At 43.1% G+C, this 72,089-nt stretch overlaps 1 protein-coding gene across 1 annotated transcript; it reads left to right on the forward strand.

Moving 5' to 3' along the window:
- Positions 1–24,824: 24,824 nt before the first annotated feature.
- Positions 24,825–60,065, forward strand: LOC124544912 (protein takeout-like). The gene is made up of 6 exons (XM_047123651.1): positions 24,825–24,950; positions 41,686–41,778; positions 43,758–43,908; positions 48,897–49,033; positions 56,991–57,140; positions 59,729–60,065. Exons 1-6 carry the CDS (start codon positions 24,887–24,889, stop codon positions 59,881–59,883), a joined length of 750 nt encoding a protein of 249 aa, XP_046979607.1. The 5' UTR covers positions 24,825–24,886; the 3' UTR covers positions 59,884–60,065.
- The last annotated feature ends 12,024 nt before the right edge of the window (positions 60,066–72,089 follow it).

The following is a 72,089-nucleotide window of genomic DNA, read 5'->3' on the forward strand; positions in this document are numbered from 1 at the left end:
CTCGAGAAACCTCGGAATGAGAATTGTCTCAGCTGGGTTCGGACACGGCGGCGGACAGTGGACCTCTCCTTTGGAACCTGGAATGTAAGGAGTTTACACAAGCTAGGAAGGGTGTAGAATATGACCAAGGACAGAAAAATACAAGCTGAAGGTATAGCTCTCCAGGAGATTAGATGGAAGAGTATGGTATTAATGAAGAAGCAATGTGAATGTCCTGCATGGGAACTGTGAGGAGCGCCGTGAGTTCGGTTCTGGTTTATATATATAGGGTGACTGCAACTAAAGTTAAACTTTCAAACCGCTGTAGAAATAAGTCCACTGGTCAGAGTGACGTCAAATTGCAACTGAATAGTATCGGAGAAGGAGATACATACGGTGGAAGAAAAATAAATAGTTACAAAATGTAGCAATAGATGGCGCTGTAAGCATCATAAGATAAAAGTGGTCCACTGAAAATGACAAATGAAACATACAACAATGCCTGAGGGTACGTTCGTCGTTACACAAACTGTACTACTCTGTGTGCATGGGTATACACGTGTAATACTGTTAGTTACGTTAGCTCATCCACCGCGGCAAGCTCATATTACATCTGATGGGAGTAATCGGTTTTGAACTGTCCTGAGGCAAAAAACCGCATAAAAACTATCAAACACATCGGTTTTTAACCGTCCTGAGGCCAAAAACAGCACAAAAAGCATCAGTTGGTTTCTAATTGTTTTGAGGAGAAAAACTGCATACAAACATCAATCAAAATCAAATCCGATTATTAATATCTTTGTGACTGGCTCAAAACATGCTCCATATGCTGTCCACAGTTTACTGCAACAAGTTGAAACCGAGAAACAGCATGTTCCACAACTGATGGAAGTGTTTCCAGCCGGCCGGAGTGGCCGAGCGGTTCTAGGCGCTTCGGTCTGGAACCGCGCGACCGGCATGCGACCATGCCTCGGACATGGATGTGTGTGATGTCCTTAGGTTAGTTAGGTTTAAGTAGTTCTAAGTTTTATCGGGCTGATAGTGCTCAGAGCCATTTGAACCCTTTTTTTTTGAAGTGTTTCCGGGGTTACGTCCAGAATATGTTGCGCAATGCGTGCCTTCAATGCAGTTAAGTTGGCAGTCGGAACACTGAACACCACTTCTTTCAGATATCCTCACAGCCAGAAGTCACATGGATTAAGATCAGGTGGTCAGGACGGCCAGGCTGTACGGAAATGGCGGCTGATATTTCTAGCATTTTCGAAATGGCGCTTCAGCAACTACTTAACTGGATTTTCAATGTGCTGGGATGCGCCATCCACGCTGTTGGATAGCTGGAATAGCGCGATTGCGCAAAAGACACTTGTATTTTTCAGTGTTTTGAAAGTTTAACATAAATCATAATTACCCTGTATATTGTTATGAGAACTGGAATTTCGTAAGAGGTGGTGCTGGACTGAGAGACGATGTACACACTTTAAACCTATTTCTTTCTCCAAACAATTGAAATCCCCACTCCAAGAGGGTGTGCACCCAGTTCACAATTATTCGACAAAATATCAAAACATCATTTTAACAGAATTAAAGCTTTGCGCAATTCATAAATGCTCAAACAAGAAAATAGAAAATTATCATTAAAATTTAGGATTTTCGTATCGCAGTGTTGACAGATTCAGGTACGTGTAGCTCCAGCTACAGCACTCCCAAATTAATTTCCTTAAATGATTAAACAAACTATCCACACAAGTTTCTCAACATACGCAAGTTACAGTCCCAGAACACTAGTACTGGTCAGGCTCTAGCTTCAGTTACGGTTTCAGTAAATTCCAAGGTTCATATCAAAAGTTAACCTACGTTCAACACGACTTATTTTTAATGCCATAGTCTTAATAACAAACAATTCACATCCAAACACGCCGGAATGATTGATATGTAAAGAATAGTCGGTACAAAATACCAACGACCCATAACAGACTGCACGAATGGTCATTTACTGCCAAAGAGGAGGGCTCCAAGGTAGCTGGTGCATAAATAACTTTGTGCTATTCAACAAGATAATAAGTAACTCATAGGTACTGCTCGTTTCTAGTTAAGAATCAATAGAACACATGAACACAGAGCACAAGCTCACCGATGGACGGCCGTTTGTCGACAAAGCATAAGATCAGTTTCTAACCACAACAACAACAAGGACACTTCTTTGCAAACCGCTCCTCGGCTGTGAAACACCTTCTTACAAATACACATCGCTGGTTAACAGTACAAAAAATTTCACAGCAGATCAATCCATCAATCATCAGTGACAGAGCGACAGGGAACAGAAATATCGATAACTTACAATGTCCTTTGAGTTTGACCCACTCTAACCACAGAAAGAATCATCAGGACTTAATACAACAGGATATATCAATGTGCTCTTGTTGTTCTGAGTCCTTCCTAGTATCAACTCTCTCAGTCTGCTACCACCACTAGAGTGCTCCATTGCTGCCAGTCCAGCCGGTGAAATGCAAACAGTGTCGTCTCGCCACTCCCCAGGCTTCCCTGTATGAGCTCTGTCCTCACACCAATGTTGGCCTGTTGCTCGCTGCTACCAACTTCCGATGCCTGTTGCACTGACCGACTCGAGCTGACGTGGCAGCCAATTATATAGTTCTTCTGTGTGCTGTGGTAGTTCAGCTTTTGAATTTCTGAGTATTAATGGGTAATATTTAATAGACACAGTTCTCGCGTTTTCGTTTGTGTCGAAAAGTAAATTTATTTTGTGATATACACTAAGTTCATGAGGAGCGAGTTATTCAGACACACTTCTTGCAATTAGGGCCTGTGACTGCTGTGTGGTGTGAGCTGAGTTGGTGATGCTTCGCTTTCAGCTGCAGGCAGTGTTGACTTCGGTTACTTAGCGTGCGGCTGCAGTGGACGGACCGGCCTTGGGGATTCAACAAACGTCCAGCACGACCCACAAATCCGCTGATCGGTCTGCAGTGGTGGCCAGCCCAGTAACACCTCACCCCAGGTCGAGTGGGGGACATGGCAGGCTGCAGAAGACTCCCCAAGGGGCTGACTGTAAGACCTCTCAGTCTGACAAACAGGTTCCACGTGCTGTCTGTGGCTGACAGTCTCTCACAGACACACACATTCATTAGTCCTATTTCAGAGTAAACATCTCAGTCTGCAAGATACGTGCAGTCACAGAGGTGGAATTATTTATCACTGGGAGCTCCAGTGTGAGGCGTTTTGTGAGACCCCTTATGGACATTGCTGCAAGGAGGCGAAGAAAGCCAGTGTGCACTTCATGTGCACACTGGGTGAAGTCATTCCACATGTGGGAGGAGTTCCATTTAGTACGAAGAGAGAGCATAAGCTACAGCTAATCGCAGGTGGTGCATCACGTCAGTAAAACTGATGGGTATTGCTTTGGATTGGAAGAGATTCTCTCTGGTTTCTAGGTGATATTAGAAGTGGTAAAGGCTGCCAATCTTCTTGCGAGATGAAAGCAGAACTCACCATTTGCAGCACAGTCGACAGGATCGATTACAGACCTGGATGGTCTGAATAAGAAGCTCAGATGGTTCTCTGACCATGTAGATTGCAGATTCCTCGACTTGCGCCAAAGGGTAGTAGGGTTTCAGGTTCCGCTAAATTGGCCAGGAGTCCATTACATGATGACTACACGGGTAGCAAGGACTGTGTGGCATGAACTGGCCTTTTCTTAGTTTAGAGGGTCTTGGGGAAAGATAGAAAGGGCTTCAGTCTCAAATGGTGCAGGTCGATCACAGGAAGAACGTACGTCTACGAACCATTGGTATAACAGTTGTAAACTGTAGTAGCTGTGATGGAAAAGTACGAGAGTCCTGAATGCTAATAGAAACTACTGATACTCAAATCGATATAAGCCCTGAAAGCTGGAGATAAATTCAGTCAAAATATTTGCGAAAGACGTAACGGTGTCGAGAAAGGATAGGCTAAATACAGTTGGCAGTGGCGTGTTTTTTGCTGTTAGAAATATTTTTCTTGTATCGAGTTTGAGGTAGGTAGTTCCCTCCAGTTATTATGAATGGAGGTTATTCTTGGCAACCGGAATAAAACAATAATTACATTCTTTTACCAACGTCTCAACACAGATGATACAATTGCTGAAATGTTAAAAGAAAAATTAAATCTAATTTCAAACAAGTACCTAACTCATATAATTATAGTTGGTGGAGACTTCAATTTATCCTCGGTATGTTGTCGAAATACTTTTATAAATACGGGGCTGTGCATAAAACATCATCATTGTACCAAACGCATGCTATGAAAATTATTTCGAGCAGTTAACTCATGATCCCACTCGAATAGTAATTGGTTATGGAATCATACTTCAGCTCTTAGCAACAATTAACCATGAAGAATTAAAGAGCATAAAAACGGATACAGGGCTTTGTGACGGAGTGTTGTCGTTTCGAGACCGAATGCCGTAACTTCCAACCCCTCCAATAACAAACGAAAAATATATTTCTTCAAAAAAGTGGATAATAAATTCCCTTGACTTCTTCCCGAGAGACAGTTTCCACTCCTTTCCAATTAACTATGTATGTTTAGACCAGACGGGGCTTACATTCAAAGGAACAGTGTCGGCAGCAGTTGAGAAATTTATGTAAAATAATATAACAAACGACGGAGATGATCCAATGGCACAAAAACAGGTCAGAACGCTGTTGCAGAAAGAACGGAAAAAACGCGCCAAATTTAAGTGACCACTAACTTCCCAAGGCTGGCGAACTTTTACAGAAGCTCGAAACTTAGTGCGGAGTTCAATGCGAGATGCTTGTAAGACTTTCCACTACGAAAACTTGTCTCGAAACCTGGCAGAGAATCCAAAGAGATTTTGGTCGTATACAAAATATGCTAGCATCAAGACATAGTCAAGGCTTTCTCTGCGCGACAGCAACACTATTAATGACAGTGGTGATAAAGCGGAGTTACTAAACGCCTTCTACTGAAATTCCTTCATCAAAGAAGACGAAGTAAATATTCCAGAATTCGAAGCAAGAACAGCTGCCAACATGAGTAATTTAGAAGTAGATGTCCTTGGAGTAGCGAAAGAGACATAAATCACTTAATAAAAGCAAGTTTTCCAGGTCAGACTGTGTATCAAGTAGTTCCCTTTCAGAGTATGATCATGCATTAGCTCCATATTTACAATGCTCGCTGGAAGGAAGATCCGTACTAAAAGATTGGAAAGCTGCCCATGTGACACAAATATTCAAGAAAGGCAATAGCAGTAATCCTCTAAACTACATGCCCATATTATTAACGTCGATATGCAGTAGGATTTTGGACCATATATTGTATTCGAAAATTAGTGCTACCTCGAAGAGAATCGTCTCTTGACACACAGTCAACACGATTTAGAAAACATCGTTCTTGTGAAACACAGCTAGTTGTTTACTCACACAAGGTGTTGAGAGCTGTCAACATAGGATTTCAAATTGATTCCGTATTTGTAGATTTCCAGAAGGCCTTCGACACAGTACCCCACAAGCTATTTGTAACCAAGTTAGTGCTTATGGAAAATCGCCTCAGTTATGCGATTGGATTCGCGATTTTCTGTCACAGAGGCCGCAGCTCGTGGTAAGCGACGGAAAGTCTTCGAGTAAAACAGAAGTGATTTCTAGCATTCCCCAAGGATAGTGTTACAGGCCCCGTTCCTTATCTGTCTATATAAATGGTTTAGGAGACAATCTGAGCTACCGTTTCAAACTGCTTACAGATGATGCTGTCACTTACCGTCTAGTAAAATCATCAGAAAGGTCATAAAAATTTTCAAAAAGATGTAGAAAAGGTATCTGTATGCCATGAAAATTGGCAATCGACCCTAAATAATGATAATGTGTGATGTCATCCGCATGAGTGCTAAACGAAATCCGCTAAACATCGGTTACACGATTAATCAATCAAATACAAGTATAAAGGTCTTAAATTCAATTAAATAATTGAAGTTTCAATTACAATTACGAACAACTTAAGGTGAAAAAAATACATAGAAAATGTTGTGGGAAAAGGGAACCAAAAACTGTGTTTTATTGGCAGAACATTCAGAAGAACCAACAGATCTAGACTGCCTAAACTACGCTCGTCCGGTCTCTTTTGGAATACCGTTGTGTTGTGTGGGGTACTTACCAGGAAGGATTAAAGGAGTAAATCGAGAAATTCCGAAAAGGGAGAGCATGTTATGTATTATCGACAAAGAAGAGAGTGTCACTGACATGATACAGGATTTGGGGTGGGAATCATTGAAACAAGTTTGTCTCACTGGGGCACGAAATTTCAGTCACCAACATTCTCCTCCGAATGAGAAAATATTATGTTGACATCACCCTACACAGGGAAAAATTATCATCATAATAAAATAAGGGAAATCAGAGCTCGCACGGGAAGATATAGGTGTTCGTTTTCTCCGCACGTTACGCGCGAGTGGATTATGGAGAATTATTGTGAAGATGGTTCGATGAACCCTCTGCTAGACTCTTGAATGTGTTTTGCAGAGTATAGACATAGATGTAGATGTACCTGTACGATGGCCCTGGTGCCTGCTCTAACGACGCGATTTCTCGCGCATCGGGGGTTCCAACTGGTCACGCGCCTGACGGCGGGTAGTACCGACACATACATTATGTAACCAAAAGTATCCGGACATCTGGCTGAAAATGACTTACATGTTCGAGGCGACCTCCATCAGCAATGCTGGAATTCAATATAGGTTAGAGGGACCCCCCCTTGGGCGAAACGATAAAATACCTGACGGCTTACCAGAGAGGACATTATCATCGTTGATAAAGAACGTCCGTCCTCAGAGACCAAAAACAGGAAAAGTTAACGTAATATTTGTAAACTGCAGGAGTATCCAGGGCAAGGTTCCTGAATTAGTATCTCTTATTGAAGGAAATAGTGCGCATATAGTATTAGGAACGGAAAGTTGGTTAAAACCGGAAGTGAACAGTAACGAAATCCTAGACACAGAATGGAATATATACCGCAAGGATAGGATAAACGCCAATGGTGGAGGAGTATTTATAGCAGTAAAGAATTCAATAATATCCAGTGAAGTTATTAGCGAATGCGAATGTGAAATAATCTGGGTTAAGTTAAGTATCAAAGGTGGGTCAGATATGATAGTCGGATGCTTCTATAGACCACCTGCATCAGCAACCGTAGTAGTTGAGCGCCTCAGAGAGAACCCGCAGAACGTCGTGAAGAAGTTTCGTGATCATACTATTGTAATAGGGGGAGACTTCAATCTACCAGGTATAGAATGGGATAGTCACACAATCAGAACTGGAGCCAGGGACAGAGACTCTTGTGACATTATCCTGACTGCCTTGTCCGAGAATTACTTCGAGCAGATAGTTAGAGAACCAACTCATGAAGCTAACGTTTTAGACCTCATAGCAACAAATAGACCGGAACTTTTCGACTCCGTGAATGTAGAAGAGGGTATCAGTGATCATAAGTCAGTGGTTGCATCAATGACTACAAGTGTAATAAGAAATGCCAAGAAAGGAAGGAAAATATATTTGCTTAACAAGAGTGATAGGGCACAAATCGCAGAATATCTGAGTGACCACCATCAAACGTTCATTTCTGAGGAAGAGGATGTGGAACAAAAATGGAAAAAATTCAGAAACATCGTCCAGTACGCCTTAGATAAGTTCGTACCAACTAAGGTCCAAAGCGAGGGGAAAGATCCACCGTGGTATAACAATCATGTACGAAAGGTACTACGGAAACAAAGAAAGCTTCATCATAGGTTTAAGAGTAGTCGAATCATAGCTGATAAGGAAAAGCTGAACGAAGCGAAAAAGAGCGTAAAGAGAGCAATGAGAGAAGCATTCAACGAATTCGAACATAAAACATTGGCAAACAATCTAAACAAGAACCCTAAAAAGTTTTGGTCATATGTAAAATCGGTAAGCGGATCTAAATCCCCTATTCAGTCACTCGTTGACCACGATGGCACCGAAACAGAGGACGACCGAAGAAAGGCAGAAATACTGAATTCAGTGTTCCGAAACTGTTTCACTGCGGAAAATCGTAACACGGTCCCTGACTTCAGCCGTCGCACGGACGCCAAAATGGAAAATATTGAAATAAACGATATCGGAATTGAAAAACAACTGCTATCACTTAGTAGCGGAAAAGCATCCGGACCAGACGAGATACCCTTAAGATTCTACAGTGATTATGCTAAAGAACTTGCCCCCTTTCTATCAGCAATTTATCGTAGATCGCTGGAAGAACGTAAAGTACCTAGCGACTGGAAGAAAGCGCAGGTCGTTCCCATTTTCAAGAAGGGTCATAAATCAGATGCGAATAATTATAGGCCTATTTCGCTTACGTCAATCTGTTGTAGAATAATGGAACATGTTTTGTGTTCTCGTATTATGACGTTCTTAGATAATACAAATCTCCTTCATCATAACCAACATGGATTCCGCAAACAGAGATCATGTGAAACTCAGCTCGCCCTATTTGGCCAAGAAATTCACAGTGCCGTAGACACTGGCGAGCAGATTGATGCCGTATTCCTGGACTTCAGGAAGGCATTTGATACGGTTCCGCACTTACGTTTAGTGAAAAAAATACGAGCTTACGGAATATCGGACCAGGTTTGTGATTGGATTCAGGATTTCCTAGAAGAAAGAACACAACATGTCATTCTTAACGGTTCAAAATCTGCAGATGTAGAGGTAATTTCGGGAGTACCGCAGGGAAGCGTGATAGGACCTTTATTGTTTACAATATACATAAATGACTTAGTTGACAACATCGGTAGCTCCGTGAGGCTATTTGCAGATGACACGGTTGTCTACAAGAAAGTAGCAACATCAGAAGACTCGTACGTACTCCAGGAGGACCTGCAGAGGATTAATGCATGGTGCGACAGCTGGCAGCTTTCCCTGAACGTAGATAAATGTAATATAATGCGCATACATAGGGGCAGAAATCCATTCCAGTACGATTATGCCATAGGTGGTAAATCATTGGAAGCGGTAACGACCGTAAAATACTTAGGAGTTACTATCCGGAGCGATCTGAAGTGGAATGATCACATAAAACAAATAGTGGGAAAAGCAGGCGCCAGGTTGAGATTCATAGGAAGAATTCTAAGAAAATGTGACTCATCGACGAAAGAAGTAGCTTACAAAACGCTTGTTCGTCCGATTCTTGAGTATTGCTCATCAGTATGGGACCCTTACCAGGTTGGATTAATAGAAGAGATAGACATGATCCAGCGAAAAACAGCGCGATTCGTCATGGGGACATTTAGTCAGCGCGAGAGCGTTACGGAGATGCTGAACAAGCTCCAGTGGCGGACACTTCAAGAAAGGCGTTACGCAATACGGAGAGGTTTATTATCGAAATTACGAGAGAGCACATTCCGGGAAGAGATGGGCAAAATATTACTACCACCCACATATATCTCGCGTAATGATCACAACGAAAAGATCCGAGAAATTAGAGCAAATACGGAGACTTACAAGCAGTCGTTCTTCCCACGCACAATTCGTGAATGGAACAGGGAAGGGGGGATCAGATAGTGGTACAATAAGTACCCTCCGCCACACACCGTAAGGTGGCTCGCGGAGTATAGATGTAGATGTAGATGTAGATGTAGTGTTGGCCCATCCATAGCCTTTACGACAGCTTCCACTCTCGCCTCGCAGGCATACGTCTAATTAGGAGCTGGGAGGTTTCTTGGGGAATGGTAACCCATTCTTCACGGAGTGCTTCACTGAGGAGAGGTATCGATGTCGGTCGGTGAGGCCTGGCACGAAGTCGGCGTTCCAGAACATCCCACAGGTGTTCTATATGATTCGGGTCAGGACTCTGTGCAGGCCATTTCAATACACGGATGTTACTGTCGTGTAACCCCTCCACCACAGGGCGTGCATTATGAATAGGTGCTCGATCGTGTTGAAAGCTGCAGTCGCCATCCCCGAATTGCTCTTCAACAGTGAGAAGCAAGAAGGTGCTTAAAACATCAATGTAGGCCTGTGCTGTGATAGTTCCACGCAAAACAACATGGGGTGCAAGCCCCTCCATGAAAAACACGACCACGCCATAACACCACCGCCTCCGAATTTTACTGTTAGCACTACACAAGCTGGCAGACGATGTTCACGTGGCATTCGCCTTACCCACACTCTGGCATCGGATCGCCACATTGTATACCGTGATTAGTCACCCCACACAACGTTTTTCCACTGTTCAATCGTCCAACGCTCCTTCCACCAAGTGAGGCGTCGTTTGGCATTTACCGCTCAACCGTAAAATCCAAGTTTTATCACCTCCCTCCTAACTGTCATAGTACTTGCTGTGGATGCAGTTTGGAATTCCTGTGTGATGGTCTTTATAGACTGCCTATTACACATTATGACCTTCTTCAATTGTCGGCGGTCTCTGTCAATCAACAGACGAGGTCGGACTGCAGGCTTTTATGCTTTACGTGTCCCTTCACGTTTCGACTTTACTATCACATCGGAAACAGTGGACCTAGGGATGTTTAGGATTGTGGAAATCTCGCGTACAGACGTATGACACAAGTGACACCCAATCACCTGACCACTTCTAAGTCTGTGAGTTCTGGGGAACGCCGCTTCTATCTCTCTCACTATGTCTAATGAGTACTGAGCGCACTGATATAGAGTATCTGACAGTTTGTAACGCCGGAAATGCATATCCTCCTATTTCCATCTATTGTACCATAATTTTTTCATTATTATGCATTTATGTCGACGTATAATTGGTTTGTTTTGTAAATATTATTTGTATTTTACGCTGGGTCTTGCCTAGGGAAAACTATGCTATCGAACGAATACATCGATAGGTCGTGTGAAGAACGAAAGTGTGTAGGATCTTTGGTAGTGTGAACTCGGCCGCGTGGAGCGCGGGCAGAGCAGAAGGGGTCTGGCTGGAGTAGCGAGTGGTGGAGGTGTTGTGTGACGCTCCCGCGAGTTGCCGCGCTTTCCGGGTTCAGCAGCATGTAATTGCGCTCGACTTGCGATGATTGTTTCTGACATGGTGTCGCGGACGGGAAGCATTAGCTGGCGGACATCAAGAGCCCGTTTCGCCTGGTGACCGTGTCGAGAAGAAGGCGCGCCAGCATCCAGCTTCTGCAACAGCGACGGCCGGCAATGAGTGACCGTCGCCACCTCCTCGATCGACGACTTCAAACCTTCAATCAACCAACAAGGAACACTAAAAGCACGTAAAGTTTCAGAACTGTATGGCAGACCTCAGCTTTTCGAACTGTTCAAATCGCAAAATTACAGCAACTTAGCATGAACCTTTGTTGCTCAGTGTCCCAATTGCATTACCAAGCAGGGTCCCTTCCTTTTCCGAAATGAACCCGAGTGTCGTTGAAATTCAAACGCCAGCATTAAAGCAGCATTATTCAATTTCACTGCTTTAATTTCAAAGTTCAGTTTAAGTATTCATAGCTGGCTACAATATTTAGATTACACGAGCACAAATTAAGAGTGCGAGTTTTGTTACCGTATTTTAGCTTACCTGTGACTGCAGCTCAGCTTGGTACGTACAAAATTTTACTATTGTTAATTGTTCAGAATCATTTAATTCAAGTTCGAAGTTAAATCTCTTACTTCTAAATTGCTTGGATTCAAGTAGCTTTTGAAATGATTGTTGAGGTAGCCCAAGACTAACTGTATTTTACTGAATTTCGATATGCTTCAGAAACAAAGTTCACTATTAATCTCAGTCACTAAATTAACTTTCAATTTTCTGCTTTTATTAATTCTTTTGCTAAATTAAGTCAGAGTGTAGCGAAATTTATTACTTCTGACAAACTTTCAGTTTTCACACTACACGTGTCAACCTTCAGTTGCCACGCTTCTAGTGCTAATTATATGTGTAATAACCTTTCTTTTTCAGTTACTATAGTAATTGTCCATAGGACTGGAGACTGTAATTTCCCCCAAATCTCAAATATCTAATTACCGCTAGTTAATTGTTAACGTAACGACCGCACATTTACTTTCCTTATTAACTTTACCCTTTTTCAAAATTAATTTCCACCAGTTTTATTTGAATTTTTCCTTTCATTTAGATGTAAGCCTTTCCTCCCTCTTTACCGACAGATTAACTTCGGTGACGATTGCTTTTCCCAAATTTCCATTAGGTACACGCGGTTTAATTTTTCACTGTCATTAAGGTCGATAAGTGAGGGGGAGGTTACACGTGGCGCCTGGTGACAGGATAATCTTCAGATTTGAGATTGTTCTGGACACGAATTTTGTTTGGTGCAAATGTCGTAACAAAGTATTGATTACGAACAGATAGTTACGTCAGCGAGATTAAGTAGTGGGAGGAATCCTAATTAGATTTGAGATTTCTTATTTATATTTAAAATTATTAAAATGAGTGAAGGCAACAATTACCAAAATTTGGCAGACTTGAATACGGAACAATCGGTCGAACAGTGGGAAACGCGCACCGCGGTACCCATTGTTCAGGGGCAGGCGGCTAGCGTGAAAGACGCGACCGCCGAAACGCAAATAAGAGCAGAAATGGAATTCCATACTTTAGAAAATGCTTCGGAATCGGAAGTGAAAATCAAATCTGAACCCCTTGATGACGAATACGCAGGGACAATTAAAGAGGAAGCCGCTACGGAAGTAAAACCGGTAGTTTCCGGGAATTTAGCTGATTTATTGAATGCTTTGATTAACGAAATCAAGGCTCAGTCTAGCACGATAGAAACTCAATCGGCAGAAATTAAAGCTCAGGCTGCCAAGCAAGAAGATCAGTCTGAAAAAATTGACAGGAAGCTAGACAATCAGAACAAAGCTATTAATGTTGTTAACAACAATGTTGGAGTTGTTAACGCAGAAGTTGATAAAATCAAAGAAGATATTGTTGTGATTAATACCGAAATCGGTAATCTTAAACAGGAAATGATAGGCGTTCAGGCGGAAATTGCGAGCATAAATACGCGTTTTAATTCAGAAGTTAGCAGAATCGAAAAAAGTGTAGGAGAAGCAGTTGCTCCGATCATCGAGAATAAGGTGACGGAACAAATTCAATTAGTGAAAAAAGAGGATCAAAAGAAGGCGGAAACTTTAAAGGCTTTAGTATCCGAAGTAGATACCAAAGTGACGAAGCAGGCTAATTCCTGCGAAGAGAAAAAAAAGGAAGTAGAAATGCTTGCGACAACCACTTGCCAAGTAATTACGAAAGTGTCGGAATTAGAAAAGAAACTTGACGAAAAACAGAGCTATGTGCCAATCTGTGCACATAGTTCGGAATTGTTGACGAAAGAGGAGCGGTTCGACCCCTTGAAAAAAGGCGGTATACACGCGACGGATTTCATTAAAAATTGTGAAAGAGTTTTACCCAGATCATGGACTAATGAGAGAAAAATTAATGCAGTTATTGATGTGTTGGCTGGTGATGCCAAGCGTTGGGGCTTAAACATCAACTTTACGAACCTGACTTTTGACGAGTTTAAAAATTTGTTTCTGGCTGAATACTGGTCAGAGCAAAAACAACAAAGTGTCTGGCGCGAATTTGTCGTATCGAGGCCTTTCGATGCGAATTCGCGTGGCTCGATGAAAGAGTTCTGTGAGGGGTGGATCTGCAAGTTGTAATATTTGCGTGATCGCCGCACGGAATCTGAAATAGTTTGGGAACTCTACAAGAAGCTTCCAGATGATACAAAACGCTACATAGGAAGCAATTACAGGACAATCAATGATTTCCTGGAAAGAGGTGAGGACGAGGACAATTGGCGCAATAATCGCGACAGTGGTAGAGGCCGTGGTAACAACAACGGGTACCACAGCAACCACAACAACGATAACCATGGGAATAATGCATACCGCAACTTTGGCAGCAATAACAATAGTGGTTCGGACCGTAATAACAATCGGTACAATGCAAATAATAACAGGAATGACGGAAACCAGTATCATACTAACGTGATACGGGCTTCACAGGATAGTAATAACACCAGAGGGTGCGATAAGCCGCCTCAGCAGCATTCGGGGAGCAGATCTGCTGGGACGAGACAGGGAAACCATTAGCCGCGCCGGTGAGGGGCCGACCGGGCGTGGAGAAATTTTGGCGGCCCAATAACAGGAGAAAACCCAGGTGTCGTCGTTACGAAAATTCCGTGTGGAATAATCAACGGCGGGAGAGTGTGCCAGTGTTAGGAGAAAGGACTGCGCCCACAAGTAGTAGATCAGCTGTAGACACGGCAGTAGGAAATACATTCACTGTCAGTGAGAACAATGTAAGTAGTGTTCCGGAAATCGATTATAAAGTGGCAGCTGTAATACCCACAGCGGAACTGGAGATTGAGTTTAAGAATGATTCGCAAGTGTTGAGAGAAGATCAGATGTCGGATAAAACGTCCGTCATCGAGCGAGGGGATGCAGAGAGGGTTGAGGTCTGGTTAAGGCAGTTCGGTCGCTTATACGACGAACTAAGAGGTTATAGGGGTCTGTATGGGAGAAGTGTTTATGGGGAGCGCGTGCAGGATTTGCCGCGTCTCGTCCCTCAGGAAGATAGTGTTTGTGAAATGATAGAAAGTTCTGGCCCTAACCGGCAGACTTTACCGGAAACAGTTGATGTTAATGGGGAGCACGAGCAAGATTCGTCGTGTTTCCTCCCGCAGGAGTTGAATGTTGAAGTAGTAACGGAAAGTTCTGGCCCTGACCGGCAGACTTTATCGAAAGTTATAGTGGTAGAAGTAGCCGACCCATCCGACGCAAAACTCCAGTTTAAGCATTGCGAAAGTATTGATAAAGATTACGAGAATTTTAGTGATAGCCGGACACGACTGGTAGAAAAGCACGTAGATTACAGCGTGTATGAGGTTAGAGCTGACTATACTGTCAGACGGTAGAATGTGGGTTGCGCAGATCCAGAGGAAGTAATTACAGATACTACTGGGCACATTCCTCCAGGTGGAGTGGCAGATGAGATCAATCTGACCAAAGAGGAATCGAAGAAGGTGACAATTAATGAATTGATAGCAAAGCAACACTCACTAGTAGACGAGTTACAGGAAAAGGTTTCGGTATTGGAGGCGAAGTTACAGACTAAGCCTCAGGACAAACGTGTTGAGATTAATACTGTATGTGAACAGAGGCTGAAAAAGCCGCCAGATAAGCAGGATTTAGGATCAAAGCCGGATGGTTTCTTCTGGAATGACCTGGATATAGACGAGGATTTACTGTGGGAAAATAAAGAAACAGTCGAGGAAAAGTGTAGACAGATAGTAGTGTCTGTTAATATGCACGACCTACAACTAAACGTGTTGATTGACACCGGCGCAGAATTGAGTGCTGTATCTGCGAAAATATTTGAGTTACTGAAAGACAGACCTGGCATCGTAGTTATGCCAGTAACAGGAGTGAAAATTATCGGTGCTACTGGGAAGGCCAGTAAACCGGTCACAAAACAGATTTTTGTCAACTTCGAGATATGTGGGGCACGATTTGAACAAGAGTTTGTCGTCGTGCCAGACGTAACTACGGAAGTAATTATCGGGTTAGATTGGCTATTAAAGTACCGTGCAGTGATTTATTGCGAAAGCAAAACTTTGACATGTACGTCCCAAGATAAAACAATAGTAGTTAGTTTTGACGAGGCGGGAGACGGTGTGCATAGGCAATACCAGCCTATACACATTGTTAACTGGCGGGATGACATTGACGCAGGAATGAATTTGAACTGCTGTAACGTGAGGAATCTCAGCATTGACAAAAGTGTAGAAAGTGAATTGGAAGAGATAATCAAATTCCCTCCACGGATTGACATTAGTATTGGTGTGAAAAAAGATCGTTTGCGAGAAGTAATGAAGCTAAAAGCCGATGCTCGCATACGACGTCATGACGCTAAAGCGCGTTTTGCTAAGTTTGCAATCGGAGACTTAGTACTTGTAAAAGCTCATGAGAAATCGAGCGAGATAGACAATGAAATCTCGAAATTTAAGTTTGTTTATAATGGACCATATAAAGTCATTGGTATACCTCACACAAATGCTTATTGCTTAGAGTATCCAAGCTCTGGAAAACTATAAGGTATACGGAATATTGTAGACTTGAAATTGTACCAACCTAGGATCGATTAATACCACACAATGGGTAATTTGTACAGTATGTAAATATAGAGCGTAAGATTTAAGGTTTGCTAGATTGCCATGCTTTTGCCTGACCAAGAGGTCATTAAAGAAGTTGTAATTAATAAGTAATTAATTTTTGATTAAATGATTTGATCAATTGATAAATCCAAGCTGCTAGTTTGTTTTCAGCTGAGTCACAGTAGATTGAATGTAAATATGATTTTGTAACAAGCTGTAAGATTTCATGAATATGTGTTTTACTAGTCATTGTCGATGTACTTAGACGATGTTTTAAGTTTCAGGCTTGTACATGTGTGATGATGGACAGTGTTGAGTTATCCACTGTGATATTGTTAATGGACTCCTTGAGATTACTCGGGAGTGAGTTTTTCCGAAAGAATTCAGTGAAACGGACGTTCTGGAAATGCCGTTACACAGGCGAGTGAGATCAAGCGTGCCGCACAGGCGGGCGCAACAATACTGGCGAGGCGGAGCCGCTGTCGGCTCATGTGCCGCTGTCGGCATTCTTTGCACTTGCGAGTACGGAAGGCGGAGTTGTTTTTCTTCCTGGACAGCTGATGTGAAAGAATTCTGCTGTCAATATTTATGTTTTTGTCGATCTTCTGTATATTATTTTTTTGTTTAGCGTTAAGTGGACTCTCATGGCGAGAGTATTAATTATGAAAAGGTTATATAAAATGTGTATTCTATGTAATTAATTATTAATTTGCGTATTTTGATATACCTGTTTTTTATGACCATGTACTGTGATTAATTTTGTAAATAGTATTACATTTCTTGATACTGGTAAGAATTTTGATTTTTTGGATAGCTAAACCATTTTCTATGTTTTCTATGAATTTTAATATGTTGTCACCCTGTTTTCTTTTGTGTAATATGACAGAGTGGAATAAGATTAGGAGTGTCTCCACTCAATTATTATGGTCTAAAAATTGGTTTATGGTTAATTAGCCTAATGCTAAATTTTCTTGATGTTTTGAGCATATGCATTTCCGCTGTTTTTTTCCTTTTTGGGACATTTTCTGAGTCTGTTTAGGTTACACGAACATCCTCAGACAATGTGGGGCACGTGTAACGCCGGAAATGCATATCATCCTATTTCCATCTATTGTACCATAATTTTTTCCTTATTTTGTTACCTGTGTCTTTATATATTGTAATTGTTTTAATATATATATATATATATATATATATATATATATATATATATATATATATATATATATGCATTTATGTCGATGTATAATTGGTTTGTTTTGTAAATATTATTTGTATTTTACGCTGGGTCTTGCCTAGGGAAAACTGTGCTATCGAACGAATACATCGATAGGTCGTGTGAAGAACGAAAGTGTGTAGGATCTTTGGTAGTGTGAACTCGGCCGCGTGGAGCGCGGGCAGAGCAGAAGGGGTCTGGCTGGAGTAGCGAGTGGAGGAGGTGTTGTGTGACGCTCCCGCGAGTTGCCGCGCTTTCCGGGTTCAGCAGCATGTAATTGTGCTCGACTTGCGATGATTGTTTCTGACATGGTGTCGCGGACGGGAAGCATTAGCTGGCGGACATCAAGAGCCCGTTTCGCCTGGTGACCGTGTCGAGAAGAAGGCGCGCCAGCATCCAGCTTCTGCAACAGCGACGGCCGGCAATGAGTGACCGTCGCCACCTCCTCGATCGACGACTTCAAACCTTCAATCAACCAACAAGGAACACTAAAAGCACGTAAAGTTTCAGAACTGTATGGCAGACCTCAGCTTTTCGAACTGTTCAAATCGCAAAATTACAGCAACTTAGCATGAACCTTTGTTGCTCAGTGTCCCAATTGCATTACCAAGCAGGGTCCCTTCCTTTTCCGAAATGAACCCGAGTGTCGTTGAAATTCAAACGCCAGCATTAAAGCAGCATTATTCAATTTCACTGCTTTAATTTCAAAGTTCAGTTTAAGTATTCATAGCTGGCTACAATATTTAGATTACACGAGCACAAATTAAGAGTGCGAGTTTTGTTACCGTATTTTAGCTTACCTGTGACTGCAGCTCAGCTTGGTACGTACAAAATTTTACTATTGTTAATTGTTCAGAATCATTTAATTCAAGTTCGAAGTTAAATCTCTTACTTCTAAATTGCTTGGATTCAAGTAGCTTTTGAAATGATTGTTGAGGTAGCCCAAGACTAACTGTATTTTACTGAATTTCGATATGCTTCAGAAACAAAGTTCACTATTAATCTCAGTCACTAAATTAACTTTCAATTTTCTGCTTTTATTAATTCTTTTGCTAAATTAAGTCAGAGTGTAGCGAAATTTATTACTTCTGACAAACTTTCAGTTTTCACACTACACGTGTCAACCTTCAGTTGCCACGCTTCTAGTGCTAATTATATGTGTAATAACCTTTCTTTTTCAGTTACTATAGTAATTGTCCATAGGACTGGAGACCGTAATTTCCCCCAAATCTCAAATATCTAATTACCGCTAGTTAATTGTTAACGTAACGACCGCACATTTACTTTCCTTATTAACTTTACCCTTTTTCAAAATTAATTCCCACCAGTTTTATTTGAATTTTTCCTTTCATTTAGATGTAAGCCTTTCCTTCCTCTTTACCGACAGATTAACTTCGGTGACGATTGCTTTTCCCAAATTTCCATTAGGTACACGCGGTTTAATTTTTCACTGTCATTAAGGTCGATAAGTGAGGGGGAGGTTACAAGTTGATGGCAGCAAAATACACTTAATTTGAAAAACGTAGGTTTTTGGGGGTGTCCGGATAGTGTATGTTCCCATAGCTCAAGTTACTTCACGTTCACCATTCACAAGAATCTATATCCGTCAACAACAGAATCTCCTATAATACAATGACTGCCAGTCATAGCGACGTATCCTCCTTTAATGCACACGCCGACTGCGCAGTTAAGGAGGAATTCATGAAGGAGGAATTCTCTACTGAAACGTATTGTGTGTATCTCTGGGTGCCAAATCATAGTGTTGTAACAATGCTGGGTGATTTTGACGCCGGAGTGGGTCAGGAAGACATCTATTAACCGGTGGTCGGTAATGAATGTCTGCGACAAGAGAGAATCGATAGTAGTACCCATTCGATAAACTTCGTAATTGATAATAACATCTGTATCAAGAGTACATGGTTTCAACATAAAAACATACACAAACGAACATATACATAGGATACGGAATCATCCCGAAGCAGTATGCGAACAGAACTAAAGATCCGTGGAGCTTATAAAACCGCACTGAAGCACTGGTAAACGTGAAACTTAAATAGATATGTAGAACTATTAAGCAGATTACACATTATTATAAAAATAGATTAAAAGGAAGTACGAGTCAGCACTGCCAGGAAGCCCAAGTAATTGTGAGGAAAAAGAAGGAGACACTGATAAACACGACTGGTGTCAGATTAAGGAAACGGTAAACAAGTAGCCTCATAAAGTCTGGGCAAACGAAAGGCGTCAGGTAAGGTGTGGTTCAGTCAAGTGTGCCAGCAAAAGAGTGGAGAGAGGAGGTTGGTTAAGAAGACGTGGCTAGCAAATGTCAGGCATCAGGAGCTACAGACATGTATATTAGGGTAAGGAAGGAAATGGCAAGTATACTAAGGCGGGGGAAACCGATGTATAACAAGAAGCTAATAGAAGAAGCCGAACGGGAATGTATTCAGCGCAGGACAAGACAAATATAACGATAAGGACAGAAAGTAACACAGAGATATAAAACAAAAGAAACATTAGGTAATGACACACATGGGAAGATCCTCACTAATACCTCTGAAGTAGAACGACGATGGCCGAAGTACTTAACGTGAAGCACAAAATTCTGTATCAGTTTATACTGAAAAGAATGATTCCTACTGGAGAAGAAATTATAGGGGACTGTCACTGTGGTTTCAAAAGGAGTAAGCCAACTGTAGAACAGCTCTCCACGCTCAGACAGGAAACGGAGACTGGGGACATAGTACTGTTCAAAAAGCTATGAGAATACGCATAGGGGCGGATTAGCGAATGTCCTGAAAGAGTTTCAGTTTCCACAAAAATTAATACGTCTGCGTTAGATATACTTAGAGGGGGTTTGGTGGCCAACCGAAGTGTTAAAACTCAGAAGAGTGTTCCTAGAGCCACTCTGTAGCGATTCTGGAAGTGCAGGGTGTCGCATTGTCCTGCTCGAAATACCCAAGTCCGTCGGAATGCACAGTGAATATGAATGGATGCAGGTGACCTGGCTGTATGCTTACGTACGTAAGACTCGTATCTAGACGTATCAGGTGTCCCATATGACTCCAACTGCACACACCCCACCCCATTACAGAGCTTCCACCAGCTTGAACAGTTCCCTGCTAATATGCAGGGTCCATGGATTCATGAGACTGCCTCCATAGCCGTACACGTCCATCCACTCGGTAGAATTTGAAACGAGATTCGTTTGACCAGACAACATGTTTCCAGTCATTATCAGTTCATTGTCGGTGTTGACGTACCCAGGCGAGGCCTAAAGCTTCGTGTCGTCCGGTCAACAAGAGTACCCAAGTGGACCTTCGGTTCCAAAAGTCCATATCGATGATGTTTCGTTGGTCCCATTCTTGCAGGATCTTTCTCCAGCCGCAGTGATGTCGGAGATTTGATGTTTTACCGGACTGCTAATATTCACGGTACACTCGTGAAATGGACGTATGAGAAAATCTACGCTTCATAGCTGCCGCGAAGTTTCTATGTCCCGTCGCTCGTGCGCCGTCTATAACACCACGTTCAAACTTACTTAAATCTTGATAACCTGTCATTGTAACCGCAGTAGCCGATCTAACAACTGCACCAGGCCCTCGATGTGTTGTATACGTTTTTCCGACCGTAGCACCCTATTCTGCCTGTTTAAATATGTCTGTATTTGAATACGCATGCCTATACCAGTTTTTTTTTAAACTTCAGTGTAGAACGAACTCACAGCTGGGTAATATTTTAAAAAAATTATTGGGTATGATGGAATGAAACAGTTTGTAGAAAACATTGGTTCCCTTACGCAAGAGCAGTAATCTACATACTACTTGCAGTTAATGCAAACTGAAAGTCAAATTCACTTCAGATTTAGCAAACTTTAACACAGTCATCATAAAAATGTCTTCTGCTTTACAACGAATGCAACTGGAATTCGTGAACTAAACAGCGACAAATTTTCTGAGTTCACGCTGATAGCGTACAAAAGCTATGACGGGCGGATAAGGAGGGGGAGGTGGGGGAGGGAGAACTAAGCCAACTCATGTAAGGGGTGGAGAAACGAAAGAGAGGTTTCATCTGAAGTAGAAATCGAAACTACTAAAAAACGGTGTTTGGTGATCACCAGACATGCTGAAGCTACCACTTGATAACAAGTAGCTGCTTCTTACAATGTTGTTAAGTAGGAGAATATTGTTGGTATGGAATTCTAAACTGTTTAGTTGTTTTTGATTTTGGCTGTTAACAAGAAAACCTCCTTCAATTGAACGTACGAGCAAGTTGAACTGGGCGGCTCCCCCCGTCGGAGGTTCGAGTTCTCCCTCGGGCGTGGGTGAGTTAGTAGTTTAAGTTAGATTAAGTAGTGCGTAAGCTTAAGGACCGATGACATCAGCAGTTTGGTCCCTTAAGACCTTTACACAAATTTCCAAAATTTCCAACTTGGGCGTTTGAGAATCCAGAGCCATATGGAATTTTCAGCTGTAATGTCCATCAACATCTACATCTACATCCGTACTCCGCAAGCCACCTGACGGTGTGTGGCGGAGGGTACTTTGAGTACCTCTATCGGTTCTCCCTTCTATTCCAGTCTCGTGTTGTTCGTGGAAAGAAAGATTGTCGGTATGCCTCTGTGTGGGCTCTAATCTCTCTGATTTTATCCTCATGGTCTCTTCGCGAGATATACTGCTTGACTCCTCGGTGAAGGTATGTTCTCGAAACTTCAACAAAAGCCCGTACCGAGCTACTGAGCGTCTCACCTGCAGAGTCTTCCACTGGAGTTTATCTATCATCTCCGTAACGCTTTCGCGATTACTAAATGATCCTGCAACAAAGCGCGCTGCTCTCCGTTGGATCTTCTCTATCTCTTCTATCAACTCTATCTGGTACGGATCCCACACTGCTGAGCAGTATTCAAGCAGTGGGCGAACAAGCGTACTGTAACCTACTTCCTCTGTTTTCGGATTGCATTTCCTTAGGATTCTTCCAATGAATCTCAGTCTGGCATCTGCTTTACCGACGATCAACTTTATATGATCATTCCATTTTAAATCACTCCTAATGCGTACTCCCAGATAATTTATGGAATTAACTGCTTCCAGTTGCTGACCTGCTATATTGTAGCTAAATGATAAGGGATCTTTCATTCTATATATTCGCAACACATTACACTTGTCTACATTGAGAGTCAATTGCCATTGTGTCATACGGCGAAACATTTTTTATATTTCACGAAACTGTCTATGGGGGCACATGCTGCTACTTCGTCAATATCCATTGAACGTTCCGGCTCTCTTTAAATTAGGTCTGAATTGCTTCATACGTCTTTGTGACAAGGTGCGAGCTCTGGTCCAAATCTACAACCATACATCGTAATACACCTCCTGGCGTGTGGCAGAGGGTACCTCGTTTACTACAGTTATTCCCATATTTTTACCACTGCCGAATGGTGTGCCAGAAGAACGATAATTGGCATCGTCTTTATATAACTTTACCTTCTTTTCCGTAGATATAGATAAGCAGAAGAAATATATCAAATTACTCTTCTAGGAAATTAGGCGCTCAGATTTTTCACAGTATAACACAACATGACGCGCAAAACATGTGCTGTTGGCTCTGCCACTGGAGACATTGCTAATCGAACCCTTGTTGAAACAGTTGCTCTTCGCTGGTTGTCTTCTGTTGCCTCTGTTAATCGCATCCGGCAACGGTACCACACTGACAAGCAATACTCAAGAATCTGTCACACGAAAGTTTCGTAGGTTACATGTTACATGGCTGGTACACACTTTCTGAGGATTCTTCAAATGAATCTCAGTCTCGCATCTGCCTATGATAAATTTTATGTTGTTGTTTCACTTTAAATAACTCAGTATAATAACTCGTAAATATTTAGAGGACTTTTCTCTTTCCAAAGATAGATGGGCTGTCGAACAGCAGTAAACTAAGCTATCTTATCGCTTATTTCTACGCATCAAGTTACATTTCTTTACGATGAGTTGCGAATCGTTTCATAGAACTTCCAATGTCATCCACAAAATCATTTATAAATAATGTCACCACTCACCACGGACTCGTCAGAAGCCTTTGTGTCTGAAGAGTCCCTCCATTGAGAATGACATCTTAAGTTCTGTCTGCTGCGAACTCTTCCATCCAGTCAGGAACGCAGTCTCATGTTTCGTATGGTCGTTTACGAAATTTTAACTTTTATTCCTAGAGAGGCTGTACAGCCGTTTTTGAGAAAAACCTTTATTAACAAATAGTAATCATATACATGAAAAATCACAATGAAAATGCATATTTTAATTTAAATAATAAAAATGAAAGGATAAAATATGTTTTTGGGCGGCAAAATTAATCTTTTTACAAACTTAAAATTCTTCTTGTAAAGATTGTTGTTCTGTTCCTGTCTTGCTTCGCCTCCAATAGATTATTCTGTTCCGCGTTTGTCAAATTTTATTTCTAGGCTGTTGCCACATTATTTATGCTTATCAACCTTTTTGGTTTTCCAGTCAACCATTCCCACGTAGATAAAGAAGTTGATAAGGTTATCATCTCCTTGGATGTCAGTTTTATAATGTGCCAGTAATCACACCATGGAGTCATGTTTTGTGGTAGGATACATGTTGTATACAGGGCGATGTACGATGTCTGTCTGTCTGGTTTCGAGCTCCTTGTTAACAAGGAGGCAAGTCTGTTCCTGACCCATCGCCACTTACGTAAACGACAGTAGCTAGTGAAAGGCTGAAGTTGAGAATCAACCAAACCACATGAAGGACGTTTATCTGTGTCTCTAGTTCCTGATCCGTGGAGTTTTTCATTTCTTGCAATATTATTCTTAACACGTGGATGTAACGTCTGATGTACGTATTTGAGGGTTATGTATTTCCACACAGCTCCCAGACGGTGGCCAGTTGCTTCTATTCTGTATTGTGTTTTTCCTCCTATTTCCATTCGTGGTGAGAATCTCTTGTTGTCAGGTGGTTCCTCCTTAAGAGCCCAACTCTTTGTAAGTAGCTTGGAGGCAGAATCCTCTAAAACGTTTGAACTTGTAGTTAGTTTTCTTTATATCGGTCAGGCAATGCATACTTCCAAGGCGAACGATTAGGAAAAACTTTGTTGTGATGTTGCCTAGAATTTAGTTTATCAGTGTTATTATTGAGACACCGCGCCGATGCTTATCTGTTGATGTGAATTGATTTAAACAAGTTGCCTAGCATATCGTACGACAGCTTCGCGAACGCTTCTGGTTGCGTTTCGGAATAAGAGTGCGGATATGGGGAACGTTGTAGCCTGTACGTATCGGATCGTCCATAGTTCAGGCTGAACATTACCTACGCCCTTCTCTTCTACAAACATTACCTACGCCCTTCTCTTCTACAGCTGTCTCCTAAGCAGAGAAGAGTCTGCATGCGTGCGGCGACGTCACGGTGACCGGCTACATGGTGGGTGTAGTTGCCCTTGAGAACGGAATCTTTAAAAGACAGGAGCCGGTGTGCCGCCAACGCCACACGCAATCCTCCAGCTCCAGAGGTCGGCATCCAGTTCCAGGCACCATGGGGTCAACACTGCCGCTGTTTGTGCTACTGCTTGTCGCATACGCCGGCGCCGCTCAGCTACGTGAGTGCTTACTGTGAATGTCTTAGAACGCACAGGCGTTGTGCTAACGCGTCTACCTACATTCCTGTACCATGAAGATTTGCCCTTGTTGATATTTCCTTTATTATCAGCTTCTGTCTAAGGTCTCAGTATCAGATTTCGTGCTATGAAACATTAACGGGTGTCCTACCCTTCCTAAGTATAACAGTATTTTATGTACACTTTCCCTCACTTATTATTTCTAGAACGTGTACATTTAATTCGCTGTTTACCACCTTAAAATTTAACATATATTTTTAGCACAAAATTTTTACACCGTCCAGTTTCTTCATCTCCGAATTTCCATTCGACCATATTTCTATTTCACACAACTCTGTGATCTACATGCAGAGTTTCAGAATCCACCCAGTTTCGCTTCAATAACTGATTCCGTCACACCTGACTTGTCTAAAAACATAGCGTATCTAACGTTTCTCCACTTGCGACTGCCTCATTCCACTGTCATCCACAGTCCATCCACATATAATCTTTTTCTCCCCTATTATTTCTAGAACGCTACATTTAGTTCGTTGGATGGGAAACTTTGAACATCCTGAGAAATGGGGCTAATTCACACTAACAACGGTCTGAGGCCATAAGCCAAGACCCGACGCATTAGTCAGTTCTTCACCTTTTTTCGTGCTTAAGTTGATATTTAGTGGTGGTTTGAGAAATTCTGCCATTTGCTACAACTGCAGTGATATTAATTATAAAAACTGTAAAACACCGTCAGAATTATTACGCATACAGAGGTGGTATTAACAAGCGTTAGTAAATGTTAATGCCTTCTTAACAATATCGCCATCTACGAGTCATTTATATTGTATGGTTTCTTTATACAAGTGCAATTAGCTACCTATTTCCGTTCTCCTATTTCATTCAATAATAGTTAAATTTTCTGTCAAAGGTTATATAACATAATGAGTAAATTATGTCGTGTTGAAGTACCAATCACAATATGTGGATGCCCAGGAATCATCCAACTGCACTTGGAGTAATTGAATACTGCAAAGTGAAATATTCAATTCCAATATATGACATTATGTATGTTATATATCTACTATATAAACAGAAACCGAAATGAAAGTGCTCAAGAACTAGGTATTTTGCCTTCCACTCAAAATTTTAAAAACATATTTTTTGACAAACTCTACTTGGTACTGAAGGAGGGTACTGAAGGAAGTCGTAATAGTCAAATTTGCAGAGAATTTTCTGCTCTTTTAAAAAGTGAATAGATGCCAAAGCTCTACGAGCATAAGAGATTGATATTTTTTTAAGAAGAAAACTGATAGTGTCGGAAGTTCCATGCGGCTTTTCGCGGATGATGCTGTAGTATACAGAGAAGTTGCTGCATTAGAAAATTGTAGCGAAATACAGGAAGATCTGCAGCGGATAGGCACTTGGTGCAGGGAGTGGCAACTGACCCTTAACATAGACAAATGTAATGTATTGCGAATACATAGAAAGAAGGATCCTTTATTGTATGATTATATGATAGCGGAACAAACACTGGTAGCAGTTACTTCTGTAAAATATCTGGGAGTATGCGTACAGAACGATTTGAAGTGGAATGATCATATAAAACTAATTGTTGGTAAGGCGGGTACCAGGTTGAGATTCATTGGGAGAGTGCTTAGAAAATGTAGTCCATCAACAAAGGAGGTGGCTTACAAAACACTCGTTCGACCTATACTTGAGTATTGCTCATCAGTGTGGGATCCGTACCAGGTCGGGTTGACGGAGGAGATAGAGAAGATCCAAAGAAGAGCGGCGCGTTTCGTCACTGGGTTATTTGGTAACCGTGATAGCGTTACGGAGATGTTTAATAAACTCAAGTGGCAGACTCTGCAAGAGAGGCGCTCTGCATCGCGGTGTAGCTTGCTCGCCAGGTTTCGAGAGGGTGCGTTTCTGGATGAGGTATCGAATATATTGCTTCCCCCTACTTATACTTCCCGAGGAGATCACGAATGTAAAATTGGAGAGATTAGAGCGCGCACGGAGGCTTTCAGACAGTCGTTCTTCCCGCGAACCATACGCGACTGGAACAGGAAAGGGAGGTAATGACAGTGGCACGTAAAGTGCCCTCCGCCACACACCGTTGGGTGGCTTGCGGAGTATCAATGTAGATGTAGATGTAGATGAAAAGAGTCCTTTATTTTGAACACATTTTGACTACAGAGAGTTTAGGCAATATAAATTTTGCTGAAAAAAATTTGTTTTCCAATCTTTCGAGCCATATACACTCCTGGAAATGGAATAAAGAACACATTGACACCGGTGTGTCAGACCCACCATACTTGCTCCGGACACTGCGAGAGGGCTGTACAAGCAATGATCACACGCACGGCACAGCGGACACACCAGGAACCGCGGTGTTGGCCGTCGAATGGCGCTAGCTGCGCAGCATTTGTGCACCGCCGCCGTCAGTGTCAGCCAGTTTGCCGTGCCATACGGAGCTCCATCGCAGTCTTTAACAATGGTAGCATGCCGCGACAGCGTGGACGTGAACCGTATGTGCAGTTGACGGACTTTGAGCGAGGGCGTATAGTGGGCATGCGGGAGGCCGGGTGGACGTACCGCCGAATTGCTCAACACGTGGGGCGTGAGGTCTCCACAGTACATCGATGTTGTCGCCAGTGGTCGGCGGAAGGTGCACGTGCCCGTCGACCTGGGACCGGACCGCAGCGACGCACGGATGCACGCCAAGACCGTAGGATCCTACGCAGTGCCGTAGGGGACCGCACCGCCACTTCCCAGCAAATTAGGGACACTGTTGCTCCTGGGGTATCGGCGAGGACCATTCGCAACCGTCTCCATGAAGCTGGGCCACGGTCCCGCACACCGTTAGGCCGTCATCCGCTCACGCCCCAACATCGTGCAGCCCGCCTCCAGTGGTGTCGCGACAGGCGTGAATGGAGGGACGAATGGAGACGTGTCGTCTTCAGCGATGAGAGTCGCTTCTGCCTAGGTGCCAATGATGGTCGTATGCGTGTTTGGCGCCGTGCAGGTGAGCGCCACAATCAGGACTGCATACGACCGAGGCACACAGGGCCAACACCCGGCATCATGGTGTGGGGAGCGATCTCCTACACTGGCCGTACATCACTGGTGATCGTCGAGGGGACACTGAATAGTGCACGGTACATCCAAACCATCATCGAACCCATCGTTCTACCATTCCTAGACCGGCAAGGGAACTTGCTGTTCCAACAGGACAATGCACGTCCGCATGTATCCCGTGCCACCCAACGTGCTCTAGAAGGTGTAAGTCAACTACCCTGGCCAGCAAGATCTCCGGATCTGTCCCCCATTGAGCATGTTTGGGACTGGATGAAGCGTCGTCTCACGCGGTCTGCACGTCCAGCACGAACGCTGATCCAACTGAGGCGCCAGGTGGAAATGGCATGGCAAGCCGTTCCACAGGACTACATCCAGCATCTCTACGATCGTCTCCATGGGAGAATAGCAGCCTGCATTGCTGCGAAAGGTGGATATACACTGTACTAGTGCCGACATTGTGCATGCTCTGTTGCCTGTGTCTATGTGCCTGTGGTTCTGTCAGTGTGATCATGTGATGTATCTGACCCCAGGAATGTGTCAATAAAGTTTCCCCTTCCTAGGACAATGAATTCACGGTGTTCTTATTTCAATTTCCAGGAGTGTAGTAAAATAAAGACATTTAGTAAAATAAAATCTTCTACCCCACCTTTTGCAAGGTTTATCTACTATTTGACGGGACTATATTTATATGATTGCTTAGAGTCTGTTCTTTCGGACATATCCAAAAGAACAGATGCCACGCTTTCATACAAATGCTTCGGTTAGATGGGCAATGGATCAAACTTCTCCAGTGCGGATGCACGTCAGACCTCCTGCGGGAATCTGAGTAGCGATCATGGAGGAAATGGACATGGACTATGGATCCGTGGCGCTCGTTGGGGAGTCGGTTGGCCTTGAGGCCTACCGAGATAACCCCAGCAGTTGTGATGAACACTGCGTTCCGGGTGACACAGTGGTTAACGCATCCACCTTGTAAGCAGAAGATCCCGGGTTCGAATCCCGGTGTGGCACACGTTTTCACTCGACTTCGCTGATTATATATAACGTCTGAACACAGCTGATGTCACTAACCCGTTTCCTTTCCATTCTCCCCCTACAACTTCAATTTACATATAAGAGGCCATATGTGTTTTATCTGGTCATTCCACTTACTGTCACTCTGGACGGTTGCTGCTATTACAGGAATTCTATGCTAGTTACTCTTTCCAGTGATTTGTAGTCAATAGTGTAGTCGGGCAGCAGAAGATCTCGTCGTCGCTGCACCAAGCGTCGAACCTGCGCAGCTTTTTCTGTCATTTTGATGTAGTACTCTGGCAGATGCAACCGTCCTACAGACAGCAGCATTGTGCGCGAATAGCGTCTCGGATACGCAAACATAATCTACTTTATCATTATCACAAAATGTCAATAACAGCGGTGCTGTAACTCCGTATCGTAATCCCGAAATGTATGTTTATCTTTCTCGAATTTTTGTAGTTGAGAAATACGTGTTCATGCCGTAAGAAACTACTGTATCTAACCAAAAATCTGCTCCGATACCGGGTAAGCCTGTACATTCTTCTCAATACCACAATACGGAACTGTATAGAATCTTTCCTGAAGTCAAGGAACATGGCACATACCTGAGAACCTTTGCCTATGGTATAAGGGTCGATCAAGACGTTTCCGTTCGAAGGCCGTACAGTGCAGAACCAGTATGCCACCGAGGCAAAATCGCTGTGGGCTTTGAGGTAATCATCACACGGACGAACAAGGTTGAAGATACAAGTCTGGTAAATACCGTATCGTGCTACATCAAGATGTCCGTAACTGCCTGCTGTACATATTTTTACGACAGAGATCGTCGAAACTTTTAAGGGACCGAAGGCATGTTAATCGCACGAAGAGAGAGCAAAGTTCAGATGGCTCTAAGCACTATGGGATTTAACATCTGAGGTCATCAGTCCCCTAGACTTAGAACGACTTAAACCTAAGGACGTCACACACATCCATGGCCGAGGCAGGACTCGAACCTCCGATCGTAACAGCAGCGCGGTTCCAGACTGAAGCGCCTAGAGCCGCTCGCCCACAGCGGCCGGCGGAGAGAGATCGTGAGACTGGCCTGGTGCTCGAGTGTCTCCCACTTTAGGAAATTTGCGGCATGGGGACGTGCGTTATCATAAATTTGGCCCTTGATTCCACACCTGTGGTTTTCGAGAGATGTTCTGCCCCATCTATATTCTTCATTCTCCGATCTGTGCCTACCTGAGTTCGTCCATCAGCAGCCAAGAAAAGAGTAGCAGCACGCTGGTCGTATTTCAACGTATTTGGTAAAAACGTCGCAATAATTCGTTTCAACCGCCGGCCCCTTGGAAAAACATGAATGCCACATTAATCCGTTGCCTAAATGTCGGTGCTCATATACCCGTATCGATGTCGCTCTACGGTGTATATATGCTGCAGCAACGCTCTCAGACGGAAACTTTTTAATCGCCCTTTATGCTATGTTTTCTGCAAATCTTCTTATTGGCATTTGTTATATTATTATTCCAGTGAAGAAAATGTTTACCTCTTTGCGATTACACAGTGTTATTAATCTACAGTTTCCAACTTCTCTAAGTGAGTACTTAATACACTACTGGCCATTAAAATTGCTACACCACGAAGATAACGTGCTACAGACGCGAAATTTAACCGACAGGAAGAAGATGCTGTGATATGCAAATGGTTAGCTTTTCACAGCATTCACACAAGGTTGGCGCCGGCGGCGACACCTACAACGTGCTGACATGAGGAAAGTTTCAAACCGATTTCTCATACACAAACAGCAGTTGACCGGCGTTACCTGGTGAAACGTTGTTGTGATGCCTCGTGTAAGGAGGAGAAATGCTTACCATCACGTTTACGACTTTGATAAAGATCGGCATGTAGCTTATCGCGATTGCGGTTTATCGTATCGTGACATTGCTGCTCGCGTTGGTCGAGATCCAATGACTGTTAGCAGAATATGGAATTGGTGGGTGCAGGAGGGTAATACGGAAAGCAGTGCTGGAACCCAACGGCCTCGTATCACTAGCAGTCGATATGACAGGCATCTTATCCGCATGGCTGTAACGGATCGTGCAGTCACGTCTCGATCCCTGAGTCAACAGATGGGGACGTTTGCAAGACAACAACCATCTGCACGAACAGTTCGACGACGCTTGCAGCAGCATGGACTATCAGCTCGGAGACCACGGCTGCGGTTACCCTTGACGCTGCATCCCAGACAGGAGCCCATGCGATGGTGTACTCAACGACGACGCATCCGTGTTTGGCGACATCGCGGTGAACGCACATTGGAAGCGTGTATTCGTCATCGCCATACTGGCGTATCAGCCGGCGTGATGGTATGTGGTGCCATTGGTTACACGTCTCGGTCACCTCTTGTTCGCATAGACGGCACTTTGGACAGTGGACGTTGTATTTCAGATGTTTTACGACCCGTTGCTCTACCCTTCATTCGATCCCTGCGAAACCCTACATTTCAGCAGGATAATGCACGACCGCATGTTGCAGGTCCTGTACGGGCCTTTCTGGATACCGTAAATGTTCGCCTGCCGGCCGGAGTGGCCGAGCGGTTCTAGGCGCTACAGTTTGAAACCACGCGACCGCTACGGTCGCAGGTTCGAATCCTGCTTCGGGCATGGATGTGTGTGATGTCCTTAGGTTAGTTAGGTTTAAGTAGTTCTGAGTTCTAGGGCACTGATGACCACAGCAGTTAAGTCCCATAGTGCTCAGAGCCATTTGAACCATTGTTTTGAAATGTTCGCCTGCTGCACTGGCCAGCACATTCTCCAGATCGCTTACCAAGTGAAAACGTCTTGACAATGGTTTCCGAGCAACTGGCTCGTCACAATTCGCCAGTCACTACTCTTGATGAACTGCTGTATCGTGTTGAAGCTGCATGGGCAGCTGTACCTGCACACACCATGCAAGCTATGTTTGACTAAATGCCCAGGCGTATCAAGGCCGCTATTACGCCCAGAGGTGGTTGTTCTGGGTACTGATTTCTCAGGATCTATGCATCCAAACTGCGTGAAAATGTAATCACATGTCAGTTCTAGTATAATATATTTGTCCAATGAATACCCGTTTATCATCTGAATTTCTTCTTGGTGTAGCAATTTTAATGGCTAGTAGTGTATTTTGTAGAGCAGAAGAATACACCAAACAGCTACAAAAGCATTTTTCCTGAAATTTACTTTTCCGTTTCCGTAAGCCATGCTGCACTGATTTAAGATCGTGGTTGGTTGTCGACCACTACACAAGACCGACCCCTCAGTGCTTTGAGCAGCGGCTCTCTTGTGTATGGCGTGGTGCTCGTAATACAGTCGGCGAATGGAAGCAAACTTGTCCAAACTGGTCTGCAAATAAAGTAGATAACCAGAACGAAGTTTTCACACTGCAGCGGAGTGTGCGCTGATGCGGAACTTCCTTTCAGTTTTAATCTACTTTATTTGCAGACCAGTTTGCCGAACCAAGATTCGAGCTCGGGACTTATTTCCTTGCTCGGGAAAGTTCTCTCCTATCTGAGCTACCGAAGCACGACTCACGACCCGTCCTCACAGCTTTAATTCCATCAGTACCTCGTCTCCTGTGAGAGCGGATCGTAAATCGCGTTTAGGTAGCTCAGACAGTAGAGCACTTCCCCGCGGAAGGCAAAGGTCCTCAGTTCCGCTACACAGTTTTAATTTGCCATGAAGTTTCAAGGTAGATAACATTTGGAAAGGCATCTCATGCCTCTCTTCTGATACCCATCGCCTTAAAATTTATCGCGGAAAATGTGTTTCTCTACCATTTACGCCCAGCTAGATACATGTGAATATAGTAACAAAGTGCGTAAACTACCTGATAGAGAAACAAAACTCTATTGAACGAAAATTAATTTCATCTTCTAGATTATTTCAAAGTGTTGTCCTGCTGAACATACATTATGTGTTGTAACACCTGAAAGAGCAATTCGATGTGACGAAGAGTGACTTAATTATAGCTGCTGTATCTCATCGCAGGGTCACAATGTCTTTGAAAATCTGCTGTCTACATCTACATCTACATGGATACTCTGCAAATCACATTTAAATGCCTGGCAGAGGGTTCATCGAACCACCATCACAATTCCCTGTTTTCCAATCTCGCATAGCGCGCGGGAAAAATGAACACCTATATCTTTCCCTACGAGATCTGATTTCCCTTATTTTATCGTGATGATCGTTCCGCCCTATGAAGGTCGGTGTCAACAAAATATTGGAATTTCTTGAGAAGGTTCCGACGCAACGACCTTTCTTTTAATGATTTCCAGTCCAAATCCTGTATCATTTCTGTGACACAGAAATAATATAATACAAAACGTGCTGCCTTTCTTTGAACTTTTTCGATGTACTCCGTCAGTCCTATCTGGTAAGGATCCCACACCGCGCAGCAGTATTCTAAAAGAAGACGGACAAGTGTAGTGTAGGCAGTCTCCTTAGTAGGTCTGTTACATTTTCTAAGTGTCCTGCCAATAAAACGGAGTCTTTGGTTAGCCTTCCCCACAACATTTTCTATGTGTTCTTTCCAATTTATGTTAGTCGTAATGGGAAATTGCAAACAGTTCTTCTGATTCTATTCAAGCCAGATCAATAACGTTCTTTCCTTTTTGCTCCGTCCTTCTTTCACTTGGAAATGATATCGGATTGTGGCTTTTCGTGATTAGGCGATATTTGTCACTAAATATCCACTAGCGGTGTCCATAAAAATTGTGCATTATACCTGTGGAAACCACTTAGAATAGACTGACGTGTTGGAGCAACTGATTATGTGTTCTTACAGGGTACTCGTATATTAAGTACAGTGCGCTATGTTCGAGTTTTGTTTTCTTATTGTAATGATGAAGAAAAGAGGTGCACAAGAACGACGTATTAGACAAATCATCAATGGCAGAGGCTACGCAGCAAATTCGTGTAGTTTGCTTTCAATCCGACTTGCATCATACCCATCTCTTTCCATGGCGTTCCACAGGTAAGTGCCGTAACATGAAAACGTCAAAGAAACCCCCTGAAGCTCTGATACGGGTAATTGTCGTATACACTTTACGTGTACTCAGAGACGTGTCTCAAGGAAAAAAATAGAGTGATTTTAGGTTGTCGCAGATGATAACATTTTTCGTCAAGTTGGAATTAGTTAATGTACACCAATGAAAATAAAGTCATGTGTGGTGTCACAGCCAGACACCACACTTGCTAGGTGGTAGCCTTTAAATCGACCGCGGTCCGTTAGTATACGTCGGACCCGCGTGTCGCCACTGCCAGTGATTGCAGACCGAGCGCCGCCACACGTCTAGAGAGACGTCCTAGCACTCGCCCCAGTTGTACAGCCGACTTTGCTAGCGATGGTTCACTGACAAATTACGCTCTCATTTGCCGAGACGATAGTTAGCATAGCCTTCAGCTACGTCATTTGCTACGACCTAGCAAGGCGCCATTATCAATTGCTATTTATCTTGTGATGCATGTACCGTCAGACCGATGTTCACCAATTATGGATTAAAGTTAAGTATTCCAACAGCTACGTACTTTATTTGCTAGACTCAAATCCTTTAACTGTTCCAGACCTCACGCCAGCCTGCGTGAGCTTAAACGCGTGCCTTTCGGCTTCACCTTCTAGTGGCTTGGCTGTCTTGCCAAGTCACAACATCATGTATGTGGAACTAATTGTCTGAATAGATGTAGAGGGTGATCCAAAAGTCTGTATACATTTGAAAATTCAGTAATTCACTGAATAATGTAGCTCAAAAGGTATAAACTCACACACACGCTGGAAATGACATATAGTTTTATTCAAAACCAAAAGAATAATGCAGAAAAAGAACATCAGACTGCTCTTCATATGATACAAAAGCAATAATTAGCACAAAAAAGACGATGTTCTTTATAGCAAATGCTCGCCATATCGGCCATCAATCATCAACAATACCTGTAGTTCAGGGACAATTTTGTGAACATCACTGTACAGTATATCAGAAGGTGTGGCGAGAAATTGCTACACGATGTTGTCTTTCAGCATCCCTAAAGATGTCGGACGATCGCGGTACACTTAAGACTACACGTAACCACATAACCAACAATCACACAGATTACGGTGTGGGTACCTGTCAGGCCAAGCATCCCGAATGTGGCGGATCGGCACTAGATCCCCATCGAACGATGTGTGCAAGAGATCTTTCACACGAGAGTTAATGAGGGGTGGAGAGCCATCTTGCATAAAAGTCGTACCTTCCAGCGGGTGTTTATCACCTAGGCTAGGGACGATGCGTTCATGTAACATATTGGTGTACATCGCACACGTAGTTTGATAAGTAGCAGCCCGCATTTCCTCGAAGAAAAAGGGTGTCATCACGACTGACATGGTAAATACACACCTCACCGTGATGTCGTCATGCAGTTCGGTTTCCATGACAGTTCTAGTAATTTCGGTATCCCAAATTCTGCAGTTTTATCTGTTGGCCCTTTTTTTCACCCGCTTGTGGGTTCAAAAAACCCCATGCCATTTTAGGCACGTGCGTCACGTTTTACACCTCAACTTACATTATTCCGTGAATTATAGCATTTTCAAATGTTAGCGGACTTTGCGGTCACGCTATATTTCGACCTGCTGCATCCACTAGGATAGCGCAGTTGTTTCAATATGTGGTTCTGACTGTTAGTACGTGTTACTAATAATTTATAAAGTGGAAATCAAAAACGAAAACTTAAACGCCATGACAACAGCTGAGAGTTTGTTATGAAAAGGGACGGGTTATTTGAAGCAGTTGTATGTTGAAGCCTAAAATCACTCTTACTTTTCACGAGAAGTAACGGTCCACTCCAGAGGAACAAATAGTTTCCTGTGGTAGGGAAACAGTCAGCCTCAGGAAGGCTCAATGCCTGTTATGAATCATCCGAACGACCATGTAAAAATTATTCAATTTCATTCTCGGAACCTACAAGACCACTCGTTTGCGTAGCAAATGACGTGTTAAAAGAAAAATTTTCCTCAAGAGGTGAAGGTTCTGTTTGTAAGCTACAGTTCCACAATGTTTGCAAATGATGTAATGAAGCAGCCCGTACAAACACATTACGAAGCTTTTCAATGTTCATTTGTTCTTTTATGTTTAATTTACTTGGCACTTGAGTAGGGACTCATATTGTCATCAAGCATATATATGCCTTCTGGAAACAAATTCACACAAAACAGACGCACAGCTTGAAACCTCCTAAACCACTTACTTCAGAGACTTACGCACAGGTCTTATATGATGTTTACAATGAAAGAGGACCAGCACCTCAGTCAAAAATGAGTATACTGTAAAGTTTCTTCGACGTAGCAGTATTGTTATAGAAGTTGTACAGGGCAGCTCATGTTGACCCGATGTTGCAGCAGTTGTAGTATCGCATCTGTTCGGACAGCTAAAGGAGAAATGGTTGGCATGCTGTCGGTTACCGCTATCACATAATAGCAAGTTGTTTCGTGTATCAGCCATGGTTGAACGTAAGGAGTGTTTTAATGTTCTTAAATGTTCTGATAAACTGATGTTTCTCCCGCCAGAACTCAAATAACCAGTACTGGGTTTATTATAGCGTACCCTCGGAGAAAGTAATTGGATGACTATCAGAATTCTGCGTACCACGTCTCTCTGATTATTGGTTTGACGCCGATTAATATATCTGCAGCTGCTGCTCCTAAGTGTTTCCCTTTCTGATACTAGGGGCTTCTGTAGCTACTCTATCTGCTGTTTCATTTCCAGAAATACCGTTGTGAGCTTTATCCCAACACAGACTTACACCTTGATTCCTGTTAGTGAGTTTTCATACTAGGTTCATGATGTCTAACGTCAATGGATGATTGTTTCGTCCTGTGCAGAGGTATCTGAATAATTCAATCGCTGATATGACATCACAGATGTTTCGAAAATAAAGTGATTATTGCATTTGGTACACCTCACACTGTTTCAAGCAAATTTCTAGCTGAAACTTTGGAAGGTAGGGAGACGAGGTACTGGCAGAAGTAAACCTGTGAGGATGGCGTGTGAGTCGTGCTTGGGTAGCTCAGATGGTAGAGCATTTGCCCGCGAAAGGCAAAGGTCCCGAATTCGAGTCTCGGTGCGGCATACAATCTGCCACGGAGTTTCATATCAGCGCACACTCCGCTGCAGAGTGAAAATCTCATTCTGGAAATTCCTAGCTGATTAAATATTATCTTTTTGGAAGCACTACACACAATCCGTTAAAACTAGAAAATATACGGAACAGACTTTGCATTGTTTCGTAGACATAGATAGAACAACACATTCCTCTCAAGTGTTCAAATGTGTGTGAAATCTTATGGGACTTAACTACTAAGGTCATCAGTCCCTAAACTTACACAATACTTAACCTAAAGTATCCGAAGGACAAACACACACACCCAAGCCCAAGGGAGGACTCGAACCTCCGCCGGGACCAACCGCACAGTCCATGACTGCAGCGCCTTACACCGCTCGGCTAATCCCGTGCGGCTAAAACAATCGTTGTATAAACTGATCCATGAAAGAACAGTATGTCCAGAGAAAGCACCAAGTTTAAAGTTTCTATTTATGGAGACTTATTTACGTGTACGGCACACAACCCTTTGATTCTACTTTATTATTGCATGTTACAGCGTCTGTTCGTCGACATGTGATAGCTGCCGCTTCGCCCTAGGAAAGAAAAATATTGTGGCCTTCGTAAACCGGTTAATATCATTCCTCGCCAAACAGACAGACGTAATAGTTTAGTACGTGTTGGCGGAAGGTATAAAGTTTAAAGGTTGTTTCTGGTATCAAGTGTGCCAACAGCAATTTTTCTTCGAAACTCAAGACTATTTCTGCTTCTTCCGTCATCCGCCTTGCCAGATGCCCCTAGGTTCTCACAGCTTCCAGTAGTGTTGTACCTACAAATCACTATGATTTTTTTCTATTCTTACGATCTCATTTGAGGACATTGTAGACAATCATAGTGTGAGGAGACTTCAGAGAGTAGGTAACACTTAATTAAGACAGAACAAGTTCACTAGCGCTGTGATGCTCCCGTTACTCGTGCCGCAGCAGGACTGTGTTTGCAGGGAAGTCGAAACATGTACTATCATCATGTTGTACAACGATCTTAGTTTGGGACTTCACGTGTAACTTACTTTCTGAAGTCCCTACGTAGGTATTTAATATCAAGTAATATTATCAGAATGTTCGTCGTTTTATGAACTATGTTTTCCGTCACAATTTTATTTTGTAAGAAATTACTGGTCCTCTCCTTTTCACCCCCCACCCCACAGCGATTATAATACTTTCGCTACTTGAGCCAGCGTCGACGGAAAACTATTTACCATACTGATACATAACTTTATAGCAATGATCGGTCAGGTTTTCCACGATCTTGTCGTGATGTTGGCAGATGCCTCGCCCAAAGACACCGTGCTTTCGTTCACTCTCACATCTTTGTAAACTTTCTGCAAGGGCCCACGACGCTCTTGTTTTCCGACAAAAGTGTTTCAGCTCTCTGCTTGGAAAGCACCTCTGTTACAAAAGCCGTTTCAAAAGGTACGTATAGCGACGCCACCTATCGGAACTTCATGAAAATATAGGCCAGTGGTTCTCAACGTGGGAGCAATAACCCCGTAAGGGATGAAATGAAATTTTCTGAGGGGTAAAAACTAAATTATTCGAATCTGTTTCAGTCAAGAAACTCAATTATTTCGAAAAGATAATTGCTATTATCACAATTTTTAAGACTATAGTGTTGATTATATAAGTTATCAATCACTACTTTTTCGCAGTAAAATGTAAATGACGTGTCACTAGGGCCTCCCGTCGGGTAGACCGTTCGCCTCGTGCAAGTCTTTCGAGTTGACGCCACTTTGGCGACTTGCGTGTCGATGGGGATGAAATGATGATGATAAAGACAACACAACACCCAGTCCCTGAGCGGAGAAAATCTCCGACCCAGCCGGGAATCGGACCTGGGCCGTTAGGTATGACATTCCGTCGCGTTGACGCACGCTGAGCTACCGTGCCGGCATACCACTCAGCTACCAAGGGCGGACACTTTTTCGCAGTTAGTAGCATTAATGTATTGGTGGCTAGAGATTCCTCCCTCAGTCCACACCACACATACGTTGTGCTTTATACCATGCATCGCTGATGATAAAAATGAGGCACATACCTAACAAATGTTGAATATCTCAAGAAAATGTCTTCTCCAAGTTGTCGATAGTAGTCCAGAAATTGCTTCACTACTCGCTTCGAAAGAGGTAAATGAATTAATTGACAGCACGACACAGCAGTAACTATGCAAGGCCTACCGTAGCGCTGTATATTTTATTATTATTATTATTATTATTACTATTACTGTGTTCGTGTGGTCAGACACAAAGGATTAACAGCCTGAAGTCTTCCAATTTTTGCCAGTTGGAAGTAAGGCGCGCAGCAATCAAGTGACTTACGAACAGTAACTATAGTGCACACATTTTAAGTTGATTGGGTTTCATTGGGGTTGCAGTGTGCAATTCAACCAATTGACGCAGTGGAGAGGAGTAATACATAGGAAGTGTCTGCTTTCACTGTGATTAGTTAGCTTTCTTGTCTGAGACGGAGTAGTGGGGGAGTAAGTGCTATGCACCTCGAATTCCTTCGTCATTCATTGTCTCTCTTCTCTCTCTAGCTCACTCTCTCTCTTTTCTCTCTTTCTCTCTCTCTCTCTCTCTCTCACACACACACATACAAACACACACACATACACACACAATGTAAATACCGCTCATATTTCGTCATTTTAAAAACAAAAGTGTTCCAACAAAAGCCATTATTGTACAGCATAGTTAGATGCTAATGTTGGTGATAATGTGGGGGACAGTGACAAGAGCCGGGAGGGGAAGGTGGGAGGGCGGTGGTACGAGCTAACATCTAATTGCACTCAGGGTCTAAGAAAGCTTGGAAACCATTGGTGTAGGGGCTGAAGCGCCAATATTCGACGAAGTTCCACAAGAAATTCTGCATTTTTTTCAACCGAAGTAGGGTAAGAAAAACATGTGCTGTAATTCTGATTGAACGTCATGACATGCCGTTAGGCGCCAGAACTGGCATGGCGACGTAGGGGTGAAACACAGGCACCAGTGTGCTCTATAGTTCCACACAGTCAATAAGTGCCGGGACAAGGTGGCTGGGTTTTACTCGTAAAGCTGTTTTACCAAAACAACAGCAGTATTGCAGCTGCTCTTCGCCAGTATCGACACTTTAATGCCTTACGGAGAGGTTCTCTGTCCACACCGGGGTTGAAAAATATGGTTCGTAAGTTCCAGTTAACTGGCGATTTGGAAATTGACGCTGGAAGACGCCGATTTCAGCAAAGTTTCTTGAAGAATTTAGTGCTGACGTGGATGAGAGCGCTGGACGCAAAGTACGATCTTGAAGCAGTACACAAGCTGTGTCACGACACTTGAATGCCGCCCGGGATTAGCCGAGCGGTCTAGGCCGCTGCAGTCATGGACTGTGTGGCTGGTCCCGGCGGAGGTTCAAGTCCTCCCTCGGGCATGGGTGTGTATGTGTTTGTCCTTAGGATAATTTAGGTTAAGTAGTGTGTAAGCTTAGGGACTGATGACCTTAGCAGTTAAGTCCCATAAGATTTCACACCCATTTGATGTTTGACAGTTGAATAATCCGTCGTCCACACCCCACCTTAAAAATTTCGGATAGCAGTAGAGCAGTCTCTAGTGTAGTTCCAGACTGTCGTGTACGCAGATGATCGTCACTTCGAGCAACGGTTGTAACGTAGGACGCATACATGGTACGCAGTTAAAAATTGTTACCCTCTCATGTGGAAATCAAAATGTGTTGCTTTCAACAGTTTATTTCCTGTTTCTTTTCCGAATGTTCTTAAAAAACGCCTACACAAGGTTCCATTGTCTTACGATCACTCGTTTTTTATCAGGGTCCTCTTGAGTAGCTTAAGTTTAATTATAACGATTTTGTAGTTTCATACTTACAGTTGGCCTAGTATTTTTGTCTGGCAGAAATTGTCTCTGAGCAAGATTGAAAATAGTTTCAGTACCCCTGTATCGTCAAGGTTTCCAGACGTTATCGTTACCTTCTCCAAATTACTCCCCATTTTAAATCTATTGCCGAACTCTAGAATAGAAACAACATTAAAATGCAATCCTAGTGCAAAAGCACAAGAAATTGAAAGTATAAAGAAAAGTGTCTGTACACACGAACCTTTGTCACATGTGTGAACAGCTTCCTTTTCAGATAATAGACAATTTTCCCCTGAATCTGTGACATACTGTCTCGAAAACCGGGTATTTAATTTTACCATTCAGCTATAGCTCATGGCTGTAGATCTTCGTACTTGTATATGTCCTGGCACCAGTGCAATGAGTACCGAGCCCTATAATGTTCACATAGTTAGAAGCATTTCTGGTATATGTTAAAACTGCAATTCAAGTTCTTGAAAAAAAAAAGTCTTTTTAAAAAGTAGCAAAGAAATTACAAACAATATTTGCCACGGATGACAGCCCACGTCCAATAGTTCAGATGTTTCGTCAGTTTTATTTGTCATACGACGTGTTTTACATACGTAAAATAGTGCACTAATGAAATTCTGTTTTATTACAGCACCATCGATGAAAACTTGCAAGCAGACTGACCCAGACTTCAGCGGCTGTTTGAAGAATGCTCTCATGGACTCCAGACCGATTCTGAGACAAGGTAACTTCTGTCGACGCAGTGATGTATTTCTCGAATGTATTATTTTTACTTCCCCCTCGCAATCGTCGATATTATATAAGAGGTAGGTGGAGCAGCAGCGTGAAGTCGATTTCCTCGTGCAGTTCTTGGATGTCATGCGCCGGTGTTTTTTCGAGTTATATATAAAACAGCGCTTATTGTTGTCAGATTTTGGGAAGATTTCAAAGGGGTGCAAAGATTGGAAACTTCTAAATGTTCAGAGGTTGTACAGAGTTTTACGGAGAGCATAAGGGAACAATTGACAGGAATGGGGAAAGAAATACAGTAGAAGAAGAATGGGTAGCTCTGAGGGATGAAGTAGTGAAGGAAGCAGAGGATCAAGTAGGTAAAAAGACGAGGGCTAGTAGAAATCGTTGGGTAACAAAAGAAATATTGAATGTAATTGATGAAAGGAGAAAATATAAAAATGCAGTAAATGAAGCAGGCAAAAAGAAATACAAACGTCTCAAAAATGAGATCGATAGGAAGTGAAAAATGGCTAAGCAGGGATGGCTAGAGGACAAATGTAAGGATGCAGAGGCTTATCTCACGAGGGTTGGTTCAAATGGCTCAGAGCACTATGGGACTTAACATCTGTGGTCATCAGTCCCCTAGAACTTAGAACTACATAAACCTAACTAACCTAAGGACATCACACACATCCATGCCCGAGGCAGGATACGAACCTGCGACCGTAGCGGTCACGCGGTTCCAGACTGAAGCGCCTAGAACCGCACGGCCACACCGGCCGGTCTATCTCACTAGGGGTAAGATAGATAACTGCCTACAGGAAATTAAAGAGACCTTTGGAGATAAGAGAACTCAGATGGAAACCCAGTTCTAAGCAAAGAAGGGAAAGCAGAAAGGTGGAATGAGTATATAGAGGGTCTATACAAGGGCGATGTACTTAAGGACAATATTATGGAAATGGAAGAGAAGCTCTCCTGCGAACCTTGCAGAACTAGCACTCCTGAAAGAAAGGATATTGCGGAGATATGGCTTTGTCACAGCCTGGGGGATGTTTCCAGAACGAGATTTTCGGTCTGCAGGAGAGCTTCTATAAAGCTTGGAAGGTAGGAGACGAGGTAATGGCAGAAGTAAAGCTGTGAGGATGGGCCGTGAGTCGTGCTTGGGTAGCTCAGTTGGTAGATCACTTTCCCGCGAAAGGCAAAGGTCCCGAGTTCGAGTCTCGGTCCGGCACACAGTTTTAATCTGCCAGGAAGTTTCAGTTCCAGATGACAATTTAATTTGTAATTTAACATAATTTTACTGTTCGTTAGTTTCGTCTTTTCATTTATTATTGAAACTAAATGGTCATTTCCATGTTGTTAACATTCAGAGTTTTTTACATGTAAATTGTACATTGTAATTTAAGTTTTCTGGAGAGTAGTTCATTTGTAAATTTAGTTGTAAGCTCACTTTGATAAAAAATTTCGATAGTTAGTAATGTCTTCTTTAACTTATATTTTATTTCTTGTAGTCCTTAAGGAGCGCCTACCTATTACAGAAACATATCTGGAAGGATTAAGGGGTCAGAGACATATCGTCTCGAAATCGTAAATCTGGACCAGAAGTCGTTAATGAATCTGTCCATGCCACGTCTATAATGTTTCAATCCGATCAACCAAAACAGTCAGATAATCATTGGCTGTAGTGCGACTGTGCATGGTAGCCACTGAATACCGCGATATGGCTCCCCAAATCAACACCGAACCCTGGTGTAACTGAACTGTTACGCCAGTGGTATATTGTAGTACTTTGCGTAGAACCACTGATTTGCAGATGTTCTCAAATGTCTTGATTGTTGCTTTCTATTTAGTGTCTTCCTCTTATTTGTGGGAGTGAGTCAAGTGCAGCGAATCAAAAAGATAAGATGTTGTTGACCGTATATGCTTCATATATGTAAGTAGCAGTACTGCATCACATCTGCCTATCCGTTCTCATACATGTTTTCTTTCCAGGAATTCCGAGTCTGGGTCTCCCATCTATTGACCCGATGCACTTCACGCAAATCAGCATTAAGGACACACCCGATCGGCCAGTGTTTCTTAACCTGGAATTCAATGAGGCCGATATGATCGGCATGGGTGAGGGAATTGTTGACACCCTTGAGTAAGTAGCTGCTGCTGCAGCGATCTTCAGAGCAAATTCTTGTGTGATGCAGTTCTCCGACCTAATCAGCTCTCTGCCTCATAAACTTGAACTTTTTTTCTGTAGTTAAACCTTGGTTCTCCACTACACGTTTTACACTCCAAACCTCCATTAATTACATAATTAACTGTTCCTTGATGCCCCAGGACGACTTTTGTCAACCCTTTTGTCTATTTTCACATATAGCTCTTTTCTCCCAAATAGGACGGAATACATCTTCATTACTTAACCGCCATACTAAACACATCAATAGCAGTCGTCTGCGAAACATTTTCTATCCTTTTATTTGCTTCTTGTTGTGCTGTCTATCGTCTACGTTTCACTTCCGTACAAGGCCACACCTTAGAAGAACGGTCATGGAAAACGTTCCCTATCACTTAAATTGATATTTGATGTTTACATTTTTATCTTTCTCAGAAAATCTTTTCTTGCTATCGCAAGTCTGCATTTTACGTCCTCTTTGTATCTCCCATCTTCAGTTATTTTGTTACTCAAACAGCAAAATTTCTCTCCCACTGTTAGCGTCACATTACCCTACCTAATTCTTTGTGCTTTTTCTATTTCAATCCGTCCTTTCTCGACTATCTTAGGTTTACTTTTGTTGATGTTCACGTTTTAACTTTTTCTCAAGACTCCATTCACTCTTTCTAATCGTCCTTTGGTGTCTGTGACCGAATTACAAGAGGGAAAAAAATTGGAAAGGGCACATGTGAGAATGCACGTTTGGAACTAAGAACGTGAGAACGTGGTGGATATCAAGTGGACGAAGACTTCTCTGATATTGTTGTCCTTGATCATGAATGTCACGCACTGGCACGAACATTTCATGCTCTGTTGATAAAGGAAGTACGTGCTTCGAAGACCGGCAGTGGGCAATCAATTACACCTGCATCCACAAATTGTAGTACACATTAAGGACACCAACCTGCGTCACAAACAGCACAGGTTGCAAAAGGTTCTTATTGTTGCAATTTTGGGTGCGAGGTACTTTCAGAACCCTCCAGTGTTTCCCTCTCATAACAAACTATATCCTTAACATTGCGATTAATATTAAAACGTTTCACCATATTTTCCACATTATGGTGTTGTTATAGAAGTCCAAGGCAGTGACCTCTACAGTCGTCAGAATAGCACTGTGACAAATGTGGGCATGAGGATCTGTCGAACGTCTGACTGTAATAATGTGGCATTGTTATCAGAATGCACAGTCACTGATCATAGATACACAGACGTCCTCCATCACAGCTACTGTCAGTGCAACTGGAAGAAGGACGCTGGCCACGCTGATATGCGCTGACTGCGGCTCATCTCGCATTCTTGACTACTGTGGCGAGAAAGGCACACACTTAGCACATCCCGACGTCATAGCCAGTTAGCCCCAGCACGGATGCCATAGTCTGTGTTGCCAGAACGAGCACAGCTAGCACACTACTACGGTGCTCTCGTTGATGACATAGACTGAAGCCCAAAAAGGCAGTGAATAGCTCTGCAATAAGTGGTTGCAGTCATGGAAAGTTATGTCATGGGCTCTCTGCGACAGACTGGCCTGCAACACTGGAGACTGCATACAGCTGCAAGTCGGGGGGCCGCTGTTACTGTGCTCTCCCAGAAAGATGGTGGTTGATCAGCTCGCAAAGGATCATCAGTGACGCCTTCATAGACCTGGTATTGAGACGTGTCAAAGTGTTGCCATCAGGCCGGCCGAAGTGGCCGTGCGGTTAAAGGCGCTGCAGTCTGGAACCGCAAGACCGCTACGGTCGCAGTTTCGAATCCTGCCTCGGGCATGGATGTTTGTGATGTCCTTAGGTTAGTTAGGTTTAACTAGTTCTACGTTCTAGGGGACTAATGACCTCAGCAGTTGTCCCATAGTGCTCAGAGCCATTTTTTGTTGTTGCCATCAGTCAAGGCGTGGATGAGGCAGCAGCAGATCTCAGTAGCAGAGTCCATCAGATCTAGTAACCAATGGCATCTTACATTGTAGCCATATCACTAGACCCAGAATGGAGCCACGGTATTGGGTAGCTGCTACACTAAGCAACTGCTGAGCTACAAGTGAGAACAAAGCTATGGAAGTCTGTGTATATGTACTTGTCTGGCTACACCAGACTCATTATCATTCTGTGAGATCATTGAATGTGCCCTGCTTTTCTGTGCTTGTCACCATTCTTGGTCACCTCAGGAAGTCACTACTTAGCCTGCACACTCTTTTCTGCTATATCAATAACTGAACAGTTACTCTTGCGTTTGACCTGAGCATTCTTGCGACACTGCACAGTCAGCATTTTTACGTTATTCCTGTGTTACCACGACGTCATTTTTCTACATTGCTTGAAAGAGTGTTCAGCCTGTCCAGGGTGTTGAAACAGTCTCTGTATTTACTGCTGCTCTATCATTATTTCTCTCTCGCTGGCATTCCACTTGGTCATTCATTCATTCTGCTCTGCCTCTGGCATTGCAGGGCAATTTTTAATATGGGCCAGTAGTATTATTCTGTGGCGCAACATCATTTAGGGTCTCTGCTTCTCCTTTACCCATGCAACCCGAGAAGAAAACATTGGCCATTATTATCTTTCAGTTACTTTCAAAAGCCAAAAACTGCTAAATTCTAAACTGATGAGGGAAATTGGCACAAGTTAATTACTTCAAAATGCCATCCTTGGATTTACTTATATCTTCTGGACACTGCCACAAAAGAAAATGTACTTTTTGTTGAGATATTTCAACTTTGACAGCGTACTTCATAACGAAATAATTTGCCACTGAAGTACTTCGTCGTATTTCTGTTATTTGTCTTTTCATTCTCTTCTATAAGGAGTAGGGAGTGGAGGGATTGATTGAGATCCATCCTAGAGTTGCGCTTCCTTCCAGGTTAATACCAGCAAGTTTGTAGTGCAGCAGATGGATTCTCATATGGGAATAAATTGAAAGGGATTATAAATTAAGTCCTTTGCCTTATGACCAAGGAATACTTCTTGAAAACCTCAAAAGGTACTGGGGAATGTGAACTAACTTTTCTCTAGGACAGTCATACTCTTATTTACTGTACTCTATACATAACTACGATTGTTTCTGTGTGTGAATGAGAGTGTGTAGTAGAGATGTTTAAGTTTTGTATGTAGGGGATCTCATTAATCTTTCTTGTACATGGTGTGTTCCATTTATCTTGATCATCCAAAATAGCTTTTTGTGTAGAAGCATTGTACAAAATGTATGAAACAAATGGTGTTTAGGTATCAGGGCAGTATCATAGGCTTTATTGTAACTCTGTTCACAACGAACATATGAGTAGCAGAACGAATTTTTTTAAATAGAACCCTCTATTTTCTATTCAGTAATCCACTTCTCTCAACAAGACCTGTCCAAAAATATTACAGTGTGTAGAAATGACGTTACTAAAATCATAACACGAAACTGACTTTGACTCTCTGTACTAGTACATAGGGCACATATTCGGGGTAAAGTAACTGGTCTAGTTGCTGATTTTGACAATCCGTCCGTTCTGTAAAACGTCATCAGTTGAATGTTTGTGTGAGAACAGTGCACTACAGCGGAAGAATGTAAGTGGGCTTAAACTTCCTATTTCCTGAAGCGTTAGAACAAGAATAGAAAGCATCCGATACGAAGGTAGATTCTTGTCAAACTATAGCTGTCTGTAGAGTTCCGTCTTCGTAAGTAACTTGCGCCTGCCTACAATCACAATAAAAAAAAAAAAAACGGATGACGATGCAGTTTTTAAGCAAGCCCTACCAATACTGTATTCAACAAATCGTTTAGTGGTATTATTCGACAGCAATATTATTGCACCTGAGAGTGAGAGCACTTCGTTCGGCCTGTAGTCACTTTATATTCTAGTATTTCACGGGGACACGCTGAACCACTTGATAGTGGATGCAAAACTGTCTTGGAAGCAGTTACAGTGCGATGTATTTTCCTTAGTCACCACTGTACCTGTTCACTATAACATCATCACGCTTTTCCTATTACCGCAACGGGAGGCAAAGAGCACTAATAATTTGTTGGGTAGTATTACAATACCGTATTGCACCTACCCATTCTGTTAAAAAGGAAACATTATTGCAGTTACCGTTCTCCTAACTTACAGTGTCCACAGATGAGTAGCATTTCCACCTTCTCTTCTGTCGTGTACATTGTACTGACGCAAAGTTTCAACTTAAAACGGTCGACTGAATTACAGATGTGCATTTTCCAAGCACTTCCATTTGTTTACTTTTAACTTCAACAAGCGGACGACTTAGCTTACAGAGGGTAGTTGTTAGTACAGGAGAGCCAGATTAATTTCATTTTATGTTGTTAATAACATGAATGGGATACTGATACGTTTTTGAACGGTTCTTGAGGAGAGGAAGTGGAGTAAAGAATAAAATATACAAGGTACTACTTAAAATAGACGCACTATCTTCGTAATTAACACGGTTGCAAGAAAGGCTATGAAACTGGATAATGACCACACCAAATAATCTGTATCCAGCAGCAAAATAAAAAATCTATCACGAAAATATATATAGGTTTCCCACTTCTACTGACCACACCAAATAATCTGTATCCAGCAGCAAAATAAAAAATCTATCACGAAAATGTTTTTAGCTACGATGGGGTCATTATCCAGTTTCATAGCCTTTCTTGCAACCGTGTTAATTTTTTAAGTAGTATAGTGGGGTGTTGAAAAACTTCACAGACCAGTCGGGGGCCCTGGCTGTTGACTTATATGCAGAGGTGCTTAGATAACATTGATGACTATATAGAGAAATGAGAAGAAATGCATTCCTATCCATCTTGTAATGAATAGCTACATTATTTAAATTCTATTTTAAATCTTTACGGCATTTCCTTTTGTTATGTAAATTGTATGTTATTTCCACACAGTTATAGAAGTGATTATTTGTTGAATGTAGATTAACCTCAAAACTGGTCTGTGCAACTGTTTGCAGGATGAAGCCTGGTAGCTACAACATGAAGGCACACATACACTCTGGCGTACCATTCCGGCTGGTCGGGCCTTACAAGGCCGACGGCAAGGTGTTGGTACTCCCTGTCAAAGGAGAGGGAATAAGCAACATAACAGCACGTGAGTATCTAGATTCTCGCACCTTACGCTCTCTCATAAACACTTTTCGTGAAAGTGTTACTGGTTATCAACGAGGATCCGCTTTTCACGCCATGCGGATTAATTGATTATTTTTCATCGAATGCTGTTAAACGAATAGACGCAGAACCTGAAACATAGCGTGGTATGCTACAGTGCTCCTCCTCTAGACTCTGTAAAACTTGGCATTTCGGTCGCGAGCATGTCTTGCGTTGTGCATGCCATTAACCAGCTTTTGTGCACGCGCAAACTGATACGACTCCATTGCCTTATGGGTCAAATACATACGGATTGGATAAACAACGTGCACATTGCGTGGCGTGCACATCTAAGCCTTACTATTCAACTGCAGGTTTACGTCAATGCCAATCTTGGCAGCACACTGTGGCAGTCGCTTATCTCTGTTCCCTTGGCAGTCGACATGAATCCAATTAGATTGTAGTACGCTCCTCAGACATTCTGATTCACTCACTATACATAAAAATAATATGTCTGACGTAATTATCACTGGTAGAGACCCGTCAGGGTAGCCGAGAGCACTAACGCGTTGCTTCCTGGACTCAGGTAGGCGCGCCGACCCCGGATCGAATCCACCCGGCGTATTAACGACGAAGGGCTGGTGTGCTGGCCAGCCTGGATGTGGTTTTTAGGCGGTTTTCCACATCCCCCTAGAGGAATACCGGGCTGTTCCCCACGTTCCGCCTCAGTTACACGACTCGCAGACATTTGCAACACCTTCGCACTATTCCATGGCTTACATTAGACACAGACAGCTGGGGTACACTAATTCCTTCCTGGGGGGTACGGGGTGGCGTCAGGAAGGGCATCTGGCCGCCCCTTATACTTAACATGCCACATCAGATTAACCATGGCTGACCCTGCGTACCCACGGGACGAGGCTCAGACAAAGAAAGAAAGAAAGAAAGTAATTATTAATGGCAGTGGCTGCAGGGATATAAATTTGTTCATAATCATAACACTTATACACCTGATGCTATCTCAATTAATCTGAATAAAAAAAAATATGTGAACAAACCAATAGCGTACTCATCGGCGGCCACTGCACATCGTTTTTTGGCGAAATGCTGAATTTTTCGGACGTCCCCTCGGCCGCCCTCGCTACCAGGCTCTCGAACCGGCAGGTGGGGAGGAATGGAAGGGACGTAGCGTTGTGATATGAGGGAAAGGGGGCCAACCTGTGTTCCAATCTTTGAGTGGGCGTTGTTCGTCCGTACCGCGTGCTGGCCATACATAGCGTGGAATTTCACGCCGAATTTGGCTGATAATCTACCTTCCTATTCACAGACACGAGTCGAACATCATTTCTGTGGATTACGCATTCCTATTAGCCCAGCTCGGCACGGCAACTTGATGTTTTCAATATCGAATGTACGCTGTCCTATAGGAAGTGTTTGGACAGCACAATGTAATGTGGAATTAACTACCCTGTGGGACGAGAGGCGGACTCCTCACTGTAGAAGGTAGCGGAGGGTATTTTGTTATCAGCAGAGAATCAGTAACAGTAGAATTCATCGGTGAGGAAAGCACAGCTACTAAATGTGTGGACTAGTCATCAGATGTCACCTCACCAAGTAATCCATCACGGACCAACCAGACCTCTTCGTACTGGCCCACAGGGACCGTCGAGGTTTGGGGGAAAGTTGTAATAAATCGCACTAATTCAGTGGAAGACATCATTAGTGAGTTGCAAAGTGCTGCCATCAATCCAGCCACCACAGTGACTATGCGCAGGGAATTACAAAGAAAGCGGTGCAAGGGTTCAGATATCTATTTATTTATTTTTTTTTTTTTTTTGGTTGGCTCTGAGCACTATGGGACTTAACTTCTGTGGTCATCAGTCCCCTGGAACTTAGAACTACTTAAACCTAACTAACCTAAGGACATCACACACATCCATGCCCGAAGCAGGATTCGAACCTGCGACCGTAGCGGTCACGCGGTTCCAGACTGAAGTGCCTTTAACCGCACGGCCACACCGGCCGGTTTTTTTTTTTTTGTCATCAGTCTACTGACTGGTTTGATGCTGCGGCCCGCCACGAATTCTTTTCCTGTGCTAACCTCTTCATCTCAGAGTAGCACTTGCAACCTACGTCCTCAATTATTTGCTTGACGTATTCCAGTCTCTGTCTTCCTCTACAGTTTTTGCCCTCTACAGCTCCCTCTAGTACAATGGAAATCATTCCATCATGTCTTAGCAGATGTCCTATCATCCTGTGCCTTCTCCTTATCAGTGTTTTCCACATATTCCTTTCCTCTCCGACTCTGCGTAGAACCTCCTCATTCCTTACCTTATCAGTCCACCTAATTTTCAACATTCGTCTATAGCACCACATCTCAAATGCTTCGATTCTCTTCTGTTCCGGTTTTGCCACAGTCCATGTTTCACTACCATACAATGCTGTACTCCAGACGTACATCCTCAGAAATTTCTTCCTCAAATTAAGGCCGGTATTTGATATTAGTAGACTTCTCTTGGCCAGAAATGCCTTTTTTGCCATAGCGAGTCTGCTTTTGATGTCCTCCTTGCTCCCTCCGTCATTGGTTATTTTACTGCCTAGGTAGCAGAATTCCTTAATTTCATTGACTTCGTGACCATATTTATTATGAGCCATATATCTCCGTAGTCAATCCTAAGCGACAGTTGTGACGGTGGAAAGAACGACGCCAGTGGTCACTGGGTGACTGGAAACGAGTGATTTCGAGTGATGAATCACTCTCTACCCTGGGGCAATCCGATGGACGGGTTTGTGTTCAACTGATGTCTGGTGAACGTTAACGGCTGTCACGTGTTGCGCTAACTGTGAAGTACAGAGGAGATGGTGTTAGGATATAGGGGTGTTTCTCGTGTTAATGTGGTCTCTTACTGCGCTTAAGAAAACCCGAAACAAGGAAACATATGAATACATTTTACATTGTTTTTTTCGGCATGACAATTCATTCTGTCATATAACAGCATCTTTGACGCAATGATCTGTGAGCAATAAGATTCCTGTAATGGACAAGCGTGCCCAGAATCACGACATGAACCGACTGGGACTCCTCTGCTATGAGAACGTCGACTTCGCTCAAGATCCCAGACCTTCTCTACTTTTGACTCTTCAGGAATAAGGACCTGCCATTCCTCCATAGACATTTGGATACCTCCTTGGAAGTATATCCAGCAGAGGTGAAGAGGCCATACCTGTGAAGCGCAGACACATTCCATATTAATGTCCACGAACAGTTGTCCAGATACTTGTACGGCGCATATTCTTCGTTCAGGCTATACTCTTCCGCTGCTGATTTCTGTGAGTGTACCGCGCGAAATCTAACTAGTCCCTATCTCCGTGTCGAGATCCCATTATGCGTTTTTCTGATTTACTGGACACTTTATTCACATCAAATAATACGTATCCCCGGAACTTAAAGTTTCATTGGGTGATCGGTAGATCCTAGAGCATCATTCGTTTTTATTGGTGGCTGCAAGATAATTTTGATGTCGCTTTATCCAGGCGGCCTATCCACTTTATTAAGAGTGGCCCCACATAAGATGGCTGACGTGGTGTCTTTTCTTTCAATGAATGCCCTTTTTAATGGGGTTTACTGTAACCACTTTGATGGAACACTTCCTCCCTGTGATTGTAGCTCCGCTGGAAGACGTTGCTTATCACGATGCACGATGACTTGTGCGCTATGGACCAGTACGGCAAGCACTGTATGTTGCACCATTCGATGGTGGCATTTAGTTGCATGCTTCCTACAAACTGCACGACCTAGACTACCATTAGTGTTCTTATTTATTAAGAAATAGTAGAAAACGAGACATCAATTTCCCGTCTAGCTCCATTATGAATGTTATGTTGTGATAGGTGTTGTTTAAGTATCCACGAATTCATTGGTGGAGGCGATGGCCACCATAATGAGTAAATATAGGGACTTGGCGACACTCTGCTAGGAGATGATGACTATCGCTCTAGACGTACTGTCTAGATCGGTATTTAAACACTGCCACCTGGCTAGAGTCTCTAGAGCTTCTTATGTATAGTATACTCTGGGAAACCATTCACTCAGGTAGCTTTTTCTATTATCTGGGAGGACAACTGTCCATTTTATCTTTCACTACTGTGGTATTCTTGGTGTTTAATATATTTGTCATTATTCATAATACTCTATTTAATTTAAAATAACTTATTCATATGTCGCTCTAAACGAAACAGGGGTAAATTGACATACTAATAAATCTTGCACTAAGCCTTAATTATAAACCGACATATAATCTTAATCTACAAATTACTCTTCACCAAACCGAGACCTTACACCAACGAAACTGCAGGTTGTCCAAAATTGAACAATCTTATACATAAGTACACATGTTCGTATTGTGTATTTACGTTACACGAACTACTGAGCTCTATCAACTTTATGTATTTTATTGTTGGGATAAATTACGGTTATAGGCTGTAATAGTCTACGTGAGGTATTACACTGCTTATGCATATTCTAATCAAAATTTAATGTCAATACACCTGCCCCCTGACGCTTCACAATATTTAGAAATATCCCTTAACTGAACCTGCAGTAAGGTAACTAGTATTAGTAAAATAATGTTATTTCTATACTTCTGTGATCCAAGAAAACTTAAAAACTAGCACCTCGTAACAGCGAAAGATCCGTAATGTACATTTTAAACAGCGAAAGATTCAAGGCAGAAGCTTGTGGTATATCATTATTGAGTCTTTCAGGTACAGAATGTAACTCAGTATGTGTCACCTCTGTGTATATTACCATAACCAAAAATATGACAGAGGAACTAAATTATTTTTTTTCCCCAGGAACTCCCTTACAGGATAAATGGAGTGCTCCAAGAGCAAATTCGCTAGATTAGACTCTAAGATGTTTTAATTCTTATGGTAGCTTGATGAAAATGGATGTATGCCTTTCTGCACAAGAGTCAATGAGATGTGATCCAAAGTCACATTGGATTTCTTGCTACTATTAACTGAGTTAAAGATGCTAATTCTTGGGGATAAGCTGTCATATTATTAACAACAAATGACATCAATATTGTACAGCCGGTGTCAGACTCCTGAACGGGGATCAACAAGATGTTCATTGTCTTTTATTATTTAAATGAGATGAAAACCTTGAACTTGCTGTTTGGACATTTCATGGTATTTTTCCCTCTTCATGTGAAGTTCTGACAGTTAAAAGCCTTAGCGAAGACGCAAATTACTCTCAACACTAACAGTTTATTACTCATTATACATGATGTATCGCAATTAATGGTGTAAAAGCATACAGTTGAACGTACACGATGGTATAAGCTTAAAGTTTCTGTACACATATAATCGTCGGCAAGATAATAGCAACTTTGAGGCTACCAGCCACACCTGACTTTATTCTGCGTAAATGTCATCCCAATTAAGAAAAATTAGCAATACTATACAACGTTAAGAAAAGTTATCGGAGGTATTTTGGTAGAAGTGCAGCCGCTATGAATAAAAACGGCAACAGTTATTGAATTATCCTCGAACAAGAGGGAGATGTTCAAACTGTCGTCCTAATACTCAGATGCAGGCTTGTACCCGTCGCCGCAAAGAGTTCCGAACGCTTTCATACTGAATTATTTCGAAATTCTTGCAAGCACTGACAAGCTCTGTTTGAGTTCTTTAACAGTGCTAACCGCAGTGACGTACGCTACACGTATGGTGACCCCCAGCGTAGAAATCCGTTGTCGCTCAGCTCGAGTGATCTTGGAGTCCTCCTCCCCCAGTTCATCTTCGGCCATATCGCCAATTTAGATGCCGTCTCACCATAACAGCAAAATGCGCCTGTGCCCAATCATGCGTGTATCACGTCCTCTGACGTTGCGAACAGGGAACATCCTCAAGCAATCCTTGTTAGATGATGTTGCAGAAACCAAAGGTCATACCATCCACTTAGCTGGTTTGGTAAAATGTGCAGCCCAATAAGACGATCACTTAACACCTCTAATCATACATTCAATAAGAAACGACGCGGGGATGTAGACACGTGCACATGTGCGTTGGAGCCTAGATGACTCCAAACGTGTAATAATTAATCACAACAAGTGAACCCTGCTTCGTCTGTGAATAAAGCGTTATTGTCAAATGCAAGGTTGCTACAGCTTGTTGTTGCATTCACTGACAGAACGTTATTCTAGGGCCGAGGTCCGCCTTACTAAGACACTGAACTCGTTGGAGGTGGTGTGTGTACATGGCAAGGTGATGCAGCACAATTCTCCATGTGGCACATCCCGGAATTTCTGTGGCAAATCTACTTGTCGTGATCCATGGACAATGTTCGGCTGTTTCCAGCTCCATATCATCAAACTCTGGTGGAATTCGTGCACGCCTACCCAATCCCGCAGCATCTGCAAAGCTCCCAGTTTCTCGGAGGCGCTGATGTACCATTGTAAACGTTCGACTGTCTAGGTCCCTTCAGTCAAAGTAGTATTCCTTGGAACAAGCGTGCAGTCTCCCATGCATTGCCGTTATCCTTACCATAAATGAAATGCATGTCCCCATACTCCTCATACTGTAGTTTTCCAAGCTACTGCCAACAACCGTACAAAACAACTCGTGCTCTGGAAACACTTGATGCGAGTGACACTCTGACTGTGTACTCTACTGTAGTACCAATTCTGTTTACTACTCCAGTTTTACAAAACGTTAACACAGCTCACACCCCCTACCGGCATGTGGCTCACATGGCTCTGAGCACTATGGGACTTAACATCTGAGGTCATGAGTCCCCTAGAACCTAGAACTAATTAATCCTAACTAACCTAAAGACTTCACACACATCGATACGCGAGGCAGGTTTCGAACCTGCGACCGTAATATGGTATTTACACAGAATCACATGGGTAGTGACTGATAATCACAAAGTTGCAATTACCTTGGAAATGTTTCGTTTGCAGAGCTATTTGTATCGAGACTTTTTTTGCTTCTGGTATCGTGTACTGTCAGTGCGTTTACGCTGTTAATAATGATACACTCTATGTATGAACACAGGTATTTAAGGTATGTTGGGACCACATCCCTCCCCCCCGTCTCCCACCGCCACATTCCACTGTTGCATGAGACAAATGTGATGATAAGGACCAGTTAAGTAAATAGTGGAGTATTTGAGAAGACAGCATACCACAAATTGATTCCCACTTTTAAACAGCTGTTTGTGCAGTGGAGCAAGATAAACGTTATTGGCCTTTTCCTTTCATATTAAATTGGGTCACAAAATAGTACAAAATCTGTAGTAGGTTTTGAAGCCAGCTTTATATTTACTGTTAATTGTGGAAACTGTGAATGTTGTAGATCAGGTCGTGCATAAGGATTTCAAAGCTGATGATTAAAAATGGATATTATTATTTTTTATTATTACTATTATTATTATGTACTACTCATTGTAATGTTTACTTAGTACAGATGTCTAATTAGATTTAACAGAGATCCTGGAGATCCTAAACTTTGCCACTTACAATAAACACACCTATTAACTGTTATAGGTATATAATCATTCATAATAGCTTATTGAAGACTGTACACCTCTCATAACACAGAATAATGTTGCCTGTACAGTAAATAATATTTAACCATATTAGCAATTTTTAAAAATATTGACTTGGAAGGAATGTCTGTAACCATTTATAAGACTTGATAACAACAAGATTTTTTATTTCTACCATGTGTCATTCGTAATAATTTGATTCGACTTAGGACACCACTATGAATAATGGAGATTTCAAGAAATGCGACATAAACGGAAATAATTCGTCTTTAAATAAACTTATTAATCTGTTATCTACTGAAAGCTGCTAAATCTAGCTTAATGTATGCGAGACTCCTCGTCCTGTGCTTCTTCTTGAGTGACCTGAAATTTACTCTAATATTCTTTCCCATGTTCCTCTTGCTTACAGCTAGACTGGAGGCCGACCTGGAGATGACTGGACAGCCGGTTGAACGCGATGGGGAGGTGTACTGGGATGTGACGGACTTCAAAGTCAATCCCCATTTGGAAAAGTTGGTGGTTGACTTAACGGGATTATACAACAACGACAAGGCACTAGGTAAGCAGTGGAGTAGATCCTGCGTTACTGAGCAAATAATTTATGTACCTGTTCTAGAAAATTATACTGTAAAGGTCAGGTACGTTGAAGGGGAGAGTCGTAGGAGAAATTAAGCTTGAAGGTAATAATTTACGAAGCGATCCACAGAGTTTATTACATTTTGGTCAGTAGAAGTAACATTAATGCCATGTGGACTGAATGAGTTCTTAATTATTTCATTTTGTGAAGAGTATGAGACCCGTTACAAAAAGGCAACTTTCTACAGCCCAAGGGTCCTTCGAAGGGTGCTATTCCTTATACCAAATGATTTATCTAAGGTGGGAAATATATTTGGTTAATTTATTTTTGATGAGTTATATCACCTAGGTAAATTACGTAACCAATGGAATTTATGTCATATTGGTTAGATTCCTGTACACGCCAAGGAATGTTGGCTCTTTTGAAAGCAACATCTGGAAAATCCTGTACTCCTAACCAAGTTAACGACGTGTATCGGTGCCCTAATACATATTTCAGTCACATTGTTGAAAACAGTATATTGTAAACCTTATTTACGTTAGTACCCTGTTGTTTCCAGTCATTCTGAGATATTGTCCAATAGCAAATCTTTATAGGAAATTAATGATACGTATGACATAGAACTAAAGAATAAATAAATACGAATGAGAGAGGTAGCGCCGATTGTAAACTACAGAAACAGCACAAAAGCAACATCCTCTTATTTACCTAGAAGGAACAGAATATACCAATATTAAATATTGCCATCGTTCTTCCGACTTATAAGGAAATTGTGTGTGTGTGTGTGTGTGTGTGTGTGTGTGTGTGTGTGTGTGTGTGTGTTTCTGTGTGTAAACTGTCGGGTTTACAGGCCTACGCTTGCAAATTTCTGGCTGGCATGATATACAGAAGTAGGGAACGGGAGATCTGTAAGATGAAGATAATAAACATTTGAAAACAGGTGAACAGATTTGTAATGAAATTATGCAGTTATCTCACAATCAGATTTCTCACTGCATCGCCGTCCTTCTTCATACCACAACCAATACCAGGCTCACTACGCGGGCCTTCATGCATGCTCCCACAATGTATTTTTATTGGTCAAAACTCTGACAAACGCTAGTGCCTGTCAACTGCATAAATAACACGTAAAAAAGATTTGTCGGTCTGTGCTCTACAGTGTGTTCCTATCACAGGAACTCTTCATTTTAAATTGCGAAGGATGCAAGGTAGCAGCTGACAACGGCTTTGCTGCAGTGGATACACCGATTCCCGTCAGATCACCGAAGTTAAGAGCTGTCGGATGTGGCTGGCACTTGAATGGGTGACCATCTAGGCCGCAGTGAGCTGTGGCCATTTTTCAGGGTGCACTCAGCCTCGTGATTCGAATTAAGGAGCTACTCGACCGAATAGTAGCGGCTCCGGTCACAGAAAACCATCATGACGACCGGAAGAGGGGTGTGCTGAGCACACTCCCCTCCTATCCGCATCCTCAGCTGAGGATGACACTGCAGTCGGATGGTCCCGATGGGCTGCTTGTGGCCTGAAGACGAATGTGAACTGGTCGTCAGATGTCACTTCAACAACTAATCCATGAGGGACATTCAGTCTTTTTCCGTGTCTATGAGGCCCCGTCTTCCTCTGGGCTCTCGAAGGAAGAAACCGTCTGGTACCAAAGCTTGACGATGTCCGCACTACAAGCGGCCATCTCCAACACTAACCACTGCAGCGCACTGCCGCTGTTTCCACACTACTCTCGGCTCAACGGCACTCTGGTTCCCCAGAGACGGTTTTCCTGGGCAGCCATCAACGAACCCCAACCACTGCTGTATCTCCGACGAATGCTGCACACAACATATTGATCATTGACGATGATGCAAAGAAAAAGGCAACTGATGCCCCAGCTTGACTTTACTGCACTGCATAATTTGCCCACGGCTACCCACAGTGATCTACAGCACCAGCTCAAGACGATGTCACTGGTCGCACTCCCTACTGCTTTGGTCCAGCCAGTCTTGGGTCTTTCCAACGCTTCCATCAATCGTAAACACGGCATCAATGCACTGACCCAGCTGCAAACCACAACATTATCATCCACGTACTCACAGCAGCCCGGAGCTGGCTTCCAGAAGATGTGTCCGATTCAGTCCCGTATTTCCGGCTTCATTCCCTGTCGGCTCCTTAGGCCAGCTACGCTGTTGCAAAACAAGTGTGGACAGCCCACCATACTTCGCCCAGACCCTGCCCCCCCCCCCCCCCAACTATGGCGCTGGCTTCTTTTCCAGATGACGCGCCTGAATAAGCTCCACACTGATAAAAGCTGTGTCGTGCCAACCCCAGCGAGGCCCTGTGTGTCACTGACTGTGCCGCCTTCTGAGACAAGAGTTGGTGATGTATGCTGGTCCCATTGACTTGGTGGGCGGGGTTAGAAAATTGGTGCTACGAAATTTCTGTTTCATGATGTACATCTCAGAAACTATCAGCTTGTTTATCTGTGCTTCAGAGCTGAAAATTCACAAATTATATTGGTTACGATTAAAGAATGCATCTGGGAAATAAAACTAATTCAGAAATGTGTGTGAATGTTTCAGCTGACAACACACTCAAGTTCCTCAACGAGAATTCTGGGGAGATCGCGAAGGAGCTGGAACCCGCCATAGGGGAAGCATTGGGCGCTTCTTTCAAGGAGATGGCCAGGAGAGTGTTTGGCAAGGTCCCGTACAACTCAGTGTTCCCACCTTCGTGAAGATGCGACGATCTATACGTTCTGCTCGAAAAAAACGACTATATTAGTCTTGCTATGTAGATGCACGATCATACATACCTACCTTGCTGCTTGTGTATTGTACTTTGCACAAATCCTACAATGTAGAAAAATTGTATGTATAATCAATACTTTGACTATTAAAAGAGTTTCTTTCACTTTCAGATACTATGTTCCCTATTTTTAAAATCGTTTGTAAAAATTTACTTCAGACTTTATTCCTACAGACTTAACACCATTAAAATTTCATACTCTATAACTCCATACTGAAACAGCGCCTTGGTAATGAAAATCTATCGTCCTGTACTGAATACAGTACTACCTATAATTCATGTGAGCATTCTATTTCTTTGAATCCGTCGTAGCCATGTGTGAACTCAGTAATATCACAATGCAAATTAATGTTGATCAACGTGCATACCACAAATTATGCTTATAGTTATAAAATAAACTGTTTTTTGAGAAAATTAACCTTCCTTACTATTCATTCTTCAGTAGCGATGAATGTATTTCGTTGAATATTTTTATCACGCAGCCTCTATTTAGCGGTGTGTTTAGTACACTAATACATATTTTCTCATTTTCGTCAAGCAAATGTATTTATCAACAGTGTTACGGTACCTTTCTTCACTTCCCCACATGGTCTCTTACGTATTTTGGTGAAATGTGGAATTACTGCAGCTTCACTTATATATAAGTGAAGCTGCAGTAATTCCACACACTTTATATATAATCTAAACTGAAATACACAGACGGGAGGGAGGAAATGTGTTGGCAGAAGAGCTAACACCGTGTTACGAGTTGAGGCCGAAACGCACGCGTTTTAGCTCACGCAGGCTGGCGTGAGGGGGGGATAACTATACTGACGTGAGGTCTGGAACACGACAAGGAATGAGAATTCAGAAAGCGGACGTAATTAGTTTGATACCTAACTTTAGTCCATTAATGATGAACGTCGCTCTTGACGGTACATGATTCACAATATTATCTGTTCAGAATACATTCATAGTAACTGAATATGGCGCCTTGCTAGGTCGTAGCAAATGACGCAGCTGAAGGCTATGCTAATCTGTCGTCTCTGCAAATGAGAGCTTATGTAGACATTGAACCATCGCTAGCAAAGTCGGCTGTACAACTGGGGCGAGTGCTAGGGAGTCTCTCTAGACTAGACCTGCCGTGTGGCGGCGCTCGGTCTGCAATCACTGATAGTGGCGACACGCGCGTCCGACGTATACTAACGGACCGCGGCCGATTTAAAGGCTACCACCTAGCAAGTGTGGTGTCTGGCGGTGACACCACAGGAAAAGTAACTAAACATCACGACTTGATTACTACAGCCTCACTTAGATTATATATTGAAGTACGCAGGAGGGAGGGAGAAAAAGTAACTAAACATCACGACTTGAGAGAGTGTGTGATGTTATTTGAGTTATTACACGATCGAGTGAAACTTACAAAGAAATTTGAAGTACAAGCACAAGTTTCAGTATGACGTTGCCACCTCCCTCTCTGGGCTTGATGCATGCATTGATTTGGCTGGGATTGGTATAATTAAGCCATTGCAACCTCTCCTGAGGCAAGCTAGGCAACAACTACTGCAACTACATCTACATCTACATACATACTCCGCAATCCACCATACGGTGCGTGGCGGAGGGTACCTCGTACCACAACTATCATCTTCTCTCCCTGTTCCCTTCCCAAACAGAAGAGCGATATATGACTGCCTATATGCCTCTGTAGGAGCCCTAATCTCTCTTATCTTATCTTTGTGGTCTTTCCGCGAAATGTAAGTTGGCGGCAGTAAAATTGTACTGCAGTCAGCCACAAATGCTGGTTCTCTAAATTTCCTCAGCAGCGATTCACGAAAAGAACGCCTCCTTTCCTCTAGAGAGTCACACCCAAGTTCCTGAAGCATTTCCGTAACACTCGCGTGATGATCAAACCTACCAGTAACAAATCTAGCAGCCCGCCTCTGAATTGCTTCTACACTCCTGGAAATGGAAAAAAGAACACATTGACACCGGTGTGTCAGACCCACCATACTTGCTCCGGACACTGCGAGAGGGCTGTACAAGCAATGATCACACGCACGGCACAGCGGACACACCAGGAACCGCGGTGTTGGCCGTCGAATGGCGCTAGCTGCGCAGCATTTGTGCACCCCCGCCGTCAGTGTCAGCCAGTTTGCCGTGGCATACGGAGCTCCATCGCAGTCTTTAACACTGGTAGCATGCCGCGACAGCGTGGACGTGAACCGTATGTGCAGTTGACGGACTTTGAGCGAGGGCGTAAAGTGGGCATGCGGGAGGCCGGGTGGACGTACCGCCGAATTGCTCAACACGTGGGGCGTGAGGTCTCCACAGTACATCGATGTTGTCGCCAGTGGTCGGCGGAAGGTGCACGTGCCCGTCGACCTGGGACCGGCCCGCAGCGACGCACGGATGCACGCCAAGACCGTAGGATCCTACGCAGTGCCGTAGGGGACCGCACCGCCACTTCCCAGCAAATTAGGGACACTGTTGCTCTTGGGGTATCGGCGAGGACCATTCGCAACCGTCTCCATGAAGCTGGGCTACGGTCCCGCACACCGTCAGGCCGTCTTCCGCTCACGCCCCAACATCGTGCAGCCCGCCTCCAGTGGTGTCGCGACAGGCGTGAATGGAGGGACGAATGGAGACGTGTCGTCTTCAGCGATGAGAGTCGCTTCTGCCTTGGTGCCAATGATGGTCGTATGCGTGTTTGGCGCCGTGCAGGTGAGCGCCACAATCAGGACTGCATACGACCGAGGCACACAGGGCCAACACCCGGCATCATGGTGTGGGGAGCGATCTCCTACACTGGCCGTACACCACTGGTGATCGTCGAGGGGACACTGAATAGTGCACGGTACATCCAAACCGTCATCGAACCCATCGTTCTACCATTCCTAGACCGGCAAGGGAACTTGCTGTTCCAACAGGACAATGCACGTCCGCATGTATCCCGTGCCACCCAACGTGCTCTAGAAGGTGTAAGTCAACTACCCTGGCCAGCAAGATCTCCGGATCTGTCCCCCATTGAGCATGTTTGGGACTGGATGAAGCGTCGTCTCACGCGGTCTGCACGTCGAGCACGAACGCTGGTCCAACTGAGGCGCCAGGTGGAAATGGCATGGCAAGCCGTTCCACAGGCCTACATCCAGCATCTCTACGATCGTCTCCATGGGAGAATAGCAGCCTGCATTGCTGCGAAAGGTGGATATGCACTGTACTAGTGCCGACATTGTGCATGCTCTGTTGCCTGTGTCTATGTGCCTGTGGTTCTGTCAGTGTGATCGTGTGATGTATCTGACCCCAGGAATGTGTCAATAAAGTTTCCCCTTCCTGGGACAATGAATTCACGGTGTTCTTATTGCAATTTCCAGGAGTGTATGTCCTGCCTCAATCCGACCTGATAGGAATCCCAAACGCTCGAGCAGTACTCAAGAATAAGTCGTACTAGTGTTTTATAGGCGGTCTCCTTTACACATCTTCCCAAAATTCTACCAATGAACCGAAGACGACTATCCGCCTTCCCCGCAACTGCCATTACATGCTTGTCCCACTTCATACCGCTCTGCAATGTTACACCCAAATATTTAATCGACGTGACTGTGTCAAGCGCTACTCTACTAATGGAGTATTCAAACATTACAGTATTCTTTTTCCTATTCAACAGCTTTAATTATATTTAGAGTTAGCTGCCATTCTTTACGTCAATCACAAATCCTGTCCAAGTCATCTTGTATCCTCCTACGATCACTCAACGACGACATCTTCCCGTACACCACAGCATCATCAGCAAGCAACCGCACATTGCTATCCACTCTATCCATAAGATCATTTATGCAGATAGAAAACAACAGCGGACCTACCACACTTCCCTGGGACACTCCAGACGATACCCTCACCTGCGATGAACACTCACCATCGAGGACAACGTACTGGTTCTATTACTTAAGAAGTCTTCGAGCCACTCTTATACTTGGAAAGCAATCCCATATGCTCGTACCTTAGTTAGGACTCTGCAGAGTGGCACCGAGTCAAACGCTTTCCGGATGTCAATGAATATGGCATCCGTCTGATACCCTTCATCCATGGTTCGCAAGATATCATGTGAAAAAACGGTGAGTTGCGTTTCGCAGGAGCAATGCTTTCTAAAGCCGTGCTGATGCATGGACAGCAACTGTCTCAAGGAAATTCATTATAATCGAACTCAGAATATGTTCGAGAATCCGGCAACGAACCGATGTTAAGGATATTGGTCTGTAATTTTGAGGATCCGTCCTTCTACCCTTCTTATATACATACGTCACCTGCGCATTTTTACCAATCGCTCGAGACTTTACGCTGGGCAAGAGATTCGCGATAAATGCAAGCTAAGTAAGGAGCCAATGCAGTAGAGTACTCTCTGTTAAACCGAATTAGAATCCCATCAGGACCTGGCAATTTATTTATTTTCAACCCATTCAGCTGCTTCACAACCCCAGGGATGTCTATTACTATGTCCTCCATACGGGAATCTGTACGAGACCCAAACGGCGGTATGTTTGTACGGTCCTCCTGCGTGAAAGATTTCTCAAATGCTAAATTTAAAATTGCAGCTTTCATTTTGCTGTCTTCCGTTCCCAGCCCAGACTGATCAGTGAGTGACTGGATGGAAGCCTTCGACCCGCTTACCGATTTTACGTAAGACCAGAATTTCCTTGGGTTTTCAGCTAGATCTTTTGCTAAGGTATGACGGTGGTAGAGGTTAAATGCTTCGCGCATCGCTCTTTTTACAGCAGTACGAATCTCTAATAACTTTAGCCTGTCCTCATTCTCCCCATCTTTCTTGTACCGCGAGTGCAACTGCCTCTGCTTCCTGAGTATTCTCTGAATTGCGCTGTTAAACCACGGTGGGTCTTTTCCGTCCGTAACCCACTTTTTCGGCACATACTTGTCCAATGCGTGATTTAGAATGTGTTTAAAATTTCCCCATAATTCTTCCACGGCCATCGTACCGGAAGTAAATGAAGTCGATTCATTTACTAAGTGGGATGCTAACAACTGCTTATCTGCTCTTTCTACTAAGAATACTCTCCCAGCCTTCTTGGCCGACTTTTTAACTTTCGTAACCATAGTCGTAATGACAACATCATGATCACTAATCTTTGTGTCAACACTGGCACCGTCGATGAGGTCTGGTCTGTTCGTGGCTACCAGATCTAAAAATTTCCACTACGCGTCGGCTGTCGATTTAGCTGCTCAAGACAGTTTTCGGTTAACGTGTTCAAAAGTAATTCACGACGGCTTGTCAGTACCACCTGTAGTGAATCCATCGACATCCCAGTCTATACTAGGTAGGCTGAAGTCGCCTCCGACTAATATAGCATGATCCGGGTACTTCTGAGATAAAGAATGTAGACTCCCTTTGAATGATTCTAGAACTGTCACGGTGGAACCTGGTGGCCGGTAATAACACGCCACAATTTATTTCCCCTAGCCCTGTTAAACGTGTCCAGATAACTTCGCAATCACACTCTACTTCGACCTCAAAAATGGTTCAAATGGCTCTGAGCACTATGGGACTTAACATCTTAGGTCTTCAGTCCCCTAGAACTTAGAACTACTTTACCTAACTAACCTAATGACATCACACACATCCATGCCCGAGGCTGGATTCGAACCTGCGATCGTAGCAGCCTCGCGGTTCCGGACTGCAGCGCCTAGAACCGCACGGCCACCGCGGCCGGCACTTCGACCTCAGTAGACACAATATTTTTGTCAACTGCAATGAAGACACCACCTCCTACGGTGTCTAATCTTTCTTTCCGATACACATTCCAACCCTCACTAAATATTTCAGAACTTCTTATCTCAGCCAGGTCGAGGTCCCGAGAATAATTTGCGCGCCACACGCTTCTTGGAGGGCAGTAAATTCAGGAACTTTATTCCGAACACTCTGAAAATTTACTGCTAATATCTTGATAGCTGAAGTGTCTTTACACTGAGCGCGTCCTAATTTCCCTGCCTGCACGTCGACCGGTGAGTGTTCATCAGGACACCTCGCACTACTGCTTAGCCTAAAAAACCCCCTTGTGCACGCCACAAGTCTCTGCTACCCGAGTAGCCACTTCCTTTGTGTAGTGCACCCCTGACCTATCTAGGAGCGTCCTACAATTCCCCACCCAATAGCACAAGTCTAGAAATCTGCAGCCAAGACCGTTACAGAGTCGACGAAGCCTCTGATTGAGACCCTCCACTCGGCTCCAATCCAAAGGACCCAGATCCTCTCTGGGAATGATGCTGCAAATAGACAGCTCTGCTTCCACCCCGCGTGCGAGGCCAGTGGTCTTCACCAAATTCGCCAGCCGCCTGTGCGAACTGAGGATCGCCTCAGAACCCAAGCGACAGGCATAATTGGTGCCAACGTGAGCAACTACCTGCAGACGACTGTACCCCGTACGCTCAATAGCCGCAGTCAAGGCCGCCTCCACATCTTGGATGAGGCCCCCCGATAGACAAACCGAGTGCACGTTGGATTTCTTTCCAGCCCTGTATGCTATTTCTCTAAGGGGCTCCATCACCCGCCTAACGTTGGAGCTTCCAATAACCAGCAAGCCTTTGCCCCCGTGTACCTGCTCGAGCGCTGCTGAAGGAGCGGCCACCTACCCATTGACAGGACGAACGGCCGGGGCCAGCCGGCAGCCTCCACATTGGCCCTCTGCCTCGAGCGACGCGAACGCGTTGCAGTCCGCCACTCACCCTGAGATGAGGGCGGACCCAACGCGCCGAGTACACTAGAAGGAACCTTGGCGGCTGAGTCAGCGGACGCAGCAAGCGACATCTGGGGTGTCTCAACCGACGCGCCAGGCTCTCTGCCATCGCTGCACCTCGAGGCAGCAACCTGAAGGCGGCTGACCGTGGCCAACAGAACGCTCAGCTGCTCGCGAACCGCGGCCAGTTCCTCCTGCGCCCGCACACAGCATGCACACACCCTATCCATCCTACTGCTAATATCTAACGACTCCTCGAATTTATACTCTACAGCTATCAATAAGCAATATTACTCCTCTCAAATACGAGAATACGCAAGGATTTTATGTAATTAAATATGCAAGCGCACAAACACCCGGAAAGAAATTAAGAATTAAACTGCAAAACAAATATGAAAGCTAAATAAGCGACTCGGTACTGCACTGCTGCTGCACTGATACTTCACCAGCGGCTACTCGAGGCTCACTGGTCCTTGATGTGCTGGATATCAACATTGGTACGGAGTTGACGCCTGAGATGGTCGCACCCATTCTGCTGGAGTCAGATTTGGGGACCTTGCTGACTATGTGAGGGCAAACATTGATCTGTTGCTGAATGACACAGCGATATTGTCGAACGAATACTAATACAGGAGGAGACAGGATGCCTGTCATATACCATTGTGCCATTAGAGTTTCCTCAGTCACCAACAGCCATGAACTGAAATCATATCTGATGGCTGTCTAGACCATGACGTCTTCAGTTACACTGCTGTGACTCTCCAAACTATTGGAAGAGTACGGTCTGGTCTCGGGTCTCAATAGCTTTTGATGATGGTTTTCCGTGACTCATCGCTAAATGCAATGAGACGACATTAATCAGTACTGCTGCTTTTTAGTTACAGCATCACTCCAAACATATGCGTTTGTGTTGTGCCATTGATGGCAGTCGAGACATACGACGATAATTCCCTTGTCCAACTGCTGCTAATCTCTGACCGACTGTGCGGGCAGTGTGGGATGAAAGATAATGTCGTAGGGAATCCATAACTTGTTCAGATGGCAGACGAAGATGTGAAGGGGTTACGATCTGCCTCGTGCTCAATGCAGTGATTTTCCCTTGTGGTGTTCGGATGTGCTCAGCTGGAACGCTGGCGACATATATGACTGCCCTCATGAACTCATACAGTACATCACTGGGCCACTGTCACATACAAATACCTCATAAAGCTGGACATTTTCGATTCGACCAGCCGGCCAACTGGGGACCATCAATGGCGGTACTTCAAACTGTGTAGCGCTGTCCCACAGAACTGTACAGCATCTCCATGTTCTTCACAGTGCTTTCTCAACGTCTGAAGATATTCGGCCACCTCATGTACGCTACCAGATCTGGTAAGAATACTGACCACTTATAACACAAATGCACTTTGGTGTCAGTTTTACCCGTCCAAGAGAATTCCAACTCTAACTATTTATATAAACACTGATGATGTTTAATTTACGAAATTACACAGACAACTGACCATGGCTTTGGGCGCTTCACTTTTTTCAACTAGAAGTGTATTTACATACGTCTACAGCAGGTACACATACCTTCCAATGCAATAACATCTGGTAAGAACACTGAACACTTATAACACAAATGCACTTTGGTGTCAATGTTACCCGTCCAAGAGAATTGCAAGTCTAATCCTTTACATACCCACTGATGATATTTAATTGCACGAAATTACATTGAAAACTGACCCTGTCATTGGGCTGTTCACTTTTTTCAACTAGAAGTGTATTTACATACGTCTACAGCAGGTACACAAACCTTCAAATTGAATAACATCTGGTCATTAAACATTAATAACACCTGCTATCATACTATTGATGTGTTACCATTCCCTCCATTGTCTGCACCATACAACTTGTTATTAAACGTCCACAATGCACGAAACGGGTCTGCTGCCAAAGGTAGTCATTAAAACAAGGAGTATATCTAAATGAAGAAAAACCAAGGATATGTCTAAGTGAACAAATACGGTACAAGAGACATCAATAACTTAGCCTAACATACAAAAAACAATGTTCATACGCAGTAATACTGCGCCTAGTTGTCGAGATCTGGTTTTGTAGAAAATTTTTATGATTCAGTGTTAAGTTTGCGATCTGATTTTTACAGTCACATAATCTTTTGTTATCTCCAACTTGTTTCATCTGAAGCTAAAACGTCAATGGCATTTCCCACCACGGTTTATGGTCCACGGGAAACTGTGATTTCCAGACAGTTCACAGGTTAGCAAGAGGCATGGTTATTCCATTTCCAGTAGAGCAGTGCACAGCAAAGCCATGTGGCACTGAAGCCACACGCTGTTACCGAAACAGTGTTTGTATCATGGAGGTGAATTAAGTATTGTGCTATAAAGAAAAAGCAACAGAAGAAATTAGTACGAATAAGAACCAAAACTGAAAAAACTCATTGAACGTAGCCTAGAAAACTGAACTATCGATCATACAAACGCAAAATATTCTTGAAGAGACTGCCGGCATCTTCACCATAACTACAGCAAAAGAGGAACTTGACATTTTCATATTGAGGGCTAGAATACAATGTTGCTACCTTTCTCGACAGTAAGATAATACTTCCAGGCTGGGTCACACATATACAGCATTACTATTGCTATCCTCTCTCTCTTCTGGGCTTGGCTGACATACAAACGGTTACTGTAAATGATTTATATCAATCCTGGGAAGCGGAGCCATATGACACGGTCTTATGCTGATCAAATAATATATCCTGGAAGCTTCTCATTTAGTTAAACTGTCTGTACATCTTGATCCACTCTTAATACTACCATCTTTCTCAAACTGTATCGAACAACTTTGTTTCATTCTTAATAATTCTGTAATAGTATCAGAATATCATGCCTGACTTTACTGATCAGCCAACTCGCGTAAAGGCATTAAGGATTCGGATGGTTTACCATATAGGAGTCATATGTTTCCTTTAAACATTCTGGACTAATATTTTTTTGATCCAACACATTTTATTTAATTAGAATACATTAAGAAACATTTGAGAACATAATGCATAGGCATGATCCTATTCGCGTATCAGCACTGAAGAGTAAAAGGGAAGGAACTGATATGTCACAAAAAAAGGAAAGAAACTTCATAATCAAACTCTCGTTCATGTATTAAGGGATTGAAATGAAAGTAATTGTTATGATTCAGTGTTATGATTGCACGCCAATAAGTTTGCGATCTGATTCTTACACAGTCACATAATCTTTTGTTATCTCCAACTTGTTTCATCTGAAGCTAAAACGTCAATGGCATTTCCCACCACGGTTTATGGTCCACGGGAAACTGTGATTTCCAGACAGTTCACAGGTTAGCATACTCAGAAATGAGTCTTAGCTCAACCCAAGCCTAGTGCCAATTTGGGACAAATTATTCAAGTACAGAAGCCCATTGTGAAGCTAAGTATTGCACTCAAGTGACTATCCATTCCACTTCATAGTTTTAGATGTGTCCAGTGATTAGGAAAGGCATGCAGTCTGAGTGCCTCGTGTTGAACTCACTGGTGTGCATACATAGAAATCCCATCTGTTTTACAAGATAAATTACCTAAAATACACAAAACCGCACATTAGTCACTCCGGCACTGAAGGTGGAAGCATTTACATTTACTGATGAGTAGTGGAAGAAGGATCGTGTTTTCTACCGTCGATCCTGTGGCATCATAACTCAACAAAGCCACCAACTTTCGAGTTCTTGAAATCTAAGAAAGTATAAAATTCAGAGACTCATTTCGTACCATTGTGTTCCACGAATTTGCGTTACACATCGGAAGCAGTGTCACATAATACACTGCATCGGAAAATGAAGTTACTGTTTCATTGGGTACCACGTGGTAAGAAAGATACTGATAGACAAAGTACTTCCTCTCAGAAACACAAGAATAATGGTAAATTTGCAACTCGAAATTGCTGATAATTTAAATAGTATTATTTCCCTGTAAGGTATTATGCCGATATGAAGAATTTTAAATAGTATTATAACATGCTAAGTAATTTCAAACACTTTCAGTCATAGACTGTCCAAAGACATGTCTGCCCTTACACTGTCCCAGAAGCAAATTGCTTTCATACTGAATGAGCGGGAAGAGCCACCATTTGCCCATTGTGAGGGTAGCCAACAGAGATGACCACAGGACTCACTAGCCAAGCTAAACGTGACTATGTGCCCATACACCTGCCCTGATGGTCAAGTTAAACCTCTCGCCTTTCTGCTTAAAGCAACTACTATTACTGAAACTGCCCTAGTAGGCAACACATACTAGGTGCCCTTAGGAAACTCACATATACTCATTTCAGGCACACACTTTGGATTAAATAACAGGAAAATGATGCAGGAAGGACGTTGGCGCATATATATCACTGTAAATATCTAGAATAAACGTATTCATTTCTTTCTGAGAGGCATGCTACCGTCAGAAACGGGCAGCAAAACAGGATAGATATGACATATCTGTCTCAACACCACCATTATATTTTTTAAAAAAGAAACATTTTAAAATTCCCTAGGGTGCAGTAGTGGCAATAATGTAATATGGAGATGCTGACTGTGACAAGCAAAACCTGCAATAGAGCCTAACAGCTATGTGAATTTGTCGGCGACTAATTTTTTGACGCAATATCAATGCTGTGTTTAATGGAAAAATTGTCAAGTATGGTGTGAAACACGTGACTAGGAGGAATGTGATATTCAAATGTGGAAAATGGAAACCGCTGAAGAAAAAATGCATTGGCATCAAGAATGCCTAAAACATGGTGTATGAGCAAGAGTGCAATAGCAATCCCATTCCCAATGAAAAAAATATTATTAAAAAAAGTTAAACGTAATCCAAATCTGAGACTCCGTTGAAAACTCCTGAAGCACTAGAAAGCATACCATTCTCAACCTATCAGTAATCCATATACCACAGAAGGTCACTATTAAACTTCAGAAATACCAAAATCACACACACAGACATTCACATTCATGCATGTCCTAGTCTACTTTATATTTTGGTCAAGGGTGGAAAGAAGATCTTTTGGATAGTCTGCATTGTATATACACAAATACTGTGCTAGCGTTAGCAGAAAATGCCTTAAAATTAAGTACTTCTAAAGGCTGTTGCTTTTTTTCTGTGAAACTGACACATTAACATTGCACAGGGTGAAGCGAAATTCGCCCACTCGGGCTTCGCAGCTCGACTCCTCACATGCCAGCGATAAAAAAATGTCTGCCACAAAATTTCGTCCGGCGGCTACAATCGGCAGGAAAAGGAAGTTAAAAAGTGGCAATCTGGCAACATTGTAAACACATGTGTGGTAACTATCTCTGTCAGTACGTCCGAGTCATGTATAATTGGTGCAGTGGATGGAGTTTTTTGGTT

This window comes from Schistocerca americana, chromosome 8, assembly GCF_021461395.2.
Source record: "Schistocerca americana isolate TAMUIC-IGC-003095 chromosome 8, iqSchAmer2.1, whole genome shotgun sequence".
Lineage (NCBI taxonomy): Eukaryota > Metazoa > Arthropoda > Insecta > Orthoptera > Acrididae > Schistocerca > Schistocerca americana.

Bases quoted from the DNA above. Each gene is read 5' to 3' on its own strand.
- LOC124544912 (XM_047123651.1), top strand. From the start codon at position 24,887: ATGGGGTCAACACTGCCGCTGTTTGTGCTACTGCTTGTCGCATACGCC. The intron at 43,909-48,896 runs GTAAGTAGCTGC...AACTGTTTGCAG, and splicing joins GGAATTGTTGACACCCTTGA to GATGAAGCCTGGTAGCTACA. The intron at 49,034-56,990 runs GTGAGTATCTAG...TCTTGCTTACAG, and splicing joins AATAAGCAACATAACAGCAC to CTAGACTGGAGGCCGACCTG.